Source organism: Pavona decussata, unplaced genomic scaffold, assembly GCF_977016875.1.
Source record: "Pavona decussata unplaced genomic scaffold, jaPavDecu1.1 SCAFFOLD_215, whole genome shotgun sequence".
NCBI classification, from domain to species: Eukaryota; Metazoa; Cnidaria; class Anthozoa; order Scleractinia; family Agariciidae; genus Pavona; species Pavona decussata.
Genome location: NW_028145620.1, coordinates 1,373,602 through 1,444,354, shown reverse-complemented (window position 1 = coordinate 1,444,354; position 70,753 = coordinate 1,373,602). Strand labels below are relative to the sequence as shown.

Here is a 70,753-nt window from a genome sequence, read left to right as displayed (position 1 = left end):
TCTAAACAAGCAGGGTGACCTATCGTTTTTATTTTTACAATAAGTTGACGACAAAAAAAATTAGTTATTGCCAGAAATACGAACTTGCCCACCACTCGCGGGCATAAAATAGTGATACTGAGAACATGCACGCAAGAAACGTTTTGGGTCGATACTGCTTCATATTTTGTTTCCCTGCCAAGAAATTCACTTTTAGTTACCGATTATGCTTCATTCTTTGTATAACGTTTTTCTAAGTTCTGCTTTATTCATTTAACTTCTGTTACCATCAGACATGGCAATAACTGATCAAATAATCTCAGTTTTGGAAGTGAATATTGTAAGTGATTATGACCTAAATTGAGTGGATCGTAGCTCCTTCGCGGACATGGTGACCTATCTTTTTTATTTCGTTTCTCGAAATAGTACAGTAGTAGTGAACAATCACAGAAAGTTTGAGAAAATTTTCAGTCATCTTTTATTTCGCGGGAATCACCTTAATAGCTGTCATGATAACTGACTACTGTTGTTGCAATCTCATACATACACCAAGAAAGGGTCAGTACGATGTTTTCCAGCATGACCCAGGTTCATCGCTTGCGTGTAACAACAATAATAATAATAATAATAATAATTAATATTTGTATGGCGCAAATTAGCATGTGTATATGATCAAATGCGCCTAACAGTCACTGACTGCTTCATACTAAACATAGCGAATTTATGTCTTGTAAGTATTTGCCCTACGGTTTTTTAGTTTGTTTGTTGTTGTTTGTTTCTTTGCATTTACCTTCGTTTCCATTGGTTTTTCCGGTGAAGCCAAATACGTCAGCTCTTGGGCAGTTCTCAGGACTGGACAGTTCTTTCCACCATCCCACTTGACCAGTTCGCTCTTATAAAACTGAGCTTCTTTTGTCGCCATTTTCAGCTTTTCGTTTCTGTGTCTTAGTTCTTGAAGCTCTCGTTCTAACAGACTTTGCTCTGTTTTCCTGGGACTAGAGATTCCTGTCTCACTCTTGAGAACGTTGATGTCTCCTCCAAGGTTGTAGGTAATCATTTGCTGTTCTGACAACGCTCTTTCAAGCCGGTTCTTGCTGTCTCGCAGCTCGAAGATTTCGCTTCTTAAACTAGACAAGGCATTCTCGTGGACTTTCCTTTCTTCTTGGGATCTTCTAAAGAAGTCTTGTTCCAGGATCAACTTTACTTCTTGACTGATTTTTTGGCTTCTTTGCTCTAGCTCCATTTTCTCGTGTTCAAATTGATGTTCCAGCTTGCTTGTCTCCTTCTTATAGTGTTCTTCCATTTCATTTATCTTTCGTTCTGCCTTGGCAAGTTTATCTTTCAGTGCAGAGATTGTTGCGTCCGTCGATCTTTGGACGGCTTGAGTAGCCTGTTTGTTTTCTTCACGAAGTCTTGTCATCAGGTCTTGCTTGTTTCTTTCGAGCTTTTTCCTCTGCTCCGTCATTTCTGTCTCATGTTTCCTCTCCAACTCCTTTTTCTCCTTCGTGAAGGAATCGGAAAGAAAATTCTTTTCTTCTCTCATCTTTGACGATTCTCGGGTTATAGCTTCTAATGTTACATTCAACAATTCCTTTTCATGTTCCATTTTCTTTGAAAGTTCTTCTCTGTCCCTTTTGCTTTGTTCAAGCAGTGCTTCCTTCTCGTGCAACAAGAGTGCATTCTGTACCTTCAAAAGCCTTTCCGTCTCCAGCAACTTATCCTTTTCTATACGGAATTCTTGCTCTAGTTTGTACAGAGAATCTTGCAGCTGCTTCTCGCGCGACGATACTTCCGCTGTTATCGTAGCCTTGTACTCAACACGAACTTTTTCCTTAAATTCCTCTTTCTCTGTATTAAATTTTGCTTCCATATTCAGCTTCGTTGTCTCGGAACGTTCGATGAGTTCCATCCTATGTTTTTCTTTCATTTCTCTTAACTGTATGTCAAATTCGTGCTCTATTTTGCGACGGTCCTCAGTAAAGCGGAAATTTAGTTGTTCCTTGGTCCTCTCAATCGTCATCTCCAAGTCGTAGATTTTATTTTGCAGCTCAGACTTGTTCTTGCTTAGGGACGCAATCTCAGACTTGTACTTCTCTTCATTGTTATTGAACTTGCTGGTTTCTTCTTGGATTCTCCTGTTGTAGTCTTCAATCAGCTGCTTCTTTTCCGCCAGGAGTTGCTGTTGAAAGTCGTTCTTTTCCTTTTCAAGTTCTGTCCTCGTCCTTTCTATCTCCTTCCTGGTCATCTCCCTGTAGTACTGCTCACGCTCGTATCGTACTGTGTTAATCTCGTTCTTGTAAGATTGCTCCAGCTGGTTTAGTTTTCTTTCACACATCTCCCTTTCGCTTGCTGCTTCTTCCTTGAGCTCCTTCAGTTGCTTCTCATAGTCCCCCTCCAAATTTTTCGTTTCCCTTTTAAGGTTCTCTTGTTCCTCTCGGTGTTTGTAGACCATTTCGTCTATTTGTCGCTTCCATTCCCTGCTCTTTTCCTCAAAGATGTAGGATTTCTGCTGCGATTCCACTTGCAGTGTGCTCGCTCTCTTTTTTTCACACTCGTACTTCTCCTGCAAGCTTTGCATTTCAAACCTAAATCGATCTTCGTCGCTCTTCTTTTCTTCGCTAAGGGACTTATTGCTATCTTTTAAACGTCTAATGGCGCTTTCCAGGTCACTTATGGCCTTCTGTAATCGCTGCACTTCTTCTCTCAACTTATCGTTTTCGCTGACGTGCTTTGCCTTTTCCAGTGAATGATCCTCTTTAAGTTGTTGTGTCTCACGTTTCCCCGTTTCCTCCACGTCTGAGAGCTTTTTGGCCAGTGATTCTATCTCCTTTGTCAGATTCTTGTTCACTCGTTCTAGCTCCTTTGTCTTCAGTTTTAAATCGCAATTTTCCTGCATAAGTTTGCTTTCCTTCGCTGTCAGTCCCTCGAGTTGGGATCGCAAACGAGAAAGTTCGTTTGACATCTCACGGTTTGATACCTCCAGCTCCAAAGAAACTTTTAATTTGGCCTCATACTCCTTAATTTTTAAATTAATCGCATTCAAATCAGCTTCATTTTGAGATTCTGTCTCTTTAATACGTTGTTCAGCTTCTTCTAATTTCAGTCGTAGGTGTTCCCACTCCATCACAAGCTGTCTGTTATCCCCTTCAAGCGCCTCTACCTTGTTTGTTCTTTCCAGGATTTCTTTCTCCAATTCAACTCTTTCTTTGCTAGCTTCTTCTTCGTGTCTTGTAATAGCTGACGTCAGTTTATTGACAGTTGTACCAAGATCCTGCTTTTCTTTCTCTAGTTCTTCAATATTTGTTTTGTGTTCTTCTAATTTCTTATTCAAGCTGGCTATTTCATCGTCGTACTCTTTTCTTTGGTTGCTGATTTCTAATTCGTGATTGTTCCTTGCGTCGTTCATATTATTTGAAGATTCCTCTTCCAAATTTTCGTACTTTGTTTTCCAGCTTGTCAGTTCATTCGAAAGTTCTAGAATTTGAACGTTCAGCTTGCCTTTTTCTTGGACCTCTTTGTTTATAGCCCCTTGAAGGTTTGATACTTGTGTCGTACATTTTATTTCAATTTCCCTCCTCTCCCTGATAATTCTCTCTTCGTAACTAACGACGATCTCTTTCTTAGTAATTTCTAGGCTTTGCATGCGATCAAGGAGACGTTTCCTTTCCTTTTGCATTTCAGCGATCTTCTTCTTCAGCGCCGTTATCTGTGATTCGTACTCTTCTTGCATATCTTTCAGGTTTGATTGTGCGCGATCAAGCTCTTTTTTTCCTGACACAACTTGCGCCGTCTTCTCTTCAAGATTCTCTTTCATCTTCGACATAACCTCCTTGAATTTGGCCAATTCTTCTTCGAATTTATTTTTGTTTTCCTCCAACAACTTCTCCTGTTTCTTTATTTCTTCTTTAAGCTCATCTCTTTCTGCTTTATAACTCGTTGCATCCTCTGTCGCTTTTCTTTCCAGAATCTGGCATCTCTCTACTAGTCTCTCCTTTTCGTTCGTTAACTCCATCATTTTCGATTCGTTTTGTTGTAGCATCTCCTGGATCTTTGCTTTGAGATCTTTTATCACCTGCTCAAGTTTCGCGATGCTATTGTCCCTTTCTGTTTTCAGTTGCTGCAGTTTCTTGTTATGTTGTGTCTTCAAGTTCTCCATATCCTTCTTAAATTGTTTTTCCCTTTCATCGGTCTCTTTTTTGAACTTCTCGGTTATTTCCTCCTTGTTCTTTCTAATTGCTGTCTCATATTGCTCCCTTGATTTCAAAGTTTCTTTCCGTAGTTTATCAAGTTGTGCCTGTAGTTTCTTCTTCTGGGATTCGAGTTTATCTTTTTCTACAGTAAAACGCGAATTTCTCTTTTCGAAATCTAGAAGCAATTCCGTAATCTTCATTTCATACTTCTTCACGATCTCGCTCTGTCTCTCGAGTAGCTGATCTTTCTCTTGGTCGAAGTTTGCCTCGATTTCACTTTTTTCCTTGTCACATTTCTCTTTTAAAGACGTCCTAATCGCTGTTATTTTTGTCTTGTACGTTTCCTCTGTGGTTATGCACTTTTGTATCAATTCTTCTTCCTTCTTGCAATGCCACTCTTTCATGGTTTCTCTCTCTTCTTTCTCTTTCTCCAGCTTTGTTTTCATTTCGTCTTGCAAATCAGCAATTTTCTTTTCGTACTCAAGAACAGCTTGTTCGTGTGTCTCAGTTAATTTGTTTTTCTCCTGGGTAAATTCATTTTCCGTTTCTTCCCTTTCCTTGTCATATTTTTGTCGAAGTTCTTTCTTCGTGTCCTTCAACAGCTGTTCATACTTGTCGATGGTGCTTGACAACTCCTCCCTCAACCCTTGAATCTTTTCTTTGTACTTTTCTTCGTTACTTTCCATTGCAGCTTCTAAATCTGCTAACTTCTTCTCGTACTTCCCCTTGATTCCAGCCATTTGTTCTTCGTATGCTTTAACTGTGTTTGTATTGGAAACTTTTAGTTCTTCGATCTGCTTCAGGAAGCTTGATTCCAATTCTATCTTCTCTTTGTTATACTTCTCGGTCATTTCTTCTCTCAGCTCCTTGGTTCTCAATTTATGCTGCTTTTCTGATTCAGCCATTTCTTGTCTTAGTGTCTCCATGGCTTTCTGGTGCGAATCCTTTAAATTCTTGAGTTCATTTTCCATCTTTTCGTCTTTTGCCTCCATCGCTTCTTGAAGAGCAGCAATCCTCACTTCATACTCTTGTACTACAGTGTTGTGTGATTCAGTCAAGGTAGTCTTCTCTTTGGTAAACCTTTCTTCGATTTCACTTTTTTCGTTATTGCATTTTTCTGTCATCTCCTCTTTGACATCTTTCTGTTGTTTCTCGTGGTTTTGCTTGAGCACCAAAATCTCTTGTTCCAGTTTTTCAATATTCGTTTTGTTGGTCTCTTCGAGTCTTTCCATTTCCTTTTCCATCTGAGCTATCTTAACTTCGTATTCTTGCTGAATGCTTGTTATTTTAGCCTCGTAGCCTTGAACCGTGGTCTTCTGACCTTCGATCAGTTCTTCCTTTTCTTTCATGAAATTAGCTTCAAATTCTTCCTTCTCTATTTCATATTTCTCGATCAGTTCTTTTTCCAAGACCTTCATTTCTTCTTTGTACTTGTGCTCAATAGCCGCAAGCTTTTCCTTCCAATACTCGATTTCTACCGCGTGTTTTTCTAGTAGCTGTGTTTTGTCAGTTTGCAATTTCATTATGACCAGTTTGTTTTGCTTTTGTAAATCTTGGATTCGTACTTCACTTTGTTGAATGATTTTCTTGTATTTTGTGATTATCTCTTGTTTCTCCGAATCGAATTCATTTTCTATTGCATTCTCTTTTTGGCTGTACTCAGTCCTCAGCTTATTCTGCAGCTCCTTTAACTGTGACTTGTAATTTTCCTCCAGTTCCTTGCATTTCCTCTTCAAGTCTGTGATCTCCTCCAAACAAACATTATAACTTCCCTCAAATTTCTCCTTCTGTGTTTTGAGCTCTGTTAGTTTCTCTTCATACTGTTCCGTAATCGAAGTTATCTTCAGCTCGTATTCTTCAAGAGCCTTCTGATGTGCCTCCATCATCGTTTCATGCTCTTTGGAGAACATGGCTTCCATCTCTCCCTTTTCCGCTTGGAACTTCTCTGTTAGCTCAATTCTCAGGCTGGCCAACCTTTCTTCATACTCCTTTTCAATGCCAGAACATTTCTCGCGCCATGTGGTTATCTGTGCAGTGAGGTTTGAATTTTTCTTTTCTAACTTTTCCTTGTCGATTTTAAGTTGGCCTAACTTAACTTCGTAATCTTGTTGAATCTGAACTATCTTGATTTCGTAGTCTTTTGTACTCTTATGATACATCTGCAAGAGCCCCTCGTTTTCAGCTCGCAGCATCTGTATTTGTTCTTCATAGTTATCTTGCATTTCATCTTTTTCAGTTGAAAATCTTGCCTCCATCTCCCCTTTCTCCATCTTGCATTTGTTTGTAAGCTCCCTCTTCACGTCTTCAATCATTCGAAGATTCTCTATCTCCATTGTGGAAATCTTCTGCTTGAGTCGCTGTACTTCTCTTTGTGAGTCGCTATATTTCTTTTGCCAGTTATCTCGCTCAATCTTTAGTTGCCCGATCTTGATCTCGTATTCTTGAATGATCTTGGTTTTTGACATTTCGTACTCGGTTACAGATTTTATGTACATGTCATTAATGCTTTTCTTTTCCTCTTCCAGTAGACGAATTCTTTGCTTCGGAGACTCTATCTCTGCACTATTATCCACTGGAATAGGGCCCACTACTTCCATCTCCCAGTTCTGTCCTTGGTCGTTCAATGGTATTTCGCTGCTCATCATTGAGGTTGACATGGGCTGAACATAATACGGACTTCCCCAGCCGTCATCCATTGGTAGTACTTGTATTTCTTCTCCTGACATCCCTGTTACAATTGCTACAATATTTTTAGAAATAAAGAGGAAGCAGCAATAGATGGCGCATGGTTAATAAAACGCGTATAGGTGTTAGCTTTGAATTATTTTGAGAAGACTTCCCAACAACCACATAAAGTATTGTGATCGGTGCAAACCGATGGAAGGTTATTTCTTTTTCTTCTCTTGCTTCGTTTCTACTGGTGCCTGGTGATTTGTCGAGGTAAACCTACTCTGAATTTTACTTCGTCGCTTCAGTAAAGGATATTAACCCCCTTTTGGATACATCTATTCTAAATCTCCATGGGAGGCTTTCATTAACAATTTTTTCGAATTTGCTTGGCCCTACGAATCCAATTTTGAGGACCATTACTTGAAAGCGCTCCAACTATGTAAATTTGATTAATTAATATCCCCTTTTTGTCAATCCTTAAAACGTGGTAGCTTGTACAATCAGCCGTGACAAATAATAATCTAAAATTTGCTGGATCGATTTGACAACTAAACATGGCATTGAAAATTACGCATTTTCCTAATTGTCTCTACTGCTGTCATCAACAATCATCAAATAAAAACCGGCTGAAAAGTAATAAGGCAATTCGGGCCTAATTTCGCATTAACCAATAACGGTATTTTAGTTTAGGGTTCACTTCTCGTTAAAAAAATGTCAACAACCTTATTTTTCAGATGACACCAACTATACAAATGTGAAACTCAGAACCTTTTGTTCAAACTGTCGCATAGCACACCGACCTTGTCAATAAAATATTGAACCTAAATCACACCAAACCTTATATATGAACATAAAATTCCTACCTGTATTTAATGTTCTTGTGTTTTTACAAAGACTTTCTTCTTTAAACTAGAATCCTCAACTTCGTAAGGTCCAGACAATGACTACATCGTTGCAGTGAAATTTATGATATTTTTGACTCAGAAAACAGCTCAGAAATGCCGTCTGTACTCTTCCATTTCACATCGTATCTGTCCTGGATGTAAACAACTCGGTTAATTGTAATTATATCATTTGAAGGGGTGCCAATTTGTGTGAGACGTTATCCAATCAGATTATCCGCTTTTGTCACGTTCTCTCCATTTGCATTTCGATAACAGCAGGTCACGCAGTGTCATTGTACCATCAGACCTTGTGTACCTGCAATTGAACGGGTCTGAATATGCAAACAGACTTAAAAAATTGCAACAAATTACTCCTCAATATGTTAAATCAAAGTTAAGAACTTTAACAAAGAGCCTTGTGGTTGTTTCCGTTGAACTAAAACCTGAAGAAAGAATTAATTCCCATTTGACTCCGCCGGTGCTAGCCGTAGGACATTAGAAATACTCGAAACCACAAAGCTCCTATGGATTTGGAAAGGATAGCTATATAACTTGGTTCAATTTAACCGCTTCAAATCCACTGATTGTATATCACATAATTCTGTCCTTGCAAAACCATTCGTGATTTTTCTTTGTTAGATTTTATAAAACCTACTACATCTTTTGATATTTTACTTCTTATATGCGAGGGCGGTACTTCAGTAAAGTTGTACCTTAACCACATCCTGTGTCTGGATTTTACGAGCAGGTGGTTTGGTGAATATCATATGAACTTTGGCCATATTTAGACCCTCCTGTGGTTTAGTCTCATTATTATATATAACATCCTTTCATCGTGGGAGATGAAGACATGAAACATTATCATATTCAAAGCTAAATAAATCACGTCTTTCTAAACACAAACTCGTCCAGTAGCAAGATGTAGCGATCTGAATTTGTAACAAATTCTTGCACTGACCACTTCCAGGGATATAAAGGTTTCCATATCTCTGCTTATTCAGAAAACTATCCTCTCGGTGGTTCCGAGTATTTTGAACCGAGCAAATGCATGAAAAGTTTTGGCAAGTAATCTGAAACGACTTTGTAGCCTTATGTTTATACCAACTTGGCAACGTTTGACGAGAGACTTGGTTTATGCTTAATGAAAAGAGTATAAGTCCTTTTTTCTCCCCAGAATGCGAGATTTAGCTCTAAGGCTACTTTCTGGAAAGGAACCAATCAAATGAAAGGGATATTAAATATTAGACAAATGTTGACCGCGGGCTGAGATTGCCAACATGACGAAAGGAGACAGGGAAGGATGGAGTACCTGTTGCACGTTTAATGTGTTTCCAATCCAATATGTGTCGAGTTGAACCATGAACGTGACCTATTTCAAATGCCAGATGTTAGGCTTAACTGCAGATAAAAGAACTTGATTAACAAATGTTAAACCATCGTTGTTTTGTACACAAATAAAGCTGGAACGATGATAGAGCCCCACGATTTCTGCTGTGCTGGTGAAGTGCCCTACCGTGTTAGCTATAAAGCCAGCTGGAAGCTTCTACAATCCCAGGTGGAGGGGGATTTTGAATCACGCCAAAGAAGTGATGGGAAAAGCACAAGGAGCAGAAGTTCCTAGAAATTCCAACGTGCTCATTGTAACTAAAAGATGCACCAAAAATATTTGACCAGGATTTGTGGGCTCACTCTGGTTTCTAACTCGATTTAACCTAATTAAAGTACTTAGTACGTTTCTTGGACATTCTGAGAGAAAAAATTTATATGGAAAGCTGTATGTCAGACGTTATAGGAAAACGCTAGAAGAGACATTAATTCTTTGCCAGGTCATGAAGCAAAATTTTATCATGGTGAATCAGCCGATAAAAATGAGCATGGATTCGGCGAATTTTTGACGGCGTTCCCTCGAGCTAGGTATAGAGTTTGTACTTTGGGATTACGGAATAATGATGGTGTCAACCTTTGTTTAGCCTAAGCCAATTTAAACTTAAACTTTTTTGAAAAAGACCCTGGAGTATTAAAAGCATTATGGGTAACTGGGAAAACATGGTGGAAAATGTGGAAGTTTGCATGGAAAAGGAACGCTAAATGATCTTTGCTGGAAAAACCTAACTCACCAGCCCAAAGAAGATATAAATGTAGAGGCCTTAGCCGCTCCTTTTCGTTTCAAATGTTTTTTTTGTTGTTGTTGTTGTTTTTGTTTTCGTTTTTTGTTTTGTTGTTGTTGTTGTTGTTGTTGTTGTTGTTGTTGTTGTTGTTGTTGTTGCCGTACAGTCTCTGTAATTCGGGGAGTACAACATTTGCTGGTCTGATGTCAATTCTTTCAAGTTGTTTGTTAGGTTTGGAGCGAAGAAAGTGACAAAACTAAGTATTTCAGAATAGATTGTTTGGCTGTCAGTTTTCATTAAAACCATGTTTCCCCGATTAGCCATCCTGCCTTAATTTATCTTTAAACGGAATTTTAATCGATTACTCCGCATACACTGAGCTTCATTGACACTCGGGGCGAGTTAGATTTACTAATCTTAGTTTATCAGTGAAATATGTCCTGCACGCTGTACATTAGGGCGTTTTCGTGTCTCAAAGAAAAACTGCAGAGCGTGGCTTTAGTAAAAACACATCCAAGCACTCATTTAGATATCCTGAAAACCTTTATTTAATGAAAACCCATTGTTAAGCTAAAATATTCAACTCGAGTCTGCCCAAAGAAGATTATACGTCCTCTACCTTTCTACAATGAAATCTCTCTTTACACTTGCAATACACTGTGAAACAGGAAGGTAGTGAGAATAAGTAAAATAATCACGTTAAGTTAAATGTATTTGACTTCAATCACAGACCCCGGCTCTCAGAACTAACATAAACAAAAGGTTATAGGAAGAAGGAAGAATTAAACATAAGACTTCGTGGTTTACTAAAATAACCTAGGCCAAGACAGGATTATATATAACATATCATAGTACGCTTTTCTCAAAAGCTGACATGAGCCAAAGCCCTTTGAGTAAAAATTTCCAGCGAAATTGACTACATAATTTTAATATGTAACTATAGAAAATAGCATGTAAAGTGCTCCTTTCACTGAAAGCCTTCATAAGTTCTTGAAACAAGACATTCCCTGTAAATGTCAGTTAATGAGATACAACTATATGTAACGTACTCCATACCATAATGCCTTTTATTTGGTCAGGGTTTAGGTTTCGTTCTTTTCGAGCATTCTTCATTGCTCAAAGATTTAGAATGAAGGCTGTATGACTCCGCTAGATAAAAGACATCTCGATTATACCTTTCTTCCAAAATTCAAACTTTAAAGCAGTTTAATTAGCTCTTTAATTAGATTAACTTCTTTAGTTGAAAATTTCAAAAGGACGTTAGCATAGCAAAGGTATCAAACATGCACATGTTTATCAAACTATTTCAAAAGGTGATATCTATACCCTTTCAAGTTTTATGTAACCGTAAAGATCATATATACTAGTACTGATGCTACCTCATCCCTCTCCTATTTTAACGACTGAATACTGTGCGATTATCTTAAGAAACTTGTAAGTACTGTTTTGCTACATTACAATCTTTAAAAGGTACTTGCTTCTTGTTTTTTTTCTTTCTTGCCTTTTGCAGAGTATGTGCCACGGGGGCAAAACGGTAGCTGGTGTGGATGCATGTTTAATTAGTATAATTGTTTAATATCACGTATCTGTTATGAGAAAAAAATGTAAACATTACGCATTTGCTTGACGTGATTGTTGTAACTGTAGTGTGACAGTAATAGTGTTACAACTGTACTGTAATGTAATTACAAATTAATTAATCTCAACAGTGTCGGGAATCTTGTCAGTATTGTAATGTAGTAATGTAGGTATTGTAAGTATTGTTTAGTGTAAGCATTGTAAGTATTGTAAGTAGTTATTTAGTATTGCAAAATAAAAAAAAAATAAAAAAAAAAGTACTGTTTTGCTACCTAAAATGTTTGAACAAAACAGGTTCCTAACTCCCTCTAAGACATTAAATCACAGTGATTTGCTGATAGAAATTTAATTTCAATGCACTCCAAGATTAACAAACTTAAGAAGTTTAGCTTAATTCTTTCAAAAGAAAAAGAAGATTTAATAACAAAATACTAAACAATTTTTAAAAAAAAAATTAAAAAATGATTACTGTACATTTGAAAACCTTCACCTTTGGCCGCCATTTCGACTCCTACGGAACTTAAAGTTACAATAATTGTATCTAAATGCAGTATTGAATAGTAATTATGAGCCGATAAAAGACCAGAAAATTGATCTGTTTAGTAAATACATTGTTTGTTGTAAGATAAAAAGCCCCCCCCCCCCCCCGCCCCCTATCCCCCCAACCATTCGATTTCCCAATAATGGATCCACTAGACCAATGACCAAAATACAATATTCCGGTTTTAACGATTATAACCCCTGCTGTCCTGTCCCCTCCCCATACCCCCACCCCGCCCCCATCAACGCCTTCACTTCTGTAGTTTCTCTAAAATTGCCAATAAAACCATCCATAATCACAATGTTTTATGCTAACCAATAATATTAAAAAGATTTAGAACTGATTTGTGCAGTCTCAGATTCCTAATCCTGATATATGCTTCCCTGGCTTGCTTATAAGCGGTATTTACGGTTATTGGGCGGCCGGATGGTTAATCCCCTCTCCACCATAAGATGAGCTTCTGATTGTCTCGCTTGTGGCATTTCCACCTGCAACACCAGCCGCAAATCGCGTGTCAATACCAGAATAGCCACCCCCCGTAATCATTCCGCTGGCTAGCGAATTCACCGTGGTCTGGTTGAATGAGCCACCGACCAAAGCCTCGCTTTGTCCTGTCCCAACACTTGAGGCGCCAGTGAAGTACGCGTTGCCCAGTCCACCTGATCCTGCCATGGATCCTCCAAGGGCATCTGAGATGCTCCCGGTCGTGTGCATGGTGTGTCGAACCCTTTCTAGAATGTCGCCATATGACAGCCCTGAGCTCATTAAGGTTTGGCCATTTGTGTTGTTTTGTCTTGAAGAATAGCTCGGCTGGAACACTCTGGACTCAGATCTCAGGCCAGCAACGTTTGAACCCAGTAAAAGATCGTTAACTCCTCTGAACTCTGTTTCTCCCCGGTATGTTACGGTTGGGCGTAGCATGTCGCCTCTGGTTACACTCTGTGAAATGAATTAAAGCACGAGCTGCATCCATGTTTTGTACGAGAACACAGTCTTAGATTTTTTTGTCTTTCGTATGACGGTGATGTATGAAGGATAAAACGTTCTTACAAAGTCAAGATAAGTAATATAATTTGTACAAACGGGTTCAGAGACGGTACAAATATGATTCGATGCAGTATACTCTCGACGTGTTTATAAATGAGTTACGTTTTAAGTGCATTCGTATTTTTACAGTTATAAGGTACGCTTCTTACCCACTCCTCTCTGTTAGCTGTCTCGAATTCTTTGTTTCGAGTTTCTAAGGTCTTCAGTCGATGACCCATAACTCTTAGTTCCCTTTCAAGCCTCTCTGTTTTGGCTTTGAGTGTCATGTTTCTTTGTTCCATCAGGTTGATTTGGTCTTTATACTGTCTCACTTCGCATTGTGATGAATGGTGGGACGACACGTCCGAACAAGCCTTAGAAAAAAAGACAAATCCAAATGTAGTATACCATCACAACAGTCGCATTTCAAAGGAAAAGAACAGCGAGCTATATAAATTAAACTGAAGTGACATCCAGAAACGAGTAACTTAAATTCAGTCTTTCTCGCGCACATTGAACGTTCATAGCATTTCCCTGTGAGTAAGCGCCAATAAACTTTGTGAAGTTTTTTGAAAATTAACTGGAAATAATTTGGTGTGGCAGTCCAAGATCATGACAACCAAATTAGCAGGTATGTTCAGTGTTTCAGAAATTGACCGGACCAACAATTATCGGAGATTTTTATTTATAAAAACCCGATCATAGGATAATATCAGTCATTATGATATTTCTGAGAACTAGCAGTCATTTAATCGTCTTCTGGTCGTTCTTCCAAAATAAAATTAGCAAGATCTAACAACATTTCTTGGTTGTTTTTGTTAAAACAATTACTCCGTTCCCGCTTGTTGGATATGGGATGATTATGTATCACTTCATATCTAACGCATGCTTGTGGAATAAATTAAAATATACTGCTGGACAGAAAGGAGAACCTGTAGAATTAACCCACACATGCACGCACAGGGCACAAACAGACAAAAAAGTAGGAAGAAACTTACGCTTAAACAAAACAAAGCTATTAACGTAAACAATGTAAACCCACCAGAACATTTTTCACTTGGCTTGCAATCATCGTTTTGCCAATAGCATCAGTTTTTCTGTCCATTTCATCTCTTGCTTTGCTGAGCTTTCGTCTCATGTCTTCCTGCATTTTTTCCATCTCTTCTTCTAACTCCTGCTTTTCATTTTCAAGTGTTTCCTTTAGCTCGGTTTTTTCTTTTTTAAGTTTACCGATTTCTTGTTGAAGGTTTTTAATCTTGTCCTCCATTGGTCTTCTCTCACGATCAGCCCGCTCCAAATATTCTTGCTCCATCTGAATTATTACTCTACCCCTTGATACCTGCTCTGTATTCATCCTGGTATTTCCCGACAGCTCGTTACTTAACAGCTTCGCTTGAATTTCTTTCCTTTGATCTTGCAGGAAAGAAATTTGCTTTGTTAACTCCTTGATTGTTCGCTCAAATTTTTGTTTTTCATCATTTAGCATTTTTCTGTACTCCCGTTCCATTGTCATCTTAAAGTCTTCCCTGCTTTGAATAAGGCTCTTTTCTGTAGCCATTTTCTCTTCCTGTTGTCTCATCCTCTCATTTTTTTGTTGCAACTCCAAATCTTTAACCTTTCGTTCTGTTAAAGACATCTTGCGTCTAAAGTCATCGATAATCGCTTGCAACTTTTTACGTTCCGAGGACAATCTCTCTTCGTAATCTTCTTTAATCCGTAAGGTTTCCTCGTCTTTTTTTCTTGCAGCCCTTTCGAGAAGGGTCACTTTTTCTAGATCGTGATATCGCGCAAGCTTTTCTATTTCTTGTTTGTAGCAGTTCTTGGAATCTCGCTTCTCACATTTAAGGGCATTGATCTCTCTCGTTAGACCGTGGATTGTTTCCATTAGCTTCTTCTTCTCATTCTGCAACTGGGTTTTATCTTTGTCGAACTTGGAAGTTAGAACCACCCTTTGTTTTTCAAGTTGGTCTTTCAATCTTTCCTCTTCTGTATCTGTGTTGCTGTTTTCTCCCAAACTATAATGTCTACTTTGAGTCTCCGTCATTCCAATCTTGGGCCTAGAACCATTTCTATATGGGCGAAGTTTCTCCTCAAACTCAGTTCTTTCTTTCAGCAGCTTGTCATTAAGGTAGTCTAGCTCTTTTCTATGCTTTCTCTTTAAGTCATCCATTTCGTCTTCGAGTAAACGGCGATAACTGGTCAGCTTCTCTTTGGCTTCTCTCACTTCTTCCTCTAGCTTTGTTTTTTCCCTTGATGCTCGGTTTAAAATTTCCTCCTTTTCTTCATTAAACCTTCGTTGCATCTCTTGGGTCTTCTTCTCCAAGTCATTTGCCCTGGGATTTCCTTTAAAGGTTGCTGTCGTGGCAACACTGGATTTATGATGAACTGGAGCCATTTGACTATCATCCTCTAGTCCTCTTTCTAATGCCGATTGCTTGCCCGTGCTGCTGAAAGATGCCTTGTCACCGCCACCTCCTACAACTTCTGTTGTCGTTTTTCCTTCTACTCCTCGCGTACTATACTCAACATCACGGAGTCGCTTTTGAAGGCTCTCGTTTTCTTTCTCAAAGTAACGCTCCAACGATTGCTTTTCTCTCTGGAATTCGTCGGACATCCGTTGTTTTTGAATTTCCAGGTTTCTGAGTTCGTCCGCGTGTTTCTTATTAACATCTCGTAACAAAGCTTCTAGACTTTGTATTTCCAGCTTCAATTTGTCATCGTGCAGATACGTTGCTTGATTTCTGGAATCTCCCGAAACTCCATATGCGTGATCAGTATTAGAGGGGTATGTTTGACTTATGCCTCCACCCTGTGTTTGGGCGTTTCCCAGTGTTTTTTCTTCTAAGTACCGAATTTTCTCTTCAAGCGCTTTTGTGGTGTCTGTTTGCATCTGAAGTCTCTTCTCACAAGCATCTTTTAACTTCGTTACCTCTTCTACCGCTCTCGCTTTTTCGTTTTCGTAATTTCTTGCTAAAGTTACCTTTTCTTGTCTAAAGGATTCTTCAATATCTTGGATTTTCCGTGTGAAGCGTTCAGTTTCATCTAAAAGCTTTCTATTTCGCCTCTCCCCCTCATCCAAAGTACGCGACAAATGATCGACCTCCCGAGTAAGGTTTCTTTGAGCACCTAAAAGCTCATCTCGTTTACGAGTCAGACGAGTGACTTCTTCCTCTAGCTCTTCGTTTTTCCTCTTTAAGTCTTTGTTCTTTTTGGCTTCTTTCTTCATATCCTCTAACTTGTCCTGGAGATCTTCAATTTCACTCTGTAATTCTTTTTGCTTCACTTCACGGTGTTTGTTATCTCGTGCGGTCAACTTCGTTTCATCTTGGCTAAAAGGTGTACCCTCGGTCCTCCGATTGTAAAATGCCTCTTCCGCGTTGTGACCATTTCCTCCTCCTTCTCCTGACAGAATATCGTTTATTTTGTATAAAAGTTTCTTATTTTCTATCTCCAGCGTTTCTCGTTGTCGAATCTCATTGGTCAGCTGCTCTTGTAATTCACTGTTACCCCAACTAGGTCTCGCATTCATTTCCTTTTGACCGCTTATAAATGAGGTGCTATTATCTTGTTTGGTAAAACCTCCATATCTACCGGCTTCTGCTTCCTGTCTTCGTTTTGTTTCCTCCATAAGTGACCTCTGCAGTTTGTTTATTTGAGTTAGGTATTCCTGGGTTATCTCATTGGCTTGTTTTTCGATCATACCTTTAATTTCCATCCTTTCGCGAGTAAAATCCTCTTGCAATCTCTGATTTCTTTCCTTTAGGTCCATGATATCACTGAGTAAACATTTCATATCGTTGGCGAGTCTCATCTTACCTCGTCGCTCTTCTTCATACCTTTGTCGAACCACTTCAATATCTTGGTATTCTGCATCTATGCTCGCATATCGATCTCTTCCACTAACGCCCGAGGTCTTTACTTCCTCTCTTAGTCTGTTCCTGTCCTCCTCCAGCCGCTGAACTTTTGCCTGTAAATCCTTTACTTGGTTCTTTGCAATCTGAATTGCACTAGATAGGTCAGTTTGAAGTCGCAATTCCACCCCTTGAATTTCTTCTGAATGTCGTTTCTTCATATTGACAATTTCCTCATCCTTTTCCTCTATGACCCTCTCACTCTCCTTCAGTGATCTCTCCAGCTTCCGCTGTTTTTCTTTCAAGCGAGTTATCTCTGCTGTGGAATCCCTTCGTATCTCTTCTATCCTCTCCTGTTGATGCTTGTTTGTTCGTTTCATCTCTTTCATGCTGCTTTCTAACCTTACTCTTTCTCTCTTTAGCTCGATGAACTCGTTTTCTCTGGCCAAACTAAATTCGATATTCTTTAAACTTTCTTGACTCTCGTTCTTCTTGCTTAAGACGTCAAGTATTGTCCTGAATTCTCTGTTCTCCTTCTCCAGTGCCTGTATGTTTCTTTTGTATTCTGCAATGTCTGCTCCATCATTTCCGTTCTCCAATGCCATACTGTTTATCTCTAGTGTCTGTGCTATTACCCTTGAACTTGCCCAGTCATTTAGATTTTTCTGCAACAGCTCGTTGTCTCGTCTCAGCGAACGGATGGTTTCATCAAATCCGTTTATGCTGTCTAGCATTTCTTGGTACCTCTCCTCGAGATATACTTTTTCGTCATTTTCATTTCGGTAATCTCTTTCCAAATCTTCCTTTTGTCTCCTCTCAGTTTCGTATGCCTTCTGAAAGCGTTCCTTCTCCCGTTTTATGTGCTCACATCTAGATTTATAGTAATCATAATCATCTCTCATTTGGGAGGAACTGCGTTGGTTTTCCTTCGCACCATGAACATGGGAAGTGGGGCTATGAACGCAGCTTCGCGTATCATTATAATCTTCACGGGGGCTCGTAATATACTCTACTAAAGTGCTGTAGTCTTTTACGATATCACAACAGTGGTGGTGATGGTCCTCTCGCATTGTGAATTGTTCTTCCCGTGAATCTAAGGCTGTCTCTTTCTCTTGTCGCAGTTCATCATAGCGTCCTTCAATATATTCCTTCTCTTTTTCAAGTCGGCTGATCCTCTCCAGAAATTGATCTATTAATATGTTATGATCACAGCTTACTTTTTCGGTGACAATTTCCCTAACACGGACAGGCTCGATTGCCTGCGGCTTTTCTTTCTTTCTATTTATGTCACCTACTGCCACTTCTTCGACAGTAGAATTTATTTCTGGTGTTACGGGTTTTCCTGGTGCCTCGCGTTTTTGTTCAGGACCTTTTGTTTCAGCAGTTTCATTGACATTTTTGGGTTTCTTCTCTGACACCTGTGATGTAGTTTCTACAACTCCAACTACTTCTATGCTCCAGGTAGATTCTGAAGTAACTCCCTGTTCAATGACCTTGTTGTGTTCAACGGGTAATGGCAGTTCCTGAATGGCAGTTGTGTCTAATGGGATTTGTTGTGTCTCAGAAATCGTTTCTGAAGGCGGCTGTTCTTGAGGCTGGACTTCGTCTGTGCAGCTTATCGTCTCGCTTGGAATCTCCAAAGTTGTTTCTTCGCTTGTTATCTGTGTGCTTTCTGTCACTTCATTCGTCATATCTAATTTTACTGCCTCTTGTAATTTTATTTCTTCTTGGACCTCTCGTTCTACGATTTCTTCCGAAGCCAGCGGAATTTCTTGAATTTCTTCTTCCTTTATTGAGCTTATCTCAGCACTCGGAATCTCTTGAATTACTGATTCCTGAGAAGTCATGTCTAATTGAAATTCTTCTATTGTCGTCTCCCCTGTTGAAACACTTATTTCCTCTCCTTGTAAGTCCGATGGAATTTCTTGTATTTCTTGTTGATTCATATCTAATGGCATTTCTTGTATAGTCATTTCACTCATTGAAAATTGTTCTTCTTGAATTTCACCTCCTTCAATATCCGCAATTTCTTGGCTTGTTATTTCCAGTGGCATTTCTTGTGTTACTATTTCATTCATCTGAATTTGCTGTTCTTGAATTTGGCTTCCTTCATCAAAGCCAGCTTCTTGGCATTGTGTTTCTGATGACATTTCCTTAACGGTCATTTCACTCAGCTGTGTCTCCTCTTGTTGTATCTCTTCAACCTCGACGACGCTATTCTTTTGTATTTCTAACGGCATTTCCTGCATAGACATTTCTTGCATTTCCAACGGCATTTCCTGCATTGACGTCTCTTGTATACACATTTCTTGCATAGACATTTCTTGCGTAGTCATCTCTTGCATTGCCAATGGCATTTCCTGCATTGACATCTCTTGCATAGACATATCTTGCGTAGTCATCTCTTGCATTTCCAATGGCATCTCCTGTATTGACATTACTTGCATAGACATCTCTTCCATCGACATTTCTTGCATTGACATCTCCTGCATAGACATTTCTTGTATCTGTATTTCTTGGCTATTCATATCAAGCGGAATTTCTTGTATTGCCATTTCAGTCATTTGAAACTGTTCAGTTTCCAATGAACTGCCTTCTACACTCCCAATCTCCTGAATTTGCGTCTCTAATGACATTTGCTGCATAGACATTTCCTGCATCTGCATTTCCCCACCATTCATTTCTAATGCCATTTCCGTCATTGACATTTCACTTATCTGTATTTCCCCTCCCTCCACAATTCCCATTTCTTGTATTGACATTCCACTCATCTGAATTTCACCGCCTTCTATAAATCCCACTTCCTGTATTGTCGCCTCACTCATTTGAAGTTCTCCTCCTTCAAGAAATCCGATCTCTTGACTCTGCATCCCTAACGACATTTCCTGCATCTGCATTTGCTGTCCATTCATTTCAAGTGACATTTCTCCCATTGCCATTTCACCCATCTGAATTTGTTCCCCTACAATTTCGCCGCCCTCCAAATAAATAACACCTTCAACACCATCACTTTGTATGTTTTGCATAGACAACTGTTGTGTCTCAATTGATTGTTCCCCACTCATACCTACTGACATTTCTTGTATTGTCATATCACCTCCCTCCATAAAGCCGATCTCTTGACTCTGCATCCCTAATGACATTTCCTGCATCTGCATTTGCTGTCCACTCATTTCAAGTGACATTTCTCCCATTGCCATTTCACCCATCTGCATTTGTTCCCCTGCAATTTCGCCGCCCTCCAGATAAATGACACCTTCAGCTCCATCACTTTGTATGTTTTCCATAGACAACTGTTGTATCTCAATCCCTTGTTCCCCACTCATACCCATTGACATTTCTTGCATTGTCATACCACCTCCCTCCACTGACATCCCTTGCATGTAGATCATCTCACCATTCATTCCAAGTTGCATTTCTTGTGTCATCATTCCCTGTGATTGTGCTCCTGCACCATCCATGCCTTGCGCTGACATTTCCAGTAATTGCGTTTCTCCGTATCCTGTCGCTGTTTCCAAAATAAACCCCCCTTCTAACTGAATCTCCTGCCCGGCATATTGGTCTGATCCTGCCATAGACATCTCAGTCATTCCCATATTCTGTATTTGCATTTCTTGGGTTAACATTTCCCCAGCGCTTCCTCCGCCTGTAAATTGCTGTCCTTGAATAATTTGCCCGTCAATCATAACTTGCTGAGAAAAGCCTTGTGATTGAGAGTCAATAGCTAGTTCCTGGGACGTCATTTGCATATAGGTTCCGTCTTGGGTGAAAAATTGCTGTCCGCCATTTGCCTGTGACTGCATTATCATCATTCCATCTCCATTCATTTCAAATGAGCTCATTTGCTGTTCGCCTACCATCTGCATTTGCATCTGAGAGTCCATCTTTGCAGCCATAGTTTCAGATGTCATCTCAATATATCCCCCATTTTGGATTTCAGTCTGGCCCTCCAGTACTTGACCCTCCATTTCAAACGACATCTTCGGAGAGGTTATTGGAGCATTTTGTTCTCCCAACAGACCTTCATCGTCTGTGTTTACCTTTCCATCAAGGCCTGTTTCAGCAGCAGCGTCCCCAGTTTGAATCACCTGCAAGTTTTTGTCTAACATTACGTCTACTGTTGAAAAACAGTCTTACCGCACAGGAACAATTCTCAGCGGGGGAGTACGACCTTCATTGATTTTGATTTTGCAGAGAATAATTCTGAAAGATTTACACACGTTTTTAACTTACCTTTTCTTCTCCTTCGTCACCATACATTTTAACTTGGATTGAGATATGTTCTTAGAAATTCATTGCAACTTTTCGAAAACTGCCTTAGCACAAACTGTAGGTTTACCTCTTTGGCGGTCAGCTCCACTTCAGCCACCGGTAAAATGTTAATGCGTTGCTATGTGGACCTGTCATTGGTTTATCTTATTATTTTACTGGTTTTACTACTGAGTAATTAAATGAAAGAAGAAACTTCTAGGTTTCATCGTTCTTATTAGCCTCGTCTTGCAGGTTGCGGATTAGAGGGGATCAATGTGATAAATCGAGATTTAAAATATGGCCTAAGCTACGCATTGTTTGCTCGACAAAATAATCCTCCGTTCAGCTTAAAATAATGAAAATTACAGACCAAAACAGACTATTTGGGGCTAAAGAGCTTGATTAAATAGACGAATATTTTCAGACCAATCAAAGAAGTAGAATTTGACTGTATTCATGCTCTCACTGATTTACCGCTAAAATAATCCCTATCTTTTTTGTGGTTAATTAGTAAATTATGCAAAAGCGTCTCTAATTCAGAGTCACTTTTAAGTTAAACGAAAGCAGGTAAAAAACCACACAGCTCCATGAATCTTCCAATATTGTATTGAACGCATGCAAACATCAGTTGTGATTGCATGTGGTTCTATTTTGTTTGAACCTGGTTGAGGCAGACTGTTACATTCAGTGCAGTTATAGTTGCAGCACGTATAGCAATATTTCCTGGATATATGCTTCTGTACTCCATACCAAACTTTTTCCTTTACTAGCCAATACAGTTTTCATTTGTGTCGATAATTATTTTGAGCAAGATGCACGTAACATGTTAATTTTACACTTGGTTAAAATATGCGGTTTCTTTTGTTTACTGACATCTTAGTTGACTATGTACTAAAGTTAAATTGTTGTGAACATTCGTTACAGCAACAATGAAATGGCTAAAGTCTTTGACTAGGTTGTTTGTTTAACGAAGAGAGTTAGATTCTCCGAACTGAATTCCAAAAGAATAGTGCTGGCAAACATATTTGACTATAAACTGACTTTTGTTATAATATCTCGTTATAAGAAACTCTCAGGTTTAACGAAGAGAGTTAGATTCTCCGAACTGAATTCCAAAAGAAATACTGCAAAAGCTCCGTATACTAAGGATGAAGTCGGGTTATTACGGATGTGGAATCCTTTCTGTCTGTGGCAGTAAATATGTATTCCCAAACTGGCTTCAGGTTTGTGTTGCAGTGTCTTCTTCACGAACGGGCGCAGTTCAAACTAAATTTTGAATGTTAATCGTTTAAGCGCTCTGTCAGTGTTTCCGCTATGTTTTAATTTCCGTCACTAACCTGGTGCGAAACTGATAAAGGTCGAAAGGTGGAGGGGAGAAAAGTTATTAAGAACAGATTTGATTACATTTGTGTAATATTGTTACTAAAAACCAATTTTATTGTACAAAAGTTTTCATTGTAAAATAGGCCTTTTAGAAACTGACTTTGGCAGAACACCGCAAAATTTGTTAAACGAATGCTTGATTCTAAGTTTTTAAAAGCAAAATAACAGAATTTTGTGTATGTACATCAATTAAATATGTACAGTGCCGGAGATAAGGCTTTACACTACGGCTAAAATAATAACATTTGCCTTGTCGACTAGAACTGCTACCGCTTGTCATAACAACAGCAGGGCTTAACGTATATTCCTCACATCTAGACCGAGATGGAAGGCACAAGTGCAAACATTGCAAATTTTCATCGGTTGAAAACAATTAGGTTTTAAGCTAAAGCCTGGCTCGTTACAAAACTTGCTAATATATCAGATGAAAACGCTCGCTGCAATCGTCTGCGATCGTGCGATGATATGGAAACCAATGTTTTGCGATCGTGCGGCCGATTCCCATACACAATCTCCTATCTAAAGTCCTCAGCTCTTTCGTCAGCAGTTTCTTGCCTGGGAAGCCAGCCACTGAGACTCTGACCCCGTGTACGAGGTTGAACTCACATCATAGTAGTTCATTTGTGACCAATTCCGCTGTCTAGAACGTATGCGTGCTTGAGAGATCACCTTGTTTAGCGATCGTTCGGGAGACTTTGCGATCATATATGGGAACACAACTTGTTGTAATCATTTGTGATCGAGCAAGTGAACATTTTCCGCGAACCTGTGATCATTTGCGATCACAGGAAAACCAAGCTTAAACGACCTTCAATTATCGCCCCGGCCAAACGGGCTAAAGACCTCGTGTAGTTATCTTGAAACTTCTGCTATTACTAGAAAGTTAACCTAAGCGCGAAAATTCATTGCAGTTTTAATGAAATCATTAAGGCCAGTCATCTATAGCGCGCTCAACCTCGTTCCCGACATTGCTGAGCGCTAACTTAACTGACTCCTTAGCATCTTAGCTGAATGGCATCTCGCAGTGGTGTTGAAATATGTCTTTAAAGGGTTCTTCTACAACCGTTAATATACTGTAACTTGACCAAACGGAGATTATGACAATATTTACCACCGCCACGATAATGTGTCTTCTCCATTGTTTTCTCCAGACCGCCATTATTGGCATGTTCTGGTAGCGAGTTTCAATAGCTATAGACACACTGGTGAAAAACCACTCAATAACAAGTGGAACTGAGGTGGTGATGGCAAATGACTGAAGGATCTGAAGAGGAGAATTGTCACTTGTGTAAAAATACTGATATAAATACAGAAAGCCGTTGACGGATATCACTGCACTTGATTCATACAACATGCTCATAATACAGATGTCAGCTCCAAGTCTCTCTTTACGAGGGGTGCGGAAACCTCCCAAAGGAATTCTTCTCTTTTCCAACACTTGATTATAAAAATGGTCTATAAGAACCATGGTGCTTCGTTCAATGACTTCAGCAATCCCATGAATCACGCCGATAACTACAACGAATGCCAGACTATTTTTATAAAGATTCATTCGCACTTGTAACAGTCGCAACATTAATGCTGACTCATAGTATAGTGGAACCAGCAGCACGAAAGAAGTTCCCGGATGGCTGATTCGGCACCATAACCGCTGAACACAAATACGTGAAGCCCCTTTGAGGAAAACTGTGATGAGAGGTGCAAATATCGCAATTGTAACTTTGCCGTTTTCGTCTCGTCTGTTGTATGCTGGGAAGATTAAGTTAGTTATCAGATTCCCCATAATAATTGTTGAAACGAAGGGAATAAGAAACAGTAAAATCAACTTGAACTGCTTAATTCCCCGCCTTTCACAAAAATGCCTCGCGACGATGTAAATTTGTGAACAGACAGATATGTAAAGAAGAATCCGGCTTGGAATTTGTCGCAAAGATTTGAACTTTAAATTTACAATTGAGATTCCGAAAGCTTGCATAGCGATTGTATAAGCAGAATCCAAAAAGAAAGTAAAAAAACAGAGAAGGAAAATTCTTAGTTTAATACCCGATATTTGAAATGGCTGAAAGAAAAATAGGACATTGGGAAAAAATAAGACATAAAGAAAACAACTGAAGAAAACTATGGAAATAGATATTACCCACTGCAGCTTAATCGGAATCGAATCCGCTTTGGATTGATCTTGGCAGATGAGCAGTGTTTGATAGCTGAGGTAATAAACAGCAATGGGGACGATTCCAACGATTGTGGCACTCAACACGGATATGTAAAACCCAAAACACAATGAATTCGACACTGTTCGAAAGATCGATGGTCTTAGCTGTTTCCAAGCCATTGCTGTATCCTCGCGTGTTTCCTGCGTTTCGTCGTTGTCTTCTGTCGAACACGCATCTATAAGCGTTGCGTTAAGACTGCTTCTCGTTAGATAATCCATAGAAGTTGCTTCGCTGTTACTGTATTCTTGGTAAATAACTTCATCGACAGGTTGACAATACCACTCCTTGCCTGTGTCCTCCAGAGCGTTGTAGCCAAACAAGTCTGAGAGATTCCCGTCTTGACTAAAATGATAGTGTTCAGCGACACTGCGAGTGAAGCTGTAGAGGATGTGCCCAAAGAACTCTGCAATAGTGTGGGCAAACATATTTGACTATAAACTGACCTTTGTTATAATATCTCGTTATAAGAAACTCTCAGGTTTAACGAAGAGAGTTAGATTCTCCGAACTGAATTCCAAAAGAAATACTGCAAAAGCTCCGAATACTAAGAATGAAGTCGGGTTGTTAAGGACATGAAATTCTTTCTAGCTGACGCAGTAAATATGTAGTCCAAAACTGGCTTCAGGTTTGTGTTGCAGTGTCTTCTTCACGGACGGGTGCAGTTCGAACTAAAGTTTGAATGTAATCGTTTAAGCGCTCTGTCAGTGTTTCCGCTATGTTTTAATTTCCGTCCCTAACCTGTTGCGAAACTGTTAAGGGTCGAAACGTGGAGGGGAGAAAAGATATTAAGAACAGAAATGATGACATCTGTGCTGTACTGTTACTATAAAACCACTTTGACACAGTCGTTTTTGATGAAATAAATCTGTTTTCTTTTTTCTCCTAATCAACAGTAGTATATTTTGGGCGTATTTCAAAAGTTCAGTCAAAAAGAGATGATACCGATGGCAATATTACTGCGCCCGGCAGCTTATGAAAGCTATGCAAGAAATAAAGTATTAAAATAAAGTATCACGAAGACATACTATTTTAGGAACTCGAAGAAAGACATCAACCATTTCAACTTGGTTTTGCGATAAAACTGTCGATTAGGAGAAAAAAATTTTATTTCATGTCCGTAGTAAGTGGGCTCTCAGAATATAAGTTACGGACACATGCTTTTTAAATATTATGTTTTATTGATACAAAAGTAAGACTGAGACATACAATTTAAAAGCAACAGAACGATGTTTAATGTTTTAACTGTAGCATAAGTTGAAACTGAAGAAACCCTAAGACTACGCTCATTAATGTTTGCTCAGTGCTTCAAAGACGAATGATAATTTATTTTTTTAAAAACAATCCGTAACTTTGCATTCGACTGAGAGTTCTGGTTTGTGGTTCATTCAGAGAGGCTGAATATGATAAAAATAGAGTTGATGTTGGCTGGCCGAAATTTGTTTTTGGCCTGACTCACGCCCAATGAGCTCTAAGAAGGGCCATAAACATATTAACGCCCAAGATCAACAACTCTATGACTATTATAATAATTTGAGAGGTTATTGAGAAAGGGAATCAAAGACAGCACAGTTAGCGATATCTACAACGCCGCGGGCGTCTCGTCAAAGGCTTTCATTGTTGCATAAGCCTAAAACTGTGGCAGAACACAGCAAAATTTGTCAAAAGAATGTTTGCTTCTAAGTTTTCAAACAGAAAATAACAGAATTTTGTTTGTGTATATCAATTAATTAAATATATGGTAAACTCAAAATAAGCTACAATTCCAGAGATAAGGCTTCACCCTACGGCTAAAATTACAAAGGTTTCTGTGCCTTGTCGACCGGAACTGCTACCGCTGGTCATAACAACCGCGGCGCTTAACGTATATTCCCTCTCAGCAAGACCGAGATGGAAGGCACAAGTGGAAACATTGCAAATTTTCATCGGTTGAAAGCAATTTGGTTTTAAGCTAAAGCCTGGCTCGTAACAGGTCTTGCTAATGTATCAGATGGAAACACTCGCTGCAATCGTCTGAGATCGTGCAACCGATTTCCATACACAATCTCCTATCTAAAGTCCTCAGGCTCTTTCGTCAGCAGCCACTGAGACTCTGACTCTGTGTAGGAGGTTGAACTCACATCATAGTAGTTCAATTTTGGCCAAATCTGCTGTCCAGAAAGTATGCATACAGGAGAGATCACCTTGTTTAGCGATCGTTCGTGATACTTTACGATCATATATGGGAACACAACGCGTTGCAATCGATTGTGATCGAGCAGGAAAACCAAGCTTAACCGGCCTTGAATTATCAACCCGGACAAACGGGCTATAGACCTCGTGTAGTTACCTTGAATCTTCTGCTATTACTGGAAAGGTAACTTAGGCGGGCAAAGTCATTGCGATTCTGATGAAATCATTTTATCTCAGGTCAGTCGTCTATAGAGCGTTCAACCTCGTTCCCGAGGTTGTTGAGCGCTAACTGAAGTGAATCCTAACCACCTGAGGTGAATGGCATCTCGCAGTGGTCTTGAAATTTGTCTTTAAAACGTTCTTGTACAGCAGTTAAAAGACTGTAACTTGACCAAGCGCAGATTATCACCATATTAACCACCGCCACGATAACGTGCCTTCTCCACTGCTTCCGCCAGACCGCCATTATTGGCATGTTCTGGTAGCGAGTTTCAATAGCTATAGAGACACTGGTGAAAAACCACTCAATAACAAGTGGAACTGAGGTGGTGATAACAAATGACTGAAGGAGTTGAAGAGGAGAATTGTCACTTGTGTAAAAAAATTGATATAAATACAGAAAGCCGTTGACGCATATTATCGCACTTGATTCATACAACATGCTCATAATAGAGATGTCAGCCGCAAGTCTCTCTCGACGAGGGGTACGGAAACCTCCCAAAGGAATTCTTCTCTTTTCCAAGACTTGATTATAAAAATGGTCTATCAGAACCATGCTGCTACGTTCAATGACTTCAGCAATCCCATGAATCACTCCGATCAGTGCAACGGATTCCAAACTCTGAAGATCTACTTGTAAAAGTCTAAGCACTATCGCTGACCCACAATACAGCGGTGCCAACAACACGAAAGAAGTTCCCGGATGGCTGATTCGGCACCATAATCGCTGAACGCAAACACGTGATGCCCCTTTGAGGAAAACTGCGATGAGCGGTGCAAATATCGCGATTATAACTTTTCCGTTTTTGTCTTGCCTTTTGTATGCTGGGTAAATTAACTTAGAAATCAGAGTAGCGGCAACACTTGTTAAAACACAGGGAACAACGAACAGTAAAATTAACTTGAAGCGTATAATTCCAGACCTTTTACAAAAATGACTCGTGATGATGTAAATCTGTGAACAGATAGATGAGAAAAATATAATCCGGCAAGGAATTTCTTGCATAGTTTTAAACTTTAAGTTTGCAATTGAGATTCCGAAAACTTGCATAGCAATTCTATAAGCGGAATCTAAACAGAAGTGAACAAGACCAAGAAGGAAAATTCTTAGTTTGAGACCTGATATTTGAAATGGCCGAAAGAAAAATAGGACATTGAGAAAAAACAGGTGGTATATGAAACAGACGAAGAAGATTTTTGAAATGGTTATAACCCACTGCAGCTTAAGTGAAATCGAGTCCGCTTTGGATTGATCTTGGCAGCTGAGTAGCGTTTGATAGCTGAGGTAATAAACAGCAATGGGGACGATTCCAACGATTGTGGCACTCAACACGGATATGAAAAACCCAAACCACAATGAATTCGACACTGTCCGAAAGATCGATGGTCTTAGCTGTTTCCAAGCCATTGCTGTATCCTCGAGTGTTTCCTGCGTTTCTTCGTTGTCTTCTGTCGAACACGCATCTATAAGCGTTGCGTTAAGACTGCTTCTTGTTAGATAATCCACAGAAGTTGCTTCGCTGTTGCTGTATTCTTGGTAAATAACTTCATCGACAGGTCGACAATACCACTCCTTGCCTGTGTCCTCCAGAGCGTTGTAGCCAAACAAGTCTGAGAGATTCTCGTCGAGGCTAAAATTATAGTGTTCAGCGACACTGCGAGTGAAGCTGTAGAAGATGTGCCCAAAGAACTCTGCAATAGTGTGGGCAAACATTATCTGCTTGCAAACACTCTCTCGTTTACGAATATTTCGCCATTTAATACAGATACTACGATATAACGTAGGTAAGTTGAAACCCTGAACGACTTACAGAAGATGATACCGAATGGTACAAATCTTGGCTTTCGGCCTGGAGTTATAGACTGAAAGATTAAGTTGAAGCTTAATTTGAATGTTGATTGTTTTACCACACTTTTCAGTTTCTTAAATTTTTCATTTATGTTTCAGAACTTAATCAGACAAGCAGCACAAGGAACTTTGAACAATCAAATGAAAGCTTTTGAACAAAACTTGCTGTGGTGCTGTTTATTATGCTGTACAAGGTGGTTCTAACTTTTGATGCAAAAAATAAACGGCAGACTGATCCTAACAGTGGAGATGGCGAACTTGATCGAAATAAACAAAAAGGCGCTAGAATAACTGAAAGACATCTAAAAATTTGCCCGATATTTCGCTTTACAATACAAACCTTCCTCGAGGGCTGAACGGCTGAACGTTCAGCCCCCGAGGTAGGTTTGTATTGCAAACCGAAATATCGAACAAATTTTAAAATATATGTTCAGTTATTCTAGCCTTTTTGTTTATTTCTATCCAGCTTGCCACCTCCGCCTTTAGGATAAGTCTGCTGTCTATAATATGCATTTGAAATAATTTGCTGAACCAGGTCTGCAAGAGATCCGGCACCACTCATTGGTTTGGCGTTGTGGTCTTGCAGATTTTAATTGTATTCTAACTTTTGAGTCTGGATGAAATCTTAAAGTGTGACTATCTAAATGTTTAGCTACTGAGTAGTACTTTCTTTTGGTACTGTCCATTATGTTGTACAACTTGGAAGTGAGTTTTGCTCCCGAATTTTTCGCGAAATTAAGTACGCGTGAAAATTAGTAAGAATAAGGTAAATATTAACCAAACTTAAAAGTGGAACTCCACAGTTCCTTTTTAATAGCATTTATCTAAGTCTGCTTATTGTACAAGAGAACGTATTAACCCCAATTAAAGGAATATTTAAAAGGCCCGAGCACAGAAATGAAGAGCCTAATTCAGGAGGCAATAAAAAATGATGCTATTACGATTTTTGCTCAAATGTCTTCATGAATGTTGCGGGCGCCACTGGTCAGGTGACCTAATTTACATACGTCGTGTATGTCAATATGTTGACATTTGCAAGCATATTACGCTTTCGAAGTCTTAACATATTGCGGCTAAATCTTCAGAAGATAGACCAACGCCTTTTTTTTTTTTAGTTAACTTAATAATGAGAGACCCATGCCTTCATTTTCTTGAGCTAGGTTTCCAGGGTTACAAAAGTTTGAGCTGACATTTTCCTGTAGAAAACTTTAGATTTTCTTTTAAACCCGAATTTCTGAGGCGATTAGGACCATCCGAACATATATCCACCGAAATGAACCTTTGGGTGCCCCGACATCTCAATTCATACCAACAGCCTTTATGCTCTTGGCTGATGTGTAAAAGGGTGGTGTTATTAATCGTACCGTACACAGATAGATGGCAATTATCTTCACCTCGTCCTCTTCATCGATACCTCCGCACACGTGCCTCTTGAAGCCGCGATGTAGTCGAGGTCTAACGATCGATGGCTTGTGTCATACAGAATGCTGCAATACGTATTTAACTTGAAATGGTTTAGCGTTTAAGACCTTTAATTCAAGTTCAAGTTCAAGTTAATTAAGTTTTCCAAAAGTTACTTACAAATGAACACCGCTTGCAAATAGCGAGCTAATCTAGGCAGGCGTTTAAGCCTTCATTTTTCTTTCTTCTACATATTTTTCCATAAAGAGATACACATATCCTTAGTAAATATTATATCGTCAATGTTAAGTTATTTTCTCTTGTCAAAGACTGGCAGCGCCTCCGTGCTACGTACAAAAAAGGATGTTTGTTTTAGTTTTTACAAATGTGCAACGCATGCACTTATTTAATTAAAAGTTATTTAGAGCCTAATTTACTTTTCACTTTTAGTTTATTGATTTAATTGCAACTATTATTGAGAGGCTTTAAGGCCTTGGTAGTTCTTGTATCTTTACAAATGCGTTAATATATTATATCATACAAGGCAATAAATTAACTAAGTTCGAGAGAAGCAACGGGATTGTCATGCGCTAAAATTATTATACAATGCATTGAAATTAAACCAATCGTTAGATCGCTTAATTAATTTTGGTGTTATATAAAAAAAATTGTCACGGTGCTTCATTGACTTGGCATAGGTGAGGCCTCACACATTTTCTTGTGGACGACTTTATCATATACACTTCATTACCCGTAACTGAACCAGTTAATACTGTTATTTTGCGCGTTCTGGTTGGAAACCTTTACGTTTAATATCTCTGGATAGTATTTACATTTCACTTTCGCGATTGGATAGTTTTCATTGTTGGAAATAAAGTGACTAATCAGGGTTGACTAACCACTTGTTTGGTGAATTCTAACACAGTTTTTCACCTCATTGTTAGTGAGTAGTGGCATGTGTTTAGTGAATTGTCATCTCTAAAACTTTCCGCCACCATCCACCTCTACTTGAATGAATAATTTTAAATGTATCGAATATAAATCCCTGCTAATGTGATTAATAAAACGAAACAAAATCAAAACACTTTAACACGACAACATGTCATTTTTTTAAACTTTGCCGTTGCCTGAATCATAACTCACGTGCGTAAACTCTTTGACCCTATGGGTTCTCGTTTACACGCCACCACATAAATTTTTTCTAATCCATGTCATTGCATTAATATTCTAAATTAGTTTGTGGAAATAAAGAAACTTGAAACTTGAATAACGGGGAAAGCGAGGAGCCGTTAAAGCTTTTTAAAATTAAATAATGAATAAATAAATAAATAGATAAATAATGTGTAATAAATGAGTTGAAGGTACGTTAGATAACAACGTTTTGATCGAGTTCAAAGAGTCCAGCTTCTTCGCAGAGTTCAGACAGCACCTCCTCGTAAAAGTGTTTTGCTTCCATGAGTTGTCTAACTTGATTGTCTCTTACTCGTAATTCCTGCAGTATCGTGTCATTTTGGTCACCTTCCGTATAAGCCATGGTTCTTGTCTCTACCTCGTCCGAGAATGTAACCTGCAAGACAATATCCTTAAAAATCAGTTCTAATCCTGTAAATCAGGTCTCAATTGCTCAATACAAGATCACGGTAATCCAGAATTGCCATTAACTTTGATTTCAGAAGAGCAGTACCTACCGTTCGGTAATACCCGGAGGAAGTCGAAAGAGAAGAACACGGCATATAAGAGTCTTGAAAATTTACGCGTATGGCAGCCATTTTGACTGAGATTGGATCTTTCACGTTTAAGACAAAAGCCTTTCTTTCTACGACCCACCAATACGTGCAGAAAATGGACTGTGATTTAGCCTTGTTTACTAAAGACAATTAGAACAATAGAGGACAAAAACTATCCCTTCTAGGGGAGAAGACGGTTTAATTAATCCAGGTTCAATAAATGAATTAAAATGTCAAGCAGATATTTGTCCAACAAAAAGCTGATTATATCTTTCACAACCCATAAGTCCAGTAATAAACACATGTGGAATAATCATGCTTACCTTTTTAGGCATTTTTGCTTGAATTCTTTTCATTCGTTCGGCCTGTAAATTGATACATGTGTTATATTTATCGTAAGTTATCTAATAACATGTAGAAACAAACATCATCGCTGAAGACTGTCTTATTTAGCCTCATATACCAGCAAATTTCTCATGATTCGGTAAATAGTACAAAACCAACGTGGAGACCAATTTTCGATCGCTTGATTAGTTCCTTCTTGAGGCCATATGTGCCATTTGGCACAAAGACGTTAGGTGAAGGGGAAGATTAGTTGCTTCTTCCTTTTTTGTATCATTTGAGAGTCATTTATAGTTCTATTCTTAGTTTATTTTACAGAAGTGTAGCTCTCGTAAGCTTGTAATTGATTTAATTGTTTAGCAGCTTCTATTGCTTTAAGGGTTGGGGGTATTGTTATATTGTTTGTTCTATTGTTTTCTAGAAGGGTTGCAACCAATCACGTGAGGCCATGTGAGAGCTTCTTACATCTCCCTTTTTTTTTATCAATGTTATTATTTATTAAAAGTATCAATTTTCGAAAGAATCCTCAACCCGTTAGAAAAAAAAGTGAACAAAAGAAGCAACGTAACACTTTTCTTTTTCTTTTGTGAACTTTCGAACTTTTATGGAAACGAGTCACAAAAACACAAACGAATAATTTATTTTAACTCACACCGAAAGATTCTAGTTCTTTACAGAAACTAACGCTTCTTTTTTAAAAAAAAATAGTTGTTTATACCTTAATCTTTTCTGTAGACATCAATTCTTGAAATCTGGACTCTACAGTTTCAAGTTTGCTTGTTAACTCTCTGACTTCCAACTCCAGGCGTTGGTTATCGTCCCTCAGGATCGTGTTCTCAGACCGGAGTCTCCGTGGTGACTCTTGTGGACTGTATGGTGACTCCTGCGCCAAATAAAACGAAAAAAACGTATTTAGTTTGTCTTTTCCATTTACACTAGAAGTCAAGAATTGAGTCCCGAAATCCGACCTTGACCTCTGCTACTTTTATCTCCCAAAGACCACCTCATCCGGTGTGAGTAAATTGAACCAATCTCGACTTTTTTTTTCAACTGTTTCGAGAAACAGTCTCATCCAGAAGTCGTTCGCAAGAAATGCAAATGTGTTCCTAAGGATTGGCTTCCAATCACCCTAGACAAATTCACCGAAATGTAAACTTTGAAGCTCGTCAGATCCTCCACCTCCAACTCTTTTTGAATAGCATCCTTCTATGTTGTTTTATGAGTTAAAAAAAGTTGTTTTCCCGTCTAGCAAACTAAAAATAATACCTAGAATTTAAAACCTGCAGGTTAGATAATCTATTGCTTTTAGCCTGGAATACGATTGAAAGCGATGTTAAGACATCGCCCTAGAGTGATATTTTTGGAGGTACTCACGTTAGATATTGGACTGAGGGCTCTATTAAGTTTGTCTTCAGCGGCTCTCTTGGACATCTCTCTTTGTATCCTGGACTCAAGCTTGCTTTTCAGCTCTTCCTTTTCCTTCAAGAACTGTTTCTCCAAATTTTCTTTTTCAAGTTCAAACTCTTCCTCTAGCTTGGCTCGTTCTCGCCTTAGCTGGTTCCGTAATTCCCAGCGTTGCCGTTTCAAATCATCAACCTCTCGCTGTAGTTCATTGATTGTTTCCTCGAGCGGCTTTTTCTCGCGAGCAACCTTAAGCGCAAATTCCTCTTCCATTTTAGAGAGCATCTCCATTTTGTAATTCGCAAGGCTCTTTTCCATCAAGTGCCTGTCCACGACTGTAGGATCTTGGCTGTAGAGCTTGTCTTGGATGACTCTTCGTTTTTCTTGCAAGCTTCCAATCTCACGCCTTAAGCCCTGCAATGTTTCTTCAAACTTTCGCTTCTCTTCATTAAGCTTTTTGTCGTATTCCTCTTCTAAGGTTTTCTTTACGGATTTAAGTTCCTTTAAATATTCCGCTCTGTATTTGTCGACGTCTGCCTTCGAAATGTTAGCTTCTTGTTCAAATTCATGGGGTTCACTTTCTGAGGGAATTCCTCTCAAACGTTCCTCGAGCTCTTTTCTCCTCTGTTCCGATCTTTCAAGTTCTCGTTTAACATCTTCCAACCGTGTTTCAAGTTTAGTGATTTCGTTTGCTAATTTGTTGTCAAATTCCTCTTGAAGTTTAGTAAATAAATCTCTTTTATACTGCTCCCAGTCCTCTCTAAGTTTCAGGCGATCTCGCTCATAAATCTCTTCCATACTCTCTTTCTCCTTTTTATGAATCAGCCTAATCTCCTTTCTCTGATTCTTTAGTTTGATGACCTCTTTTAACAGGTCTTGGACAGTCGATTCAAGGGCTCTCTTTTCTTCCTCGTGAGCTTTCTTTAAAGCTTCCTTCTCTTTGTCCATTTGCTCTATTATCCTAGTTTTGTCTTCTTTGAACCTCTCCTCAGCTTTCCGTATGTCATTCTCCACGCCCTCGATTTCTTTAGAATGCTCTTGTAAAATTTTGGAAAGTACTTCTTGGAAGTCAGTTTCCGCCGCAATATTCTTGTCAATAAGCTGCTCGTAAATCTTTCTCTCAACGTTTGATTTGATTTCCTTTTTCTCTTGAGCAAACTCACGATCTTTCTCCTCGTTTCTTTGTCTTTGTTCGTCTTCTTTCTCGGCTATTTTGCTCCTTAATTCCTCATCAAACGCTTTCTGCAGTTTTTCTTTTTCGATGCGAAATATTGCTTGCATTTCTTGTTTTTCTTTATTCCACTGTTCTTCTTGCTGTAGCAATTCTGCTGAAAGCTTTTTTGCTTGCTTTTTAAGCTCATCTTCTTTCTCTTCAACGGCAAGTCTCAACTTTTTCTTCTCCCTTTCCAATTCTAATTCCATGTCTTCTTTTAAACGTTCCGCCTCCTTTTGAACAACGTTGTCGAAGTCTTTTCCCTGCTGCTCATCGAATTGTTCTTTTAAGTTTTCATTTTTTCCTCTTTCATTTTCTTGTGCCTTTTGCAGCAAATTAACAACGCCCTCTTCAGTGTTTATTCTGTCAGTCTCTTCGCTTTCCTTTGCAACTTGGTTCTCTTCTTCTGTGACTAGTCTTTCATTTGATTCCTTCAGCTCCTCTAGTAGATGTTTTACGGTTCCTTTTAGGTCTTCGTTCATTCCAAACAACTCTTGTAGTTGGGATTCGAGCTCCCTTTTTGAAGCCACTAGTTCCTCTGTCATCTCTGACTTCTCTTTCTCGCAGTTCGCTAACAATTGGTTTTTCTCCTCTTCATGGCAAACACCCAACTCTTTTATTGAATCTTTTAGATCTTTAACCTCCTTGGTTAAGTTTTTATTTTTGGTGTCTAATTCACCAATTTTCTTTCTTAAGATGATCATGTCTTCTAGTAGCTTTTCACTATCCTTAGGCTCATTCTGTTGTTTAAGAAACGTTTGTTTTTCTCTCATCAAGTTGTCTACCTCATCCAACAAATCCCGTTTGCTTTCTTCTACGGAAACTCTTCTCTTTCTTTCTTTCTTTAAGTCTTCTTGAAGCCGCTTGTTTTCCTGTTTTAGATCCATCTCTTCTTGTATCTTTCTCCTTGTCTCTTCCGGGTTTTCTTCGTCATCTTCCGCTTGTTTCATCTTAAGATCAACGATGTCTTTAAGGAGATCCTGGACATCTTTTTCATACCTCTCCTTCAAAAGTTTCTCCTCTTCGAGTTCTTTTTGTAGCTCTATCACCGTTTTCTCAAGGTTGGTGACTTTTTCATCGTCTTTGGTATCCACCCTATGCTCTGTCTTTGATGATTCCGATACCTTACTCCGGTCTCCTTTTTGTCCAATTGCAATGTTACTTGCGAAAAGATTTTCTGCAAACTCGAAATTGAGGCTTTCGTCTTGTATTGGTAACTCCACTTGTAGAATTTCCTCGTCAATTATTTCTCTTGATGGTCGTAACAGAACAGGTTCCTTAGAATGTGCCATGACTTGAGGATTATCCGGAATAAGATCTTCTAAAGACATAAAATCCAGAGTACTCAGATCCGGGACAGTGTGACCATCAACGTTCTCCTGTTCGTTTGAATCATCATCGGGAAGGTTATAGTGGCTCACAATCTCCATCTCGCCAATGTCACAGACATCCTCCACATATTCATTCGCTTGCAACAGTTGAGCCCGTTTTATTCCCTCTTCTACAATGAGACTTTCGTCAAGTGGTCCATTTTCACCTCGCATTGTTCCTTCCAACTTTTTCTCGTACCTCTCTAAAACTTGAGCTAATGTCTGTCTTTCAGCGATCAGGTCGTCAAAAGCTTTAAGATCCCGCACTGATGCAAATCTGACTGCAGCTGTCACTTCTCTATCTTCATCTTCGGGTGATCTCGTCAGTTCCTCCGATAATTCTTTGCCCACTTTCCGAGACAACTGCTCTAGTTTCCTGCGCAATTTTGTGTTTGCATCAGCTAGTTTCTGAATTTGATCTTTGTTATCCAGTGGGCCGTCTTCTATTGATTGTTCAAATGCTGCGGCGTTTGCCCTAGATGCCATAGTATCGTCGCTTTCGGCTCCTTGCAGATATCTGGATTCATAACATGGCTCTTCTTTTGAAATTGTAATTTCAGGTTCATTTTCATCGACATGAACTAACTGAGCCAGTTTTATTTCCTCTTTCTTTAACTTTCCCGAGACCAAAGGACCAAGGTCACCTTCATAGTCAACTCTCAATTTCTCTTCATAACTTTGCAGCACATCAGTTATAGTAGTGTTATCTTCTTTCAGCATTCTCAAAGCGTTTAGCTCATTAACACCTTCTGTTGTACTCTTACAAACCTCATCCGACAATTTAAGTAGCTCCTGTGTCAAATCTACTCCTACCCTTTGAGATACCCTTTGCATCTTCCTTTGCAATTCCCTATTCTCATTGTCGAGTTTCTCAATTCGCTCCTCGTAATCAGATAAAACGTCAATCACGGATGTATCCTGAGAGGATCCATTCTCTGTCAGTAGACGAAGAGCCCCATTTTCCCTTTTTAATTTCGCTAGTTGTTTTTCATAGCCCAAAATAACTTCTCCCAACGTTTTCTCTTCAACAGACATCAACTCAAAGGCTTCAAATAGTGTTTTATCATTCCTTTTGATGCTGTCAGGTTCGTCTGTTTTTAAAAGGTCGCTGAAGAGGTCTTTGCCAAGTTTCCCGGAAACTTCTTCTAACATTTCCTCCTTCTTTCTTAATTCTTCGTTTTTAACCCTCGTGAGTTTTATTTCTTGGTCCAAGTCCTCTATAATACTCTGAAGCTGCTTTCCTTCCTTCTCCATTCTCTGGATGACTTCTCGGTACAACTCGCCACTTTCTGTTGTTGGCTGTTGCGTTGATCTCTTCAGCAGTTCATGAGACAGTTCCTGGCCGACTCTATCAGAGAGCGCATCTAGTTCATTAGCAAGGATCGTCTTCACCTTTTTGAGCTCGTAAATTTCGCTTTCTTGGGACGATGCTATCTCAAGCATGTCGTCGGATATTAATTGTTTCAGTGTTAAAATTTCGTGATTCTTCTTTTCCAACTCTTCCTCGTATCCTTTCACAACATCAGTGAGCGTCACATCATTGTCTTTTTCCATTTCCTCAACGGCCTTGAGAAAAACAGTTCCCTGTCTTTTGCCCTCAATGCTTTCCGCCAATTCCATGATTTGTTTTGACAAGTCCACGCCTACCTTCCTTTCGAGTATGGCCTGTTCTTTTATTTTGTTGTTTAGATTGCAAATGTCGTCTTCATACTTTGAAATCTTTCCCATAAAGGAGGACATATCTGAGTCTTCAGAAACAAGGTCCCGTAGTGCGCTTATCTCCCTTTTTATTCTAGCGAGGTCATCTTCATATTCTTCTAAGACATCAGCAAGGGTTTTGCCATCATTTTCTATCATTTTAAGAGCGTCAAGCTGTAACTCTTGTCTTTCCTCGCTGGGATTTAACATCTTGTTTGTTAAAGATTCTCCTATCTTCTCAGTCAAAACACGCAGGCCAGATTCGGTCTCTGTTTTGTCCCCTTGCAGTTCTTGAATTTTCATTTCGTAATCCGAAATTAGACTTGTTAATGGTTTGCCGTCCACGTTTTCGTGGTTTAGAATACATCTAAGTGCCTCGTTTTCCCTTTCTAGTGTCTTCAAATTATTTTCATATTGTTCTATAACAGCAGACAGCTGCTTTCCCTGTGTCGCCATTGTTTCGAGTGCCTGCAAAGAGAGACTTGTACTTTGTCCATTAGAAGGCGTTAGACAAAGAATGTCATGTACAAGGTTATCACCGACTTTTGCAAAGAGGGTCGATAATTTGCTATCAAGTTCCTTAGTTTTACCCTTAAGGTGTTCGATTTCATCCTCGTATTGTGATATGATATTCAGAGCAGATTTTCCATCGTTTCCGTTGTCGTTTACAAGAACCTCCAAAGCTTTCTTTTCCCTTCTTAATCTCTCCAAATCACCTTCATAGATATCTAAAATGTCTGCCAAGGTCGTTTCTTCGTCTTTGATCTTTTCAACTGCTTCCCATCTTGGCTTCCTTCCTGGGTCAGTCTCTTCGAGTTGAAGTAGTTCGTTTGCCAGATCAGTTCCAACTTTTTCCTTTAACAGCTTTATCTCTTCGACATTGATTTTGTTGTCTGTTTTCGAAATATCGATATCCTGTTTATAATCGCCATAAGTATCTTCTGCTCTCGTTTTGATCAAGTCTTCAACATTCATCGGCAATGCCGACTCGTATGACGCCAAAACGTCTTCTAACGTTAAATTCCTTTCTTCCATAATTTTAGGAGCTTTTAAGATTGGTTGTCCCTTTGAAATCTGCACCTCCTCGGAAACCGTTGGCTTCTCCTTCCCTTCGTCACTTCTGGTAGACATAATATCTTTAACGAGATTGAGGCCAATTCTTTGTTTCAAACTTCCTAATCCATCTTTCAAGCTTTCAATCTCTGTTTTAACCCCGTCAAGTTTGCCTTCGTATTCATTTACAATATCTGATATTGTGTATTTGTTTTCTCCTTCCCCTTGGCCTGCGGTAGTCTTTCTAAGAGCTTCAAGTTCCTTTTCATAAGTTCTTACAATGTTCTCCAAAGCTTTCCCTTCACCCGCCACTAAAACAGGAGCCTTCAATTGATCCTTATCTCCCTCGTTTATAAATTCATTCTTTTCCAAGTCTCTCACAAGATCTTTACCTACTCTCTCTGTAAGTATTTCGAATCTTTTACTCAAACCACTATTGAACGTTTTCAGCGTTTCAATCCTGTCCTCGTAACTTTTCACGAGGTCTGAAATTGAATATCCTGGATTTTTCTCCGTTGGAAGAAGTTTAGAGAGAGCTTCACTTTCACATTCGTAATTCTTTAAAATACCTTCAACTGTCCTTCCCTCGTTTTTGATTAAAGTATTCGCTTTCACCTTATCTGACGGAGGAACTGTATCTGTTACCTCGGTGTACGTTTCCTCTTCCGACAATCGTTTCAGACTGTCATCATAAGGTGGTTTATCTAGTCTCGAAGTGGGCAGTGATGCTTTCCTTTCTTGACCCCTTTCATGTAAATCGCCATCCGGTTTCCTGACTGCACTCCGCGTGGAAGCGTCGTGGTCTAAGTTACCTTCACCTTTGTCTCCCATTGCTGCCTCCAGTATGGTTTTAGTTAGGTTTTCTCCTAGGGTGGTTTTGAAAACTTGGTTCTCTTTTTTAAGGTCGCTTACAGTTTCCAGTTGGTGGCCAGAAACTTCCCTCTCGTCCAATGCGCCTTCATATCTTTCAAGGACATTCTCCAGTGTTACGTTTTCTTTGCGCATGATGTTGGGAGCTTTAAGCCATTTCTTCTTTCCAGTAATTTCAGGTTCTTTTGTGTTGACATCTGAAGGCTCGTCCGCTTCAAATGATCGATCTTCCAGTTTCTTAATATCATTGAAAAGGTTGCTGCCAAGTCTGTCTGTCAGATGGCTGAAATCAGTCTTCAATGTCTCTTTTTCGCTTGTAAGGTTCTCTAGTTTATCTTCGTACTCTTTGATGATGTCTGAAATGGAGGTTCCATGATCTTGTTCTTGATTTAGAGCTAGTTTTCGGAACACCTCGAGCTCCTTCTCGTAACACTTGACGACTGACTCCAGTGTTCTGTCTTCCTTTTCCATAATAAGTGGAACGTTAAGCTCGCTTTTTATGGCACATTGGAACGATTTCTCACTATTCTGGGGACGCTGTAATTCATTCGTAAGACCTGTACCTATTTTCCTCTCAAGAAACTCCAGGCGGTTTGCCAAGCTACCGTTTTCCTTCTTCAATTCGTCTTTTTCATCTTCGTATTTTCTCACTAGGTCTGAGAACGTGTCAGCTGGTTGTCCCGACCCGTTAAGAACCAAAGATTTGAGAGTTTCTAGTTCCTTTTCATAATTCTTTAAAATGTTTTCAATCGTTCTTCCTTCTTCTCTTATCACAGTCTCAGCCTGTAATTCCTCTGGGGATGTTCTGTTGTCACTTGAGGCCTTCTTTATCTCTTTGATACTGGCATGCTCGTTGTCGGTATCTTTCTCCGATATTTGAGCTATTTGGTCGTTGTAATCTGAAATGGAATCATCAAAACCTTTTCCTTCTTTTGCCATAATTAATAACCTCTGAGCAAGTTCAATGCCAACGCTACTTTTCAGGATATCGTTTTCTTCTTTTAAGTTCCTTGTACTGCTACCCTTATCATCAATTGAATTGTCTGGCATTACATCGTCCACAGAAGCAGACGTGTCACCCAAGAGTGTTCCAAGAGCGCTTTCATATGTTTCTAGCACGTCTTCCAAAGTTGACTGTTTGACTTCCATGATTTTAGTGACTTTCAGTTCTTTAGCTGACTTGCTCATCTCCAGATCTGCGTCTTCTGATACATCAGTAGTTATTTCTTCCAATTTCTTGATTTCATTCACGAGATCGTGGCCGATTCTGCTCTGGAGACTTTTTGAGTCATTCCGCAAGCTCTCGTTTTTTCTTCTAAGCTGGTCTAATTTGTCTTCGTACTCTTGTACCATATCGCTAATAGTGATTCCCCCATCTGCTTCCGTTGGAACAAGATTTCTTAGCACATCAATTTCTCTTTCATATGTTCTTATTACATTCTCCAATGTCCTTTCCTCCTTTTCCATTATTTGTGGAGCTTTCAACCTCTCGTCGTCTTCAATGTCAATGCTGTCTTCTGTTGCTCTGGCACCCTCTGGATCGCTATTCTCCACTTCGTTCAAAAGCTTTTCTCCAACCTTCTGCTTTAAATTTTCTATCCTTATCACCAGAGTGCTGTTTTCATTTTCCAAGCCATCGGCTTTGTCTTTGAACGTTTTGACCAGGTCTGACACCGAAACTGCATCATCGCTGGGAGCTAGTTTTTCCAGGGCTTCAATCTGCTTTTCGTAGTTTTCTAGGATGTTTTCTATGGTTCTACCTTCATCTGCAATCAACGACTCGGCTTTCAAGTCACAACCATCACCTGTTTTGACCTCCATGTCACAACTGTCATCCTTATTAAACTTCTGACTGGATATTCCACCTACGTTGTCTATGCTGCCTTGTTCAGTTTGTTGTCTTCTACCTCTCTTTACACCTTTTCTCCCTTTTCTTGGTAAGGGTGAGGTTGTTCTCGGTTCTTCACCTTGCAGAAATATCTCACTGCTGTGAACAGCTGCTACCGGCAATCCCTCTTCTTTGTCTGCCGCATTTAACAGAATGTCTGCTAGTCTTTGCCCAAGACCGTCTTTTAACACTTCGTTTTCTCGTTTCAAGTCCTGTAGTTCTTTTTCAAAGGACAAAATTATGCTTTCCAAAGTCAGCTCTTTTTCTTTCATTATTTCTGGTGTCATTAACTTTTCTAAAACTTTTGATTCGTTTCCACTCCCCAGTTGTAAGCCAGAATCGGACAAAGATCTATCATCGTAATCTTTCTCTCTGCATATTCTCTTCAGATCATCAAACAGATTACTGCCGATGTTGCCTTCTAATGCCTCCAGTTCACTTTTGAGATCCTTGTTCTGGCCTTGTAGTTTGTCAACTTTGTCTTCGTTTTCGTCAGCCAGCACCCTTAATTTGTCTTCATAATCTTTTATGATATCGGAAATCGTGTTTGCCTCCTCACCTTGGCTTGGTATCAATCTACGAAGGGCATCCAGTTCATTTTCATAAGCTCTGAGAACCCCTTCCAATGTCCTGTTTTCAGCTTGCACTAGAACAAGTGCCTCCAGCTTAGACGGTATAGTACCATCCAAATTTTTCGCGCCATATACTCCGCTGTCTGAATTTGGAGTTTGCAAGTCGTCCATAAGGCCCGGTCCAATGTTCTTTGTAAGATTACCTAACTTGTCTACGAGAGCCTGGTTTTCATTTTGCAATTTCTCTATTTTCTCTTCGTAGCTTGTAACCAGGTCTGAAACTGACATACCTTCACTTGTCTCACTTGGAACTAATTCACGTAATGCCTCCAGCTCCTTCTCGTAGTTTTTCAGGATGTTTTCAATTGTTATTCCATCATCAGTTGCTAATTGTAAGGCATTCAACTGGGTTTTTTGGTCTGTAGAGACGGTTATTCCACCTTCCATTTGTCCCTGATGTGGCTGTTTCTCTTTCTCTGGAGGTGATAATTTCATATCGCCCGCTTTGCTTGTCTCCGAATCTTTCGGAAAACAGGATGATCGAGGAACTTTTTCACTTAGTTTTGCTATTAGTTTTCCGGCAAATCCATCTCCCAAAGCGTCCTTCAAAATTTTGTTCTCTCTCTTAAAATTTTCAAACGTGTGTATTTTGTTATCAACAAAGCTCTCGTCTTGAGGAACTGGTGGGCGAGGGAACAGTCCCAGTGCTTTTTCATACATTTCCAGAACTGCTTCCAGAGTTGAGTCGTCGTTCTTCATGATTACAGGTGCGTTGAGCGAACTGAGGTCTTTAAAATTCTTGATTTCTGGTTTTCGTGATAAATCAGTCTCAGTTTGCTCAACCATATCTTCACCAGAATCGTCCTCTGTTGCTTTCAATGCCATAATATCGTCTACAAGATGGTGGCCAATTCTTTTTACAAGTCCGTTTTGTTCGGTTTGTAAGCACTTGGTTCTGCTCTCCAGATCGTCGATTTTGTCTTCGTAGTCCTTAACAATATCTGTAAAGGAGATGCCTTCACCGTCTTCGATAGGGAGCATTTTCCTCAAGGTGTCAAGCTCCTTTTCGTAATTTCTAACAACATTCTCAAGCGTTTTGTCCTCTTTTTTCATCACCAGCGGCGCTTGTACACCATCCCTAGCGTCTTCGGTTTCGGTGTTGTGTTCAGGATATTCGTCGATACCTTTCAATTTTTTCATAAGGTCTTGGCCTATGCATTCAGATAGATTTGCCAATTGATCCACGAGGGTCTTGTTTTTGCTTTCCAGATGTGCTATTTTGTCTTCGTAATCAGATATTAGATCTAAAACTGAGGCACTCTCATCGTTTTCTCTTGGAACTAACTTCGTCAACTCTTCAAGCTGTTTTTCATATCTTCTAAGGATATTTTCCACTGTGTTACCTTCGTCTTTTAATAATGAGTTTGCTTTAAGCTCCTCTGGTTGTAGTTCTTCGTCAAGTGCAGCAGACTGTGGTTTTCTTGCTTCCGAGTATTGCTGATCTATTTCCTCTTCTAATAGAGTTGGAGTTGTACGTTCACTGGTCTGGGAAGGAACGTTGTTTTTTTCACTCTGTGTTAGAAGTGTAAGAAACAGATCGTTACCAAGTTTTTCCTTTAAGAGACTGACTTCTTTCTCCAGCTGACTGAGTTCGTCATTAATTCGTTCTTCATAATTTTCGATCACCTCCTCAAGAGTCTTGCCACTTGTTACCATTATATCTGGAGCTCTTAATTCTTTTGCAGTTGAGCTTGTTTCCTCAGCACTGACAAGCTCTAAACTTTTATCTGAGGTTTCTGCGAATTCATCATCTCTTTCCTTTTCTTTTTTGCCTGTTAATGATCTCTCACGTCTTTCGTTTATATCTTCTTTCTCTGACATCTCTTCCTCCAGTCTCTCTGTCGCTGCTTGGTCGAGTTTGACTTCATTATCCGGGATGACCGGTTCTTCCATTGCAAGCAATGTTCTAGTCAAGGATGGCCCAAGTTTAGACTGCAAAGATTCCAGGCCCTTTTCATAGGATGCTATGACATCAGCCAGAGTTTTCTTTTTTTCTAGAGCAATATTTGGTGCTTTAAGTTTCCTTGAGTTTGCATTATCTTGTTCATGCTGATATCCCGTGACCAAGTCTTCCTCGTCAGCATCGACAATATTACGTGGCATTTCTCTTGGTCTTGAGTCAGGTACTATTTTTTTCACTTCAGTTGCGTTTTCTTGAACTGTTTGGTTTTCTGGTGGTATGGTTGCTGTTTCCTCGAAAGGCCTATTGTTGCCCCCTTTAGAATCTCCTATGCTGTCATTTCCGGGATGTTCCTGCAAATCTTCATTGTCGCATGTATTGGAGTTGACACTTACCAAATCATCTGAATGGTCTTCCTCTGTCCCATTTATCAAGGCGTCTACAAGGTCTTCCCCAAGTCTCTCTTTCAGAACACGAAGTATTTCCATGTTTTTATCTTGGGCTTCGACAATATCTTGTAGAGTTTTATCTACGTCAGAAGTGTGAACATGTTTTACATCATCATTAACTCCACTTCTTGGATCGCTGTCGTTCAGCTCCGTTAGAGGTAGGGAGTAGATCTTTCCCCCAGAAGATCTCAGCAGGTCGCATTCATACTGAGCTATAATTTCACCAAGTGTTTTGCCATTGTCCCGCATTATCTTTGGTGCATTTAATGAGGGTTTAACGTTCTTATCTGCCTCTTCAGGCAAAACAGGTGGCCTCATCTCTGGTGCAGAGCTAAAGTAGGGCGAACAGATCTTATAAAGCCTCGGTGCAATGGCTTTTTCATCTTGAAATTGAAGAGATTGGTCGCCTTCATATTCATCGGGATCCCTCGCTTGTTTCTTTTTCATGGGATGATAGTTTTGATGTTTCTCTGGTTGACTTTTTCGTTCTTGCTGGGGTCCGTAAGACATTTTTAGTGGTGTAGCCTCACTTTCCGCAATTTCTTGGCTTTCCACGCTTTCCGTCATTGACCCATCTGTTTCCTGGTCAGTGCCCTTAACAACAGCATCATTTTCATCTTTGTCTTTTTTCACAGTTAATACAAGACCTTCTCCAGGTAAAAGCTGTAATTCGTTAATATCCATAGAATCGTCTGTTTCTTCATCCTGAATTTTAGATGAAGATTCTGTATGTTGTATTCTGTCTTCGTCTTCTGGTTTCTCATAGTTCTTGCTAATAGCTAACAGCTCATTTGCAAGGTCTTTGCCCAAAATGTCCTTTAGTACTTCGTTTTCGTAAGACAGATCATCGAGCTCTTTTTCGTAAATGGCTATTACATTTTCAAGATCTTCATCAAAGTTTCTCATTAGGACTGGAGCCATGAGTTTTGTTTTGAACTGAATGTCACCCTTCGTGTCAGGTTTTCCCTCCTTCCTTAAAATAGAATCGAAGAGGTCTTTTCCAAGAGTGGCTTCTATTGCGTCTATTTTGTCTGTCTGTTCATGCAAAATGCTTGCCAACGTTTTTTCGTCGTCTTTTATGGCATTGATGACGTCTCCAAATTCCAGCTCTGCAATTGGCAGAGTGTGGCTTAACATTTCGTTTACCAGTTCCTCTCCAACTTTCTCCTTGAGCATTTCCAGTTCCAAATTCATTCCATCGTTAATTCCTCGTAGCTCCTTATTTTCTTCACCAAGATCCTCGAGTATATTACTGATAGTTGCTTCATTACCTTCAATCTCATCTAATAAGGGTTGGTATTGATCTCTTATATTTGGTTCATTAGCATCTGGAGATGATGGTGCCAGGAGGTTCATGAGATCTTCACCAACTTTGGACTTTACCAAGGCGATTGTGCCCTCCAAATTGTCCCTTTGTCTTTGAGCAGCATTCTTTAATTCTTGTTGTTCTTTTATTAACTCGGTTAATGTCTTTTCATCCCTTGCCATTTCATTTAAGATACCCTGGATATAGTAAGGTGGTATTTCGCTCCTCCAATTCTTTGTTCTTTGTGCCATCTTGCCTAATATGCCCGAGTTCCGGATTTGCTCAGATATCTCCCTGTCTCTATTTTCGAGTTTCGTTTTTCGTTGCAGTAGACCTTTAATTGCTTCGTCTATTTCTTCGTCTTCGTATTCAACATCCATCTTTGCTTTTTGATTTCTTAATTCTTCCAAGCTCGTTTCCAGAACTCTCTTTTTGTTCCTCAATTCATCGACTTTGACTGAGTCTTCTCCCTCGGAGGCATCAGTTTCACTGTCGTCAAGTGCCGCATCAATTTCAGCTAAATACACCCTTAAACTTTCTTTGTCGATCAACAATTTCTCCAGATCTAGCACGTCACTTATCGGATAATGGGGTTCTTTCTTCAGACGATGTAATTCCTTTTCTAATTCTTTTTCCTTTTTGCCGCTGCGTTCAATCTCCTGCTGGAGTTCCTCTAGTTCTTGTCGAAGTTCCTGCTGTTCCTCGTTAGAACGATGCTCATTTTCATTTATGATCCTTTGTACTTCCTCTAAGTTAGTCTCGACTTCCTTCCTTGCTTTATTGATTTTGTCCTTAAATGTTCCCAGTCTTTCATCCAGCTCTTCTTTCTCGTCATTTACTCGCTTTAATGCTTCTTCTCTGGCGTCTTTTTTTGCCTGGATTTTCTGTAGTTCTTTCACTCTACGCTTGATAACTGCATTACTTTTTTCCAATTCACTTTCAAGTTGTGATTTTCGTCCACTGACATCTTCCCTGATTTTTTCCTCTAAATTTTGCATCTTACTCAACAAGTCTTCTAGCCACCGAGATTGTTCGAGTTCATCTTCTAATTTTACCTTTTCAACAATAAGACATTTTAAGTTTTCAAGCTCTGTCGTCTTATGGTCATGAGACAACTCAGCGTTTTTGAGTAAAATGTGCAGCTTATTATCGTTTACACGAAAGTCCTCTTCTAGTTCTCTACGTCTGTCATGAAAGTTCTCGTCTGAACTTCCAGGGTGTAAACCTTGCTCTATCTCTTCTTTTACACTGGCTCCTTCGCCATCTTCATCGTCCAGAACTTCTCCACTTTGTTGTTTGTTTTCTTCTTCGACTTGCACAGGTTCTTTTCCGTCATCCAATTGTCCCTCTTTCATATGGGCTTTCTTTTCGCTACCAACATCCTTATCCCCGAGAACCTTTTGAAGTTTTTGATCCACAGATATCTTTTCTCTGATGGCATTTTCGAGTGCCTCTTCTTCGTCGTTTTGATCTCGTCCTCTCCTTTTACATTGCATTACTCTTTCTGCTTTTTCCTTGACAACGCCTTCCATCTTGCTTTGTCTTTGAAGTAATTTTTCTTTCTCCGGTGTAGCAACTGATTCTTGATCTAGGATTTGGCTAATAATCTGACCTGCATCTTCAGAAATGTTGTTGTTATACTTGTCATTTGAAAAGTTTTCCTTTATCGTTTGTAATTCCTCTACTACTTTTCTCAGTTCTTCACTAAGTGTAGATTTCCTTTCAACAAGACCAGCCACCTTCGCAGCAGCTCTTATTGTTTCTTCATCTATTTCATCCTGCAGGTTCTCTATTTCCTCTTCAAGCCTCACCTTTCTTTCGACACACTCCTCTATAAATCCTGCATAAGGTCCAGTTAACCCACCTTTACTTAGACTTTGGAGTATTGTCTCATTAGTTTCCTTCAAGTCATATACCAACTTGGCTTTGGTGTCTATGAGTTCCTTTATTTTAGAAGCAGTCTCTGAGTCCACTTTTCCGGTACCCTTGAACTGCCGTACGTCTAGAAAATTGGCCTGCTCCTCAAATATTTCGTCATCTAAGTTACGACTCGTTTCTTCAAGGCTTTCCTTCAACAAGAGTAGGCTCACCAATTTTTTAACGTCAGGATTTTCTGCCCCGGTTGTGGTACCATCCAAATTCAGTTGCGAATTGTCCAGTTTAGTGATTTCTTTCTTCAATTTTTCGGCTTTTTCTAAATGATGAATTAGTTGTGTGGGATCATCGAGCCCATCATTTCTTAGCTTGTTTCCCTCGTGATAAATTTCTGCTTTCAGGAGTTGCAGGTCTTCCTCTTTACTTAAATTCGCTTCATGGACGATTTCCAGTTTTTTAGATGTTGGGGTGTCATCGGTAAGTTTTTGATAAAGTCCACGAGGTGACTTAATGTTGCAGATTGCATCATTTAAATCTTTAATTTCTTTCTCTAGTTCTTTTTTACCTTGACTTATGGTATCGTCTTCAGCTTCCATGATGTTCTCATCCGCTGTGTTAGGGGCTATACTTTCACGTTCATTTATAGAACCTTCCTGGTCGCCTGCCATCACTTCTTCATCTTTCTTTACTGTCAGTTGACCCTTTTGTCCTCTTAGTGGACCAGCTGATTTCAGTGCCTTCTCAAGTCGTGATTTTTTCCTTTCAAAGGGTTGTAACCTATTTTTTTGTTCCTCTAACAATCTCTCGTACCTTGCAATGTCGTTGCCAATTTTCCTCAGTTTCTTGTCCAGCTTTAAGCTTTTAGATTCTGTCTCTGCCTTGCTCGCTAACAAAGACGCCATTTCAGGTGGTAGTCGCTCATTCCTTTTCTTCGTTTTGAAACGGCGTTCGCCTTTGGCATCATCCGTGGAGTCCTCTAAAGCTTCAAGTTGGAACTTTAATCTGTTTAAAGATGTTTTCAATTTTTCATTCTCCTTTTCCGATGCTTTGGTTGCTGCCTTTAACATTTTGCTTTTGAAATTGGCTTCCCTTAGTTTTTCAATTGAATCGTCCTTCAACATATCCCTTCTGCTCATGAGGCCAGGCACTGTTTCTGTATCACTGTTGCGTAATTGTGCGATCACCTCTTTCTTATCATCGAGCAAATTATTTATTTCATCCAACTTGTTACACACGTCCTCTTTTTCCCTTAGGAAATGATCAACTAAGTCTTTTTCATTGCTCTGTCGCAGCTGTTTGTCAATTTGTTCCAGGGAATGTAATATCTCAGATTCCTCGTCCTCCAACCGCTTGTTGAGATCTTTTGTGTCCTCGTTACCACTTCTATTCAGCTCTTTCATCTGTAAGTCAATCTGTTTTAACTCATTAAGGAGCTGTTCTTTCTCTGCGTATAAATCACTTAGACTTCCTAGTGCTGCACCAGAGTCTCCGCCTTTTCGCTTATCGCTCAGTTCTGGAATTTCGTTCACGAATCCTTTTCCAACTAGCTCTCTCAGAAGATTAAACTTGTCTTGCAATATTTTGTTGTTTTTGTTCAGCTGGTTTATAAGATCTTGGTCGGTAATAGGAGAGGCGCTTTCTACGAATCTAAGATCTTCTTCTTCCTTATCTTCTTTCAGAGAAAAGGAGTCTGACTTCTCAGAAAGACTGTCATATTCGTCGATTTTCTTTTTGCCCTTCGTCACAGATAGGTTTCCGTCCTTGCTTTTTTCAACGTTTTCTTCTTCATCCAGAGGTGAATCTACAGGGGTGTTATGTTTTATGCTTGAAACATTTGTATTGCCAAACGGCTGTTCTTGATCGAATTCACCAATGTCGTTTGTTTCGTCCCCATTCTGGCCGGCTTTCTCTGTCAAGCATTTAGGAGATTCCCCTCCTTTCCGTTTAGGTTTGTAGTCGATGCTATCTTCTGATTGTTTCTCTTCGTCCTTGTCTTTTATTGCCATTACACGTTCCTCACTTCTTTTTTCAGGGGAAATCTTGTCGCCTACTTGTGTCTCCTCAATGTCACGTGCATTCCCAGTGTTCAACAAGATGTCTTCTTCAGCATCTTTTCCTTCGGTTTCAGCAGTTATTTCATCCTTTTCAAATTCGTTTTCGTCTTTATTTGGTTCTTTCTGAGATCTTTGTTCAGAGGAACTCTTTTCTTGTTCTTGTGGGTCCTCTTTGTTCCCTGTGTTCTTGGTTTCCTCCAAGCTGTATCCTTTGACGCCTTTTTCTTCGCTGTCACTGGTTATTTCATCCTTTTCAAATTCTTTTTCGTCTTCATTTGGTTCTTTCTGTACTTGTGGGTTTTCTATGTCGGCTGCATTCTTGGTTTCCCCCAAGTTATACTGTATGGTGCCTTTTTCTTCGCTCTCAGTGGCTATTTCATCCTTTTCACATTCCCTTTCGTCTTTGTAAACCTCCGTTTGAGGCTTTTGCGTAGGGTAAATCTTCCCGGCTACTTGTGGTTTCGTTATGTCGGCTTCATCCTCAGTCTCCTCCAAGATGTCTTTTTTAGTGTCTTTTTCTTCGCTGCTAGGAGTTATTTCAACCTTATTTACTTCTGTTTCGTCTCTATTTGGCTCTTTCTGAGACTTGTGCTCAGGGGATATCTTGTCTTCAACTTTTGTTGACTTCATGTCGTCAACATTCTCATTTTCCTTTGCATCTTCAAAATACGTTTCTCCATTATCATCTTTCATGTCATCCTTTCCATCTTGTTGGTCGCCTTTAGTTGCAGGAGGAATATCCGCTCCCTCTGCATTTGTTGTTTGAATGGCCTGGTCAACTTTTTCTTCAGACGGTACTTCCATCTCCTCCACCCCCTTCCGTGCAACACTTTCATTTTTATCCATCATAAAACCATCTGACACTTCAGTTTCGGTATCGCGGAAAGGGGTACAAACATGTTCCCTTAAGCCGCTATTCTTGTCTACGAGCTCGCTATCTTCTTTTTCTTCTCTACCTTGTTCTTGGACGTGGCTAAGGTCATCTTTACCTGTCTTGGGTTGTGGGTAACTTTTTTCAGCAACAGGGGCGTTTTCAACTTCATTTTCACCATGATCTCTATTGCTGTCTCCCTCTTTCTGTGCCTTACGCCCGCCAGTTAACTTCTCATCATGTGGACTGAGATCTCCAGTGAATGATTCAGGGAGTTCAGCATGTACCTCTTGTGAGAGTTTCCCTTTGTCGTGAATGTCTTCTACCTCCTTTACTTCTTGGTCACTTTCCGAGCCTTTTTGGGAATCAATCACTCCACCTTCAACTGCAGTCAGTGCAACCAGGTCATTCTCTGCAGCCTTGACTTCTGGGAGCTGCACGCCATGGACAGCATCCCTTATACCCTCCTCAAAAGTAACCGCTTCCCCTGTAGTTTGTGTATCAATATCTCGTTTGGGTGCCTGTTTATTTTCCTCACCAAACTTTGTTCTACTTACAAGAGATTTGATGCCGTTCAGCATGTCACTTTCCAGATCTTTGCGCTTGCTACGAAGAGTTTCTTTGGCCTTGGCTAATTTCTTCATGGCCTTTTTTAAACTGTCTCTATATTCTCCATAATAAACTCTTCCAAGACTGAATCTCTCAAGATTAAAGGCAAAATTCAGCTGGTCTTTCTTGATGCTCAACATTTCGCCGTCGTTTGATTCAGGTCCGGAAAACGCTCCTTCGTCGCTTTCGCCGGCCACAGTCGTGGCGCCAGTGTCGTCCGACTCCAGATCGGAACTCGCACCGCAAGTTGTCTGCGAATTATAAACAGACTCTTCATCGTCGAAGAGTATTATTTCTACGAGGTTTTCTAAAGCATCCTTTAATTCATCTTTGTTGCGAATCTCTTCTTCAGATACCAACATTCGTTTACGTGGCTTCAAGCCGTCCTCTCTTGATTTGTCTACTGGCGAGGTTGCTACGGAACGCATGGGATCTTCGCTAAGGAAGCTCAATCGATCGAAATGCTGATCACCTCCTGGTGCGATCAGTGGAGTGTCGCACATGATGTCCTTTACCAGGTGAATGGCTTCCTTTAGATTAGCGACAGCAGTTTCGTGTTCTTGATGTCGCTTTTTCTGTAGGTCAGCAATGTGTTTCTTAAGCGGAATCGTAACTTCCAATTTTTCTTTCTCTCGTTCAAGTCGTTCTTTGTCCTTCTTCCTTTTTCGTGTTCTTTTCTCAGGTGCATCACTCTTTTGTGCGGCTAGTAGCTTTTTCGTGACTTCATTTCGGTCTTGTAGCAATTTTAGCTCCATCTCGTCTTTCTCTGAAAGCAATTTATGCAAGTCTGTAATATCGCTTTCGTATTTAAAAATGATGTTCATTTTGTCTCGATCGAATTCGCGTTTCATTTTTTCTTTCCTTCTGCAAAGAATATCTTCCAGTTCTTCCTTCATCTCCAGGTAATATAACCTGCTCAAGTAGAATCTTTCGAGATTAAAAGCATCTTCAAGATTTGACTTCTGCCTTAAGAGATTTTCAATAATCTCGCCTTCAGTGCTCATCGCAAACTCCTTGTGCTGCGTTTGGAGTTTCTCCATTAGTTCTTCCTTTTCCTTGTTGAAACTCTTTTCAAGTTCGTCAATTGAACGTTTCATTTCTTCTTTCTCACGTCTCAGCTCTTCTACCACATCTGAAGGAGAACATGCATCTTTCTTTTTATTGTCCATTCTAGTGCTGCCAAGGCTGAAGTTTATGCCGTCAAGATGATTGGGCGATGTGCGTATTTCTTCTGTACCATGTCTTCGTGACCCATCCTTACTTTTATTTGACTGCTGTAAATTTTTCAGATCGTCCATCGACTCTCGTAATATCTTGCTCTTTTCATCTTCATCGGCTAACTCTTTCAGCAGCTTACTGATTTCTTCTTGTTGCTCTTCCTTCAACTTTAACTTTTCAAACTTATGCAGCCTGTCAGCTTTTTTTAGAATCCCTTTCATCCTTTCGTTTAACTGGTTTTTGGTAGGCTTGTCTATGCTCCCAACGGCATTACTTTCTGTTAAAAAGTTTTCCACAGCTTGTAGTTGATCTTCTAAGTTAAACTGAAGCTCTTCTTCCACCAGGACATCTTCGCCTTCATCCTTGTTACTGCAGAGCTTGTCAATCTCCGCAATTTCCTGATTGATGGCATTTTTCATTTGCTTGTTCGACATTTGGAAATCATCCAAAGTTTTGAGCTTTTCTTCATTAGGAATACATTTTTTAAGCCTCTCCTTTATTTCATAAAGGCATTCATTTACTTGCTCTTTCTTCTTGTTCTCTGTCTCCTGATCTCCTTTCGGTCCTTCTTTTCCCTCTTCCAACGGGCTCCTGGCTCCTGCTGGATTGAGTTCATCTTCCCCTATCTTAACGTCAAGCTCTTCATGCGCGATGTTGTCAACAATAGCACTTTCCAGAACACCTTCACTGTTCACCTCAATCGCAATTTCTGAAGCCACCTGGAGCTCGTCCAACCTGGATTTCAGTGTTTCGACTTCCTTTTGCAATTCCAACTTGTCCTCTTCAAGTTTCTGTAGCTGTTCTTTATCTCTGGCAAGTTCCTCCGTTTTTTGCGCAAGTTCCTTTTGATAGAATGCTTCAACTTCCTTCATATTTTTCTCGAATGTTTCAAGATTTTTTTCCATCGTTTGTTCGAGGGTCTGGCACTGATTGTTCTCTTTTTGGTATCTCTCTTCTAACCTGTTCTTTTCGCTGAGAAACGCTTCCATTTGGTCAGCCAAATCTGCAAGTTTTTGTTTTGACATCTCAAGCTCGTCTCGTTGTTTTCCAACTATTGATTTCAGTCCATCGAGTTCTTCTTCATAAACTCGCCGCAAATCCTCTTCCCTCTGCTGTATTTCTAACTCCCTTTCATTTATCATTTCTTCATATCGTTGTTCCAAGTCATTTCTTTCAAACTCAAAACTCTTGAGTAAATTAAGTTGCTCTTTTCGGAATTCAGTTTCCAAAAACTCCTTCTCGTTTTGGAAGTCTCTTTTCAGCTTTTCGACTTCTTTGCGGTGCTGAAGCTCTAATTCTCGAATCGGTCTTTGGTTTCTTTTAACCACCTCTATTTTTTGTCTGTGTTGTTCCTCCATCTCTGCTATTGCATCCTCGTACTGCTGTTTGAGTTTGGCAATTTCATCGATAAGGGCAACTTCGGTATCTTCCTTGGTTAGTTGATCTGGTTTGGTAAGCAAAGATATTTCACGGTTATAAACTCTCGCTAGACTAAATCTCTCATTCTGCAATGCACTAAGCAGTTCCTTTTTCTCTTTCTCGAGATTATCAATGGCTTCTTGTCTCTCAAGAAGTGTATCAGTATAGTCTTTCTCTAAGCTCTCCTTTAATTCTGTTATTTTGCGCTCAAACTGTTCAAGCATTCTCTTAGCGTCGAGGTCTGCTTTTTCAGAAAGCAGTCTCTCTGTAATTTCCAATTTAAACTCCAATTCCTTTTCGTGATCCTCTTGCATTCTCTTTTTTACGTGATCAAAGTTTGCATTCATTCGCTCCGTTTGATCTGCAAAAACGTGCACAAGCTCCGCTTTTTCTCGATCAAATTTTCTCTGAAAGTCTAACTTTTCTGTTTCGAAATTCTCGGCAGAGCACCTCAACTTTTCTTCATGTTCAGTTCTTCTGATATAAATATCATTGTCAGGAGAGCTTCGAGCTAATCTGTTATCTTGATGTTCCAAGCGCAACAATTCCCTCCGCAATGTTTTTATTTCTTCGTTTTTCTCGGCGATTACTACTTCATATTCTTGCCTCATTTTCAACCTTTCTGCTTTGTATTTCATGTCTGCGTTCCTTTCTTTACATTCAAACTCCTTTGATGTTTTCGTTTCCAAATTATTTTGCTCGCGTTGAAACCTGTTCTGTTCTTTCACCTGTTGTATTTGAAATCCTTCCAACAGGTCTTCCCTTTCTAATTCAAATTGCCTTCGCATGAAATCTTTCTCCTGCTCGAAAATGTCGACAAGTTCGCTAATTTCTTCTTTATGCATTATTTCTATTATTTCTTTCTCCTTGAGAAAGCCGCAAATAATGTCAGTTTTTTCCTTAGCAAACTGCTCGGCGAGAGTTTTTGCATCGATGGTATTTTTGTTAGACACCTGAAGTTCATCCATGTTATTTAAGCAAATATCCGCACCAAAAGATGTCAATTTATCCTTTTACGGAACTATTTTTCAGATCGTGGACTTTTCGTTTAACACAACAGGTCCAAAAGAATCCAATGAGATTAGAACCATACATTTTATCGATGATCGGTGAAAATGCGATGGCAGATTAAGCAAAAGTGGGCCGAACATCAACAAACGTAGTAACGCGCAAAAGGCACACAAATATATTCTAGATGCGTTAGTCTCTTAATAATTTATTTCCCCACCAGTCGGAAAGGTGATGGATAAATAAATATTTGTCCTATAGTGCCATTTGTAGGTATTTTTTTGGAAAGGAATCAATGTTTCTCGCAGCGTTAACTTGCATATTTTTTCAAGTGATGTCTTCCTTTTTAAAACCGCAATGTTTATTTCTGTGCCGGAAAAATGATTTATCTTGGCTGAAAAATCGGGGCTTTTGAGAAATTTTGAAAAACATTCCGGGTTTCCATTTCATAAAACGAATTCACTAAAAAAATTAACTGACATTTACAAAAGAGATCGTGATGTATTATTCGAGTGCGGAAAAGAAAAACTAAAACTGAATGCTGGAGGCCTTCACAGGGAAATTTATATGGCTTGTTTGAGCCTCTCTCTTCCTCAATCAGAGGAGCTAGATCCATTTCCTTGGCATGCCTTGACTGTATACTTCTGGCTTTTTCAAAGTTGCGCTTCTCCAAACAAATCGTTGTTTTCCTCAAGTGTTTCAAATGGCATGAATTAACCGTACCAGCAACGCATTTCGAACAAAATCGCGTTTCTTCACCATTTTAGAAAAATACGTACATATTTGGCGTTCCAACAACTTTACTCAAATTATATTTTAACTCTAGAAACTACCATCTAATTGCGTAATAAAGTCTGTCGTCCTCGTCTACCGCAAAGGCCTTACCTTAAAATTGGAGTTTTCGTTGGAAACCCTTTTTCCCATATTAGAAACCTTGGCCGGGCATAAGTACAGTAGCAAAAGCCTTTTTTTCTCGTATTACGTGCCAAAAGTATGTTTTGTCTGCGACTTGGTGGGAATATCCGGGACTTTTGTTTTTACATGCTCTTGTAAAATGATTTATGACATATATCAAATTTCTCATCTATGACAGGTTCACTTATTAAACCGAAAGAAAACATCGATTCAGTTTTGACAGTTGAACTTTTGCCAAGGCCTTTCAGGGTAGTAGCTGTTTTGAACAATATCTAGGCGCGAGTTTATTGGCTCTGTGGAATATAAGCCTGTCAGTCATTTGCTCAAAGAAATCTATCCATTACCTATTCACGTTATTTCAGTTAAACATTTCTCAGCTCGTAGCCTTGTTGTAAATCATTTGTTTTTCATTTTTCACAACCTGCGTTTCAACCATTCTTTCAGTTCATTTTCAGCATCGTGTGATTTCTGTCGCGAGGGCCTGGACCCGACAAAAAGTAAGACAGTCTACAACCTTTAAAATGTTTTTCTCGGTTACCATGGTTTTTATTACTTTAATTTCACATATTCTCGAATGTATTTATTTGTGATTCGGCCGGAATTTGTGTTCAATTTACAGGAACAAATACTCCCACAACGAAATCGTTAAGCTTTTCTCCTCTTGGTACCAGTCCAGTCTCTAATTCCCTAGTAATTAACTGCTATTGTGCAGTGTTGGCTCGTTCACAAACGCCGCTGGTCATCTGAGGCGACAAAGCCGACTTTTATGGCAGCCTTGGCAGCCACTGCGACAGAAGTGAATCGCTGAAAGTACGAAATTATGAGGCACAAAGCGTTAAGAGCGTGGAGTCTCCCGCGCAGGCCATTTCCACGCTCGCTCGAGACTACGTTCTCGCGTGTGTTCGTATGACCAACTAACGTCTGTTCGATATAGAGCGGTTTGAGTCAGGGTCGAAAGTTATTTTGCGTTTGCTTTGTTTTGCTTTACTGCGCTTTATAATTGGTTAACAAAGTTCGCGCCGTTTTCTCAACCAATAGGAAACAAAACCAAAACCGAATTTTCATTGTGTCGTATTATACATGTCTGTTGTGATTGGTGAGAGTAATAACTTTGGGTTTTGCCGTTACGACACTCAATCAAAAACGCTCTGTCGTAAATTAATTGTCAGCAGTCAACTGGTAATTCCTCTGTAACGTACCCTATTCAAATCGTCTTTCTTGTTGACAGAAGGAAGTTTTAAGCCTAGCTCGGCAGGCTCTCACTATGGATAGTAAATACGAGAAAAGCAAGCTGAGAAAAAACGCGAAAATGAAACCCGTAAAGACGGCCGTTTATTTCCGTTCTGACGCTTTCAAACCTTTCAGTATTTCGCAGTTCCCATTGTCTTAGCTTCGAGTCTGGAATAGCCTGAGATGTAAAATAGCAAAAAGGAGGAAGAGTCAAGGCCAATTTACACGTACCGATACCAATCTCGTACACAGAGTCCTCAGTCTTTCTGGTCAGCGGGTGAGCGCCAGGAGGGACTCTGGAGAATTCGAAAAAAAAAATTTTTTTTGATTGGCTGCCCCCGTAACGGCTTGCATTGTATCACCGCAGAAATCCTGCGGTAATAAAATTCCATTAGCTCAGAGTCTCTCCTGGCTACCAACCGCTAGCCAAAGAGCCTGAAGATTCTGGGTACGAGATTGCCGATTTACATGTTACAATTTGCCAGGGGCACCCAACGACAGTTTTCTCTCAAATCCTTTGAGACACCATTTTAGGCTATGTGGAGTGCTTTTAAAGCTCTGTGGGTTCATTTCAGGCCGTCCTATAATATTTTTATTTGTTCGGTCATTCTAGGGGAACTTAGTCTTTTCAAAATTTATAGGGCATATTGTCCATTTCCCCAAAACTTTATCGAACCTTAAGTCTTATTTCCTTTCCGAAAATCTTAGCTGACCTTTCTTCGGTACCTGAAACCACATTTTTATCAATCCCTAAAACACAAGGCCTTAAATTTCCCATATCACGAACGTTCGAGGTGAAAATTTCCTTTAGAAAATTGTAGGGTGCCCCTGATTTGCCGGCCGATTTCTATATCTGTTGCTGTAGCGCGTAGAGAAAATCGGTCAATTAAAAAAAATCTATAGCACTGTTACAGACTTTTATAAGTCAGGCCGAGTCTCGTCACTCACTCATTGGAGGGACATTGGGTCAAATTGGCCCGATTTATCGGCTCGTGTAAATCAGACTTCTGTTTATATCACAATCGGCCAAACACCCACACAAATTTGGTTGAAAAACCGAGGCGCAGCCGAATTCAGTTTTTTAAACGACTACGAGGCGTTGGATATTCAATGAAACGTTTTGTCGAATGTTAGACACTGAGCTTCTCACACCATTTGAAAGTCTTAGCATGGAAAAACTGAAATAAAAATTTCCAAAACTTTATGGTAATTAGTACAACCTATTCATCGTATACATGCAGGCTAATTTATTCACGGAAGAGATTGCTTTCGCTTTCTGGCCTTTTCTCTTCATGAATAATTGAAGCCTTCCGTTCGAAAGGACGTTCCAACAGGAAGTAAGGTCACTTTCAACTGATGTGTACATGGCACTAGATACATTTACGTGACCGAAAAATTGGCTAAAATGACGACAGCTTCGGCCGTAGCTTGCTGCGGGGTCAAGTTAGTAATGTTGCGCGCCATTACTAACTTGACCAACACTGTATTATAGCTACAATCAATTTATTTGTCATACAGCCTGGATCTGTTCGCTTGTGGTAGATTTCAATTGTTCCAATACTTGGTGAAAGTGAGGCAAGAGACTTGGACGGGGATGGACATTATTATTATTATTATTATTATTATTATTATTATTATTATTATTATTATTATTATTATTATTATTATTGTTTGATGAGCAAAGACAAAAACATGTACATGTGATTTCTGAACTGGAAGTTGTCTGATTTTGTGGTCGTTTTTCGTAGACGGACAAAGCGCTGGACTATTACTAAGACTACTCTTACGTCCAAAATCGTGTGTCGATCCTGCTTTTCACACAAAGGCGACTTTTCAGAATGAGGCAGAGGTTGAAAGACGCATGCGCAGAGATTCTTCAAAGAGCATTCCTTGAGTTTCCATGGCGCATCAGTGATATGACAAAGTTTCCCGTACGCCTAATTTCTAAGAAATTGGTTTTCGCGATCGCGCAATGCGTGGGTCTAAATTAAAAAGCAAAAATAATAACGCTACTTGGTCCGCTACATATCAGTATTTCGCTGAAATACGCTCGTGCTTTATAAACTGCATTCTCTCCCCCCCCCCCCCCCCCTTACCCCCTCTACGAAATCATCTGCTTCAGTTTTCTGTAGCGCACTACAAACAAGGAATTCCGTTTGCAGACTCTTTGTAATGCCTTGTTAACAAAGACTATAGTCCACAGCTGCGACTAGTACAACTTATCATGCCTACAAGGTGATTGTTTTATATTACGGTGGCTCACAACGGTTTCCAGCACTATCCAGCTCTTTCAAGTGATCCTACAAGTTTTAAATCATTACTACCACTCTTTTTTATTTGATACCACAATAATGATATCAAACAAATCCCTAAACATTGGTAAACAAGCTATGGTCATGTTTCCTGACTTTATAGGTTACCATAGCAACGATTAGGAGTTAAACAACCTCTATAGCCACTTTCGAGATGTTAAAATTATAGCTTCGTCGCGAGGCTTTGGTGAATGAAACAAACGAAATCAATTATTCATCTCTGAACCCTAAAGGTAATTTCTGTTGTTTTATTCCCCTAAGCCTCGTAGCCAAGTAAGAATTTTTATATATCGAGTTAATTTTAGCTTTAAGTTCTGAATATAGCCAAAGACTGTGACCTCGGTAACTCCTGGTTTTATACATATATACATTTTGAATTTGTGATCAGCGTGATACGACGAAACATTTTGCAAACTTAAAAAACGAATTGTATGGAGGGTTTCAGCGCCATCTTAACTCAGTTAAATATTTGACCTCCGGAAAAAAGAAGAAGCTAAGTCACTTAAAGACAAGTCGAAAGCCACGCCAGGCCTTAGTCATATGTATGTTTCTCGTGAGGCCCAACTGAAGAAGCAATTTGATGCAATGTTTCATCGCCAATGTTGCCAGATGACACGAGCAAGAAAGCATTGTTGCTGATTGGAAATATAACTCTGTGCCCCCAGTTTAATTTGCGCTCACAATCAATATTTAGTGAGGCAAAATTCAGAAAAGTTTGTGCTCTTCGCAATCTAAGTTTCCTTCGAAACATGCCCTGGTGTGCACCAAAAAGAAAGCATTGATTGACACACTGAACGCATAAACGTTTTTGCAACCGATGTTTCCTTGAATATCGCTGTATGTCCATCCCAAATGACCATAAGAATAGAACTCTACGCGTCCTCAATACCGATAAAATAAATCACGTTTCTCCTTAACAGTTCACTGGTCAGTTAAACAAATCACTTACAAACTTGACCAAGCATGAAGTCAATAAATATGTTTAGCCTTGAACTTGACAGTCTTTTATGTCTGAATGCAAATATGGGCACTTTGTTTGATAGACAGTCAGAGTCAATCAGTGAAGCTTGAAAAATTGTTAATAGTAAAAATTTGTATGTCTGGAGTGCTTGGGTCTGTGTAAAATGAAGAAGATTGACTCTTTCTTCTAAAGTGCAGGGGCGAAAGGAGGAAATCTGAGCGCTTGCTGTTTGTTATACAATCACCAACTTGAGCCATTATAAGTCCTTAGTAAAGACCTGCAAACGCTCTCTTTTGGGTCACAATGTTTTGTCGATTGGCATTCTAATCTTTGCGTCGCTTCGCAAATCGAAAGGAATTGTGCGAGTGAAGTTTAATTGTTTTGCGCGTTAAACAAATAACTTTAGATATAATCCGAAATATCATTTCATTCACTTATTCCATTCACGAGTTCGCTTACGGACCTATTTTTGATGCCATGCTCAAACGCTACTGCGCATGCGTCTTTGCAGCTGTTGTAATCGGCTTCCTAATGTTCAAAGACAACGCTTAAAAAACATTTACCTTAAATAAAGGTTTAGATAAGCTATGTTCGTGTTTTGTCAGCTTATTGGCACACTTCACAGCCTTCCCTTTGATGTTGCACGACTACAACCTCCCACAAGTGAGCAGATGTTCCACGCATCGCTAATAAATAACTTGTTTCCTCGTAAACTAAATTGGTCGGGTCAGTATTGACGCGTCGCTGGCTCGGCTCGGCAGTATCCGCCAACAGTGGAGCGACCCGCATCGGTCGAGGCCGAGGTCCGACCGTCGGTTGGTATCAACCGACCCACCCGCGTCGCAACGCGCGTGACTTAGTGCGTTCCAAGGCTGATGCTGTCGTTATTTTTCCTTCGAATATCTAGTCTGAAATGTCGGCTGTTCCTTTGCTTACAATTTTTTATTACCTTTGAGCTCAGTTCAGTGAAAGGTACGGCAACGAGTCAACATTTTGGGTCTGGTTTTTCTCTTCTGCGCATGCGTCTGTGTAGCTGTTGTAATGGTTTTCCAAATGTTCATAGACAACGCATAAAAGGATATTCACCTTAAATTAAGGTTAAGTTAAGCTGTGTTCGTGTATTTTTTTCACGTTTGTTATCACAGTTCACAGCTTTCCTTTGGTGTTGCCCGACTACAATCCTCCCACAAGTGAGCAGATGTTCCATGCATCGCTAATAAATAGCTTGTTTCCTCGTAACCTAAATTGATCGGATCAGTATTGGTGCACAGCTGGCTCGGCTCGGCAGTATCCCGCCAGCAGTAGAAATATGGAGGTCATGTCCAATCGGCCCGCAAGGGAAGCCTAGGGTGGAACTCGTGGCAGTACGGTAGCGTTAAAGTGCCCCTAACCCTTCAATTTGTTTTCTTTTGGTAGATTTCCATATCTGTGAAAAACTCATTTTCGAAAAAAATTTTTAGAAATATTGAATCCTTTTTTTTTTTTTTTACGAGCACTAAAAGTTACTGAAATTTTTAAATTTTTGCGCGCTTTAAGCCCCGCTGGACAAATTTTTGTCTCGTGGGCTCATTAGGAACGAGCCAATGAGAAGCGTCCGATATTTGACACTTTCTTAGCTGTGACGCAAGAAAAGGACACCAGAAGGATTCAGAAGGAAACTTATGCATGCTGATTCCTTTCTCTACATTTCCAGAGTTGCTGCATCCAAAAACCTCACATTTTTCAGCCATTGTCTCTGTTTACAATTGAAGCATTACCGCGAATCTTCCGATATTTTTGCACGATGTCCTTTTCTTACGTCACGCTCCACATTTGGCCGAGTGGGAGACTAATGCCAACGATAGGTGAAAATTTCGACTAGACTGCCTTCACTTCTAGCGCTCGTAAAAAAAAGGATTCAATATTTCTCAAAAAATTTTTCGAAAATGAGTTTTTGAAAGATATGGAAATCTACCAAAAGAAAACAAATTGAAGGGTTATGGGCACTTTAACCGACTGTGAATCTACGGAATGGCATAGCGACTCTCCAAGGCGGGGTGCTGTCGTTATTTTGTTTTCGTTAAGCCTGAAATGTCGGCTGTTCCTTTGCTTACATTTTCGATTAGCTTTGAGTTCAGTTGCGTGAAACAAGACGAGAGATTTTCCAGAGAGTTTAAGAACCAATTTTTCTCACCGCGAAATATTGACAATGTTTATCGTGCTATCAAGATATTGAACCCGGCGAGTTGAGGTGGGAGGCGGGTGTTACTCACGAGTGAGTGCGGTGTGGCTCCAGTCTTCGCGAATTTAGTCAGAAATCGAGTATAGTTTTACCGGCATCAAATGGAGAACGTTTTAGGGGTTAGATTTGTGACCCACCCCCCGCGCGCAGACGTCTACATGAAAGCTAATTTATTCACGGAAGCGATTGCTTTCGCTTTCTGACTTTTTTCTCCTCACGAATAATTGAAGCATCCCATTCGATGGCACTAGATACATTTATTGACCGAAAAATGGCCAAAATGACGGCAGCGATCGGCAGCCTCGACCGATCGCTGCCGGGTCAAGTCAGTAGTGACCCCACAATACTGACTTGACCAACACTGTATAATAGCTACACTCTATTTATATGTGATACAGCCCGGATCTCTTCACTTGTGGTAGATTTCAATTGTTCCATACAATACTTGGTGAAAGTGAGACAAGAGACTTGCTTTTAATAAGCGATTACAAAACACGAATACAGTTATTAAAACACTGAACCGCTTATTAAAGCCCCGTCTACACGAGCAATTTTTATAGGGCAATTTTTATATGGAAATTTTTATTTGCCCGTGTAGATGATCAGAAATGATCAATTTTCATGTGACAACTGCATTTGCTGAAAAGCTGGCGTGTTAGTTTTTATGTGGCAAATACAAATTGCCACATAAAAAATTTGTCCGTGCAGACGAGATGCCGCATAAAATGTGACAATTTTTTCAACGTCATCTGTAGAACCCAGTCCCTACAGCAGCACGTCTGGCCCGTCTTCCGACTCTCGCCATCTTGCTTTTTGCCTTTCCATGGTCATCTCCGCTGTGCGAAGTTATTACTGACGCAAATTTAAAACATCAAATATTTGTCGAGCCATCTACACGGGCAAATAAAAATTGCCACACACAGTTTCCACATAAAAATTGCTCGTGTAGACGGGGCTTTACTCAAGGGGACTGACAATTTTTTTCCATTTGATGAACAAAGACAAAAATAATAAATAATAATAATAATAATAATAATAATAATAATAATAACGGTTTATTCGCAGCATATCCACATAAAAAGAATGTGGCTCTTCATCTGTGAAGGCCTACAATACTACACCTTTTGTCCCTCGTTATCAGGAAATATATTTTTATTAGCGCGAAAATATTGGTCAATAAAATTAATGTATAATCAGTTTAGCTGGGAAATAAAACATTTCAATTTGTCGCAGAGTCATTAAGGAGTTTTGCATCGAAAAGAAGTTTCATTAAGGCCAATTGAAACAGCGTTTTATCGAAAACAACATTCTTTAGTGCGAATCGAATGAAGATTCATTAGCCTACGGTTAACGTTCTATCGTGCGAATAAAATTTTAATCACAAAAGATTTTTTGTTACGTGGTTTCTGACTAATTTCCCACTGGATTTATATGGATGCTTAAATTTGAAAATGATGCTGTACATGTACAAACTGGTTTTGCAGTTATGGAGCACAGAGTTCGTCGAAACCGTATCCCAAATGAGCATCGTAAAAGGATAGTTAGGGCGTGTGAAGATCCTTGCGAGAAGAGGAGAAACGTGAACACGATAACTGCCAGAAAATGTGCTGCGTGGTTTAGGTTTATGCAGACTTACATACCACGATGTTTGAGCGGGGAGTTGATTGAAGGATTGATTGTTACGCTGACTGTATCTCTGTTGTAATGAAATTTATACCTCTTTAAAGAACATTAAGAAGCGTCTAATGTTTGTTCATCTCCTTAAAAGTTTGTCATTTCCATTAAATTGAACTGATATTCGCATTAATGAATATTCTTCTCTATGTAAAATTCCTTGTTGATGACGTCGAAAATTAAAACGTTTGTCTATTTTCATACAATGATTACACATTTACTTTAATGATTTAATTTTTAACACTAATGAAAATTTATTTCCTGATAATGAATGGCAAAAGGTTTAATTATTTAATATTTCATACTTATTAATACTAATTATTTCATATTTATAAGAAAGAAAGAAAGAAAGAAAGAAAGAAAGAAAGAAAGAAAGAGAAAAATCTATGATAAACTTACACATGAATACAAATGTGTTGAATGTAATAGTTGGTGGTTTCTATGTCTTTACAAGGAAGACAGAGCGTGCGCCTTTAAGAACGCCTTGCAGAGCCTGCAGTATTCTTTAAAGTCTTTCCAATTCCTTATGTTTGCTGGCAATTCATTGTGTGATTCAACGGGTGACTTCTAAACTGGAAGTCGTCTGATTTTGTGGTCGTTTTCATAGACTAACAAAGCGCTGGACTATTAACACTAAGACGACTCTTCCGTCCAAAATTGTGTGTCCATCCTGCTTTTCACACAAAGGCGACTTTTCAGAATGAGGCAGAGATTGACAGACGCATGTGCAGTAATTCTTGAGAGCATACCTTGAGTTTCCATGGCGCATCAAAATGTCCCGTACCCCTGGTTTTCGCAATCGCGCAATCACCGTGGGTGTAAATTAAAAGCAAAAATAATAACGCTACTACCCTGGTGCTTTATGAACTGCATTTTACAAATACCGTCTCTCCCCCCCCCCCCCCCTTCACGAAATCATCGCCTTCAGCGTTCTGTGGCGCACTACAAACAAAGAATTCCGTTTGAAATACCCTGTAAACAAAGAATATAGTCTTCTACTGCGAGTCAGTACAATTTATCATGTCTACAAGGTGACTGTTTTATATTACGATGGCTCATAACGCTCTCCAGCACTAACCAACACTTTAAAGTGATCCTACAAATTTTTATCATTACTACCACTCTTTTTTATTTCATACCACAATAATGACATCAGACAAATGCCTAAACATTGGTAAGCAAGCTATGGTCATGTTTTTTAACTTTATAGGTTACCATAGCAACGATTAGGAGTGAAACAGCCCCTATAGCCACTTTCGAGATGTTAAAATTCTAGCTTGGCTACAAGGCTTTGGTGAATTAAACAAAACTAAATCAATTTTTCATCTCTAAACCCTCAATGTAATTTCTGTTGTTTTATTCCCCTAAGCCTTGTTGCCAAGTAAGAATTTTAATATATCGAGTTAATTTTAGCTTTTTAAGTGCCGAATATGATATTTCAAGACTGTGACCTCGGTGACACCTGGTTTTATACATATATATATTTTGAATTTGTGAACAGCATGATAACACGGAACATTTTGCAAACGTTTTAAGCAAATTGCATGGAGGGTTTCAGAGCCATCTTAACTCAGTTTTAAAAAGATGATGTCGAAAGCCACTCCAGGCCTTAGTCATATGTATGTTTGTCGTGACGCTGAACTGAAGCTCAAGCAATTAGATGCAATCACTCATCACCAATAAGTCCAATATATTGCCAGATGACTCGAGCAAGAAAACAATGTCGCTGATCAGAAATTTAATTACACGGAATGCCCGCAGGGCATGACGTGTCTAGGTTTCGGTCGGGTATCTTTTTTACGCGGGATGCCCTGAAGGGGCATACCGTGTCTAAAAACGGGTCGATTTCTTGTTTTTACGCGGGATGCCCTGAAGGGGCATACCGTGTCTAAAAACGGGTCGATTTCTTTTTTTTTACGCGGGATGCCCTGAAGGGGCATACCGTGTCTAAAAACGGGTCGATTTCTTTTTTTTTTTTTTTTTCTTTTTTTTTTTTTCTTCCTCGTAGCTATAAATCGGTACATTAATTTATTCATTAAACTCACCCCTCTTCTACTCGGGGTGTATTGTTCTGATTGTCTTCAACAGAAGCAGGCCAATCAAAATCCATTCTTGTCGCTTACATCGCGAGGGAGGGGACCCACTCACCCCTACCTGTGTGACGTCAATGCATCATTTGATATATTTATTAAAGACGGATTAAGTCGCGCCATATTGTTTTAACATGTTCTGGACTCAAGTGTGCCGTTTTCAAAGGGAAATTTCACCATTTTGAAGCGGTAAATCGAAAGAATAACTTCTAAGAAGCACCCGACACGTAAAACGGTGGAAATTGGTGAGTTCTTAGTGAAGGAATCGTGCTTTGTTTGACAGTCTTAGACCACGACGCGAGACTGAAAAGAGGTCATTGAGAAGCTTACGTTATCGTAATGGAATTTGACAAATTTCCGCTGATAGTCTGAGTCGCGTAACACACGGAAAACAACGTAACGCGATCGTCGTGACTCAAACTATTCCATTAGCAAGGATAGTTTTATCAATCGGCGAAGCATACAGTTGGAATAAATGAATCAGCCCCAGCATCTCGCGTAATGCCAGTGTAGCAGGCATCTTGTCTTTTTTTTTTTTTTCTTCCTCGTAGCTACAAATCGGTACATTAATTTATTCATTAAACTCACCCCTCTCCTACTCGGGATGTATTGTTCTGATTGTCTTTAACAAAGGCAGGCCAATCAAAATCCATTCTTATCGCTAGGGAGGGGACCCACTCACCCTTACCTGTGTTACGTCAACGCATCATTTGATTTCTTCATTAAAACTGCATTAAATTGTGGAGCCATATTGTTAACATGTTCTGGACTCAAGTGTGCCGTTTTCAAACGGAAATTTCACCATTTTGAAGCAGTAAATCGAAAGAATAACTTCTAAGAAGCACTCGACATCTAAAACGGTGGAAATTGGTGAGTTCATGGCGAAGGAATCGTGCTTTCTTTGACAGTCTTAGTCCACGACTGCAGACAGAGAAGAGGTCATTGAGAAGCTTACGTTATCGCAATGGAATTCCCGCAATTTCCCTTGAAAACCTGAGTAACGTAACACAAGGGGAACAACGTAACGCGATCGTCGTGACTCAAACTATTCCATTAGCAAGGATAGTTTTATCAATCGGCGAAGCATACAGTTGGAATAAATGAATCAGTCCGGGCATCACGCGTAATGCCAGTATAGCAGGCATCTTGTTTTTTTTCTTCCTCGTAGTCACAAATCGGTACATTAATTTATTCATTAAACTCTCCCCTCTCCTACTCGGGATGTAATGTTCTGATTGTCTTCAACAACAGCAGGCCAATCAACATCCATTCTTGTCGCTTTAATCGCGAGGGAGGGGACCCACTCAACCCTACCGGTGTGACGTCAACGCATCATTTGATATATTTATTAAAAACGGATTAAATTGTCGCGCCATATTGTTAACATGTTCTGGACTCAAGTGTGCCGTTTTCAAACGGAAATTTCACCATTTTGAAGCGGTGAATCGAAAGAATAACTTTTAAGAAGCACCCGACATTTAAAACGGTGGAAATTGGTGAGTTCCTGGCGAAGGAATCGTGCTTTGTTTGACAGTCTTAGACCACGACGCGAGACTAAAAAGAGGTCATTGAAAAGCTTACATTATCGTAATGGAATTTCACACATTTCCGGTAATAGTCTGAGTCGCGTAACACAAGGTAAATAACGTAACGCGATCGTCGTGACTCAAACTATTCCATTAGCAAGGATAGTTTTATCAATCGGCGAAGCATACAGTTGGAATAAATGAATCAGCCCCAGCATCACGCGTAATGCCAGTATAGCAGGCATCTTGTTTTTTCTTCGTCGTAGTCACAAATCGCCACATTAATTTATGCATTAAAATATGTCCTCCCCTGGTAGGGATGTATTGTTCTGATTGTCTTCAACAAAAGCGGCCCAATCAAAATCTGTTATTCGAACACATATCACGAGAGAGGGGACCCATTCATCCCTTCCTGTATGACGTCAAATCATTATTTGATTTATTCATTAAACCTTGATTAAATTCTACCCTCTCCCAGAAGGGATTTATTGTTCTGATTGTCTTGAACAAAAACAGCCCAATCAAAATCTATTATCGGCGCGTATATCACGAGGGAGGGTACCCACTTATCTCTACCTGTGTGACGTCAAAGCAAGTCATCATTTCGAAAAGTTGTTTTTGTTCAATGGCGGCCACATGTCTGAATTTAAGACTTTGATCTGCCGTTTTCAGAGAGAAAACAAACATTTTTCAAGCAGTAAATCGAAATAATAACTTCTAGGTAGTACTCGACAGTTGAAACGGTGGAAATTGGGAGAGTTCACAGCAAAGAAACTCTGCTTTAAAAAACAGATCGAATAGTCAACGCGAAGGATTAGAGCTAGAGGAGGCCAGACCAGTTCAGCGGGGTCATGACGTTATTGCATAGTTATTTCTGGTATGATTCCTAGTAACACAACGGTAAGTATCACGCAATATATCTGAATAAAACCATTCAGACAATTATTTCAATTGCCAAGGGAGGATAGTTTTTAAATATCTGCGAAACATACAATGGGGAATAATTGGGGCTACATTAAGCATTCCGTGTAATGCCATTAAAGGGGCATCTTGTTCTTTCCTAAAATGTTCCCCCAGTTTTTGCTCACAATCAGCATTTAGTGAGGAAAAATTCAGAGAAGTTTGTGCTTCTCGAAATCTAAGTTCTCTTCGCGACATGCTCTGGTGTACCCTAGTGCCAGAGGCTTTTCATGCGCGGTTTCCGGTTTCGAGTCTTCAAAGTGACCTGCGAAGACAACAAAGCTCCTCGTCGCACGCGAGAAAATGACTTCTGGTAACGGCAAGGTAGCTCTGGTGTGCACTGAACGCATAAACGTTTTGGCCGCTGATGTTTCCCTGTATGTCGTTCAGTGTATGTCCTTCCCAAATGACCAAATGGCTTACAATCTTGCGAAAGCAAAACTCGACCAAGCATGGAGTCAATAAATATATTTAGCCTTGAACTTGACAGTCTGTTATGTTCAAATGCAAATATGCACTTTTTTCGATAGACAGTCCATTAGTCCCGGGATTAGTGAAGCTTGAAGAAAAAAAATTGCATGTCTGGAGTGCTTGGGTCTGGGTAAACTGAAGAAGATTGACTCTTTCTTCTAAACTGCAAGGGCGAAAGGAGGAAAACTGAACGCTTGCTGTTTGTTACACAATCACCACGGGAGCTGCAGTGCCTTTCCACTTATACCCAACTTGAACCATTATATTAAAGTCCTTCAAAAAAACCTGCCAACGCTCTCTTTTGGCTCACAATGTTTTGTCGATTGGCATTCTAATCTTTGCGTTGCTTCCCAAATCAAAAGACTCGAAAGGAATGCGAGTGAAGTTTAATTGCTTTGCGCGTTAAACAAATATCTTAAGATATAATCCGAAATATTATGATCATTTCATTTACCTATTCCATTTACGACTTCGCTTACAGACCTCTATGATTTTAAATTTTCTCTGCATGTTCAAACGCTACTGCGCATGCGTCTTTGCAGCTGTTTTAATCGGTTCCCGAATGTTTAATTAATAGACAACACAAAAAATATTCACCTCAAATAAAGGTTTAGGTAAGCTATGTTCGTGTTTTGTCAGCTTTTGGTACAGTTCACAGCTTTCCCTTTGATGTTACCCGACTACAATCCTCCCACAAGTGAGCAGATATTCCATGCATTGCTAATAAATAGCTTGTTTCCCCGTATCTTATATTGGTCGGGTCAGTACTGACGCGTCGCTGGCTCGGCTCGGCAGTATCCACCAGCTGTGTTGCGTGCGGCTTTGGCTGGGGTGTCGACACGCAACGCCGCGAGGTTGATGCTGTCGTTATTTTTCCTTCGAATATCTAGTCTGAAATGTCAGCTATTCCTTTGCTTGCATTTTTACTCGGACCGTGAGTTCTCGGTCGCGTTCTTTTTCTACGCTCGGGCCTTCGGCCCTCGCTTCGCGAGGAACTACAAATTCTTATTTTAAAACATCCCTAAATCTTCAACATTTCTTATTTCTTTTAATTTTACCAATCCTTCAAGAAAAATTATTTCCTTCCAAATATACCTAAAAATCACCCAAAAATTCATTAAACACCCCAAATCATTGATTTGTGTAATGGCAGAGGAGTTTATCGTTGACCGTTATAT

The 70,753-nt window shown here is 39.6% G+C and overlaps 5 protein-coding genes across 6 annotated transcripts in view; all 5 read right to left on the bottom strand.

Moving 5' to 3' along the window:
- Positions 1-7,288, bottom strand: part of LOC146459914 (uncharacterized) — a 9,335-nt gene extending 2,047 nt beyond the window's left edge. Inside the window, exon 1 of the mRNA XM_085088792.1 lies at positions 770-7,288. Within this exon, the coding sequence (XP_084944918.1) occupies positions 770-6,895 (6,126 nt within the window). The 5' untranslated portion in view covers positions 6,896-7,288. The remainder of the gene's footprint in view (positions 1-769) is intronic.
- Positions 7,289-12,212: 4,924 nt separating this feature from the next.
- Positions 12,213-20,834, bottom strand: LOC146459913 (uncharacterized). Its single transcript, XM_085088843.1, has 3 exons — positions 14,019-20,834; positions 13,147-13,350; positions 12,213-12,889 (listed from the first exon to the last, which is right to left on the bottom strand). Exons 1-3 carry the CDS (start codon positions 20,805-20,807, stop codon positions 12,362-12,364), a joined length of 7,521 nt encoding a protein of 2,506 aa, XP_084944969.1. The 5' UTR covers positions 20,808-20,834; the 3' UTR covers positions 12,213-12,361.
- A 2,630-nt stretch (positions 20,835-23,464) lies between these two features.
- LOC146459912 (uncharacterized) lies at positions 23,465-25,099 on the bottom strand. The gene has a single exon (XM_085088844.1). It carries the CDS (start codon positions 25,097-25,099, stop codon positions 23,465-23,467), a length of 1,635 nt encoding a protein of 544 aa, XP_084944970.1.
- Positions 25,100-25,956: 857 nt separating this feature from the next.
- LOC146459911 (uncharacterized) lies at positions 25,957-29,308 on the bottom strand. Its single transcript, XM_085088845.1, has one exon. It carries the CDS (start codon positions 28,774-28,776, stop codon positions 27,145-27,147), a length of 1,632 nt encoding a protein of 543 aa, XP_084944971.1. The 5' UTR covers positions 28,777-29,308; the 3' UTR covers positions 25,957-27,144.
- Positions 29,309-29,669: 361 nt separating this feature from the next.
- Positions 29,670-56,217, bottom strand: LOC146459910 (uncharacterized). Of its 2 annotated transcripts, XM_085088842.1 has the most exons (5): positions 56,101-56,217; positions 33,756-54,232; positions 33,100-33,264; positions 32,363-32,404; positions 29,671-31,879 (listed from the first exon to the last, which is right to left on the bottom strand). In XM_085088842.1, the coding sequence occupies exons 2-5, from the start codon at positions 54,144-54,146 to the stop codon at positions 31,679-31,681; spliced, it is 20,799 nt and encodes a 6,932-aa protein (XP_084944968.1). In that variant the 5' UTR covers positions 54,147-54,232; positions 56,101-56,217; the 3' UTR covers positions 29,671-31,678. The 2 variants fall into 2 exon arrangements, with proteins under 2 accessions (XP_084944967.1, XP_084944968.1); XM_085088841.1 differs by lacking the exon at positions 56,101-56,217 and having other exon boundaries at positions 29,670-31,879; positions 33,756-55,368.
- Between the last annotated feature and the right edge of the window lie 14,536 nt (positions 56,218-70,753).

Excerpts from the sequence above, each read along its gene's own strand:
- LOC146459913 (XM_085088843.1), bottom strand. The coding sequence starts at position 20,807 with ATGTCGTTTGAAATGGAGGGTCAAGTACTGGAGGGCCAGACTGAAATC. Across the intron at positions 13,351-14,018 it reads GCCAAGTGAAAAATGTTCTG|GCTTGTTCGGACGTGTCGTC; the intron begins GTGGGTTTACAT and ends TTTTTTTCTAAG. Across the intron at positions 12,890-13,146 it reads CAGCTAACAGAGAGGAGTGG|AGTGTAACCAGAGGCGACAT; the intron begins GTAAGAAGCGTA and ends TTCATTTCACAG.
- LOC146459912 (XM_085088844.1), bottom strand. The coding sequence starts at position 25,099 with ATGTTTGCCCACACTATTGCAGAGTTCTTTGGGCACATCCTCTACAGC.
- LOC146459911 (XM_085088845.1), bottom strand. The coding sequence starts at position 28,776 with ATGTTTGCCCACACTATTGCAGAGTTCTTTGGGCACATCTTCTACAGC.
- LOC146459910 (XM_085088841.1), bottom strand. The coding sequence starts at position 55,175 with ATGGATGAACTTCAGGTGTCTAACAAAAATACCATCGATGCAAAAACT. Across the intron at positions 33,265-33,755 it reads CCCTCAGTCCAATATCTAAC|GAGTCACCATACAGTCCACA; the intron begins GTGAGTACCTCC and ends TATTTGGCGCAG. Across the intron at positions 31,880-32,362 it reads AAGCAAAAATGCCTAAAAAG|GTTACATTCTCGGACGAGGT; the intron begins GTAAGCATGATT and ends ATTGTCTTGCAG.